The sequence below is a fragment of the Phyllobates terribilis genome, unplaced genomic scaffold, assembly GCF_046119375.1.
Source record: "Phyllobates terribilis strain yellow unplaced genomic scaffold, ASM4611937v1 Scaffold_3__8_contigs__length_932513732, whole genome shotgun sequence".
Taxonomy (NCBI): Eukaryota; Metazoa; Chordata; class Amphibia; order Anura; family Dendrobatidae; genus Phyllobates; species Phyllobates terribilis.
Window position 1 is genome coordinate 589,899,301 of NW_027362763.1, and position 72,089 is coordinate 589,971,389.

Here is a 72,089-nt window from a genome sequence, read left to right on the forward strand (position 1 = left end):
CAGAGAAGGGGAAATGTCAGTGAACGTGTCCGATTTCAGTTCCAGAGCGATTCGCCCGCTGAGTCCTTGATATTTAGACGTTTTCAGCCAATTTTCTGATTTTGAAAATTTCACTTTTGTGAAAATATCCACTAAATGAGGGAATAATATGTGTGAGGGTACCCCTGGAGAGTTCCAAATGTGTGGGTAGAATATATATCCCATGGGGGTAAAATTGAAAAAAAGTTGAAAAAAAAAAATTTTTGGACTTAGTCATTTTTCCTGTTTGTCAGATTTGCAGAGAATGGGAAATGTCAGTGAGCGTGTCCGATTTCAATTCCAGAGTGATTCGCCCGATGAGTCCTGGATAGTGTTGAGCGAGCACTAAAATGCTCGGGTGCTCGAAGCTCGGGCCGAGCTCGCCGTGATACTCAGGTGCTCGACCCGAGCATCAAGCCCAATGTTAGTCTATGGGAGACTCGAGCATTTTTACGGTGGCACCCCCGGCAGTCTTTTAAAAGCCTAACAAGTGCCCAAAACAATAGTGACAGTGCTCAAATGACATGGGGACAGCATGGGGATCGCCCCAGGAAGCATTTCTGACCCCCAGGTCACTGCTGTCAACAACGTGGTCAGAGGTATTAAGCCACTTTTACGGGCTCACAATAAAACGTTCAAAAACGAAAGTGAAACTTTTTTCCTGTGAAATATGTTAAGGAACATCCTTTCCAGGGAAAAGACTTGTGTATAAGTTAAAATAAATAACCAAAAACAAAAATACTCCTCCACACCTTCGGCTATTTTCACAAGTTGCATTTTTTATGCGTTTTTGCACTTTTGTATTGCTTTCAACTATGACAAATGCATTCACCGGGAAATGTCATTTTAACATTTTACAACCTTATCTGGCCATGTGCTGTGTGACACATGCATAAAGTGCTGAAAAGACATGGGAACAGCATGGGGAAGACCCCTGGAAGCATCTCTGACTCCCAGGTCACTGTCTAAAAGTGTGCCCATCAAAAGTGATCCTTGCTGCATCAGAAGATGCAGACTTGCAACTATCCCCATGCAAGTTCTAGTCCTAGGGCAGTGTTCAATTGTACCTCCCCCATTCCTTTCAATACAAGCGCAAGTATGCAGCCTGCCACCCACCCACCCCCAGGCTGCAATACCATACTGCTTGCTTGAACTTGAAATTGGGCCTTTTAGGCATGTGGAGGCCGAATCTGGCCACCACGTCATGGCTGTGTTGGCGGCCTGGAATTCATACTCAGTCCCTAGCCGCCCGGCGACCGGGTGTTTATACTTGTTCCCCAGCCGCCCCGTGGCCGGGTGTCCACACACGGTCCCCAGCCGCCTGGGGGCAGCCGGGTGTCCATAAACGGTCCCCAGCCGCCCCTATTTCTCCTTGGAACATCCCCCCACACACTTTTCTTAGCCCGGCCTGCTTTAGACAGCATTGGACGAGCCCACCAGAGAACCAGACTCCTCCGGTGGGCCCTGACTTCTCCATTGGTGGAGTTGAGAGTGCCCAGGTGAGGAGCATGATGATGATGACAGAAGTTAGCATCTGCTATGTTTTCTTTTAATGCAAGTGTAAGTTTGCAGCCTGCCACCCACCCACCCCCCAGACTGCAATTCTATGCTGCTAGCTTGCACTTGAAAGGGGGCCTTTTAGTTTGGAGGAGGCCAAAGCTGGCCACTACCTCATGGCTGCTTCGGCAGCGAGGTGTCCATACTCAGTCCCCAGCCGCCCCTATTTCTCCTGGTGTGCCTTATACATAAGATTAAGCGCGTATACCAAAACATTACCTGTGCCCTCCCCAGTGCATTTAGTGGGAAGGAGAGCCTATTCCGCTGTAGTGTGTGCATGCCAAACCCCTGTTCATGGTACATGCGAAGATGCTTCCCACCTTGCAATTGTCGTTGCAGACTTGCAACTATCCCCATTCAAGTCCTTGTCCCAGGGCAGTGTTCAATTGTACCTCTCCCATTCCTTGCAATGCAAGCGCAAGTATGCAGCCTGCCACCCACCCACCCCCGGGCTGCAATACCATACTGCTTGCTTGCACTTTAAATTGGGCCTTTTAGGCATGTGGAGGCGGAATCTGGCCACCTTGCCAAGGCTGTGTCGGCGGCCTGGTATCCATACTCAGTTCCCAGCCGCCTGGTGGCCGGGTGTCCCCGCTTGCTCCCCAGCCTCCAGGGGGTGGCCGGGTGTCCATACTCGGTCCCCAGCCGCCCCTATTTGTCCCGGTAACCTTTCCCACACTTTTCTTAGCCTGGCCTGCTTTAGGGCAGCATTGGCCGAGCCCACCGGACTATCAGACTCCTCCGGTGGGCCCTGGCTTCTCCATCAGGGGAGTTGAAAGTGCCAAGGTGAGGAGCATGATGAGGATGATAGAAGTTAGCATCTGCTTTGTTTTGTTGTAATGCAAGCACATGTATGTAGTAGCGGCTAGGCCTGAGGTGGTCAGCGTTTTGGCGCATATCCTACCTCCTCCGAGGATTGCTGGATGTTTTCCTGCTACTATCCAAGTTCTATGACTCTTGTTAAAACAAAGCTTCAGGTGATAAATGATTGATGAGGTAGTGGCAAAGGAGAAAGAGCAGGAGGAACAGGGACCATTCACATCAATATCAGGCCAGTCAACCAGATATGTCTTGTAGGATATGTTTCTGTAACAAAATGAGCGGTTCGGCTACACAGTTATAGGGCATACAGTGAGTGCAATGCCTACCAAAAATTTCGAGGCACTCCAATGCCCCTTGGAAATGACATGGAAATCAGAGGGAATTAACTAAACCTTTTTTTCCATTTATAGCAACTGGGTCTCCTGTGCACTGTTGGCCTAAGCAGTGAATGGAAGGCTTTCCAAAAATGATGAGGAACTGCAATGCCCCTTACAAGAGCCATGTGTGGCACCCCAGGGGTCTGGTCACCACAGTAATAGAGATATTAAGTCGGAGAGCAAGTGGGAGGTTTCCTGGTCAGGATCCCTTAAACATGCAACATCCTCCTGCCCCAGCACTGGGAGGGGAGAATTCTGCCATTATAAACTGGATCTGGGGCGGGGTTGAGTGAGTCAGAGAACAGAGAACAGTCAGAGTCAGAGTGAGAGCAAGGGAAAGTAACAGCAAGTAGCTCTGTAGGAGCTAGGAGCTAAAGACCAGGGGCTGGAAGCTGAGCAGAGCTCGCCCTGGCAGAAGACAATAGGAACCGGACACAGGAGTCCGAGGCTGTGAGGACTTATATATCCAGCAGCAGAAACCAGCCGGCAGGGGATTTCAGGTCCTCTGGCCATAGAAGCCCGGAGGCTCAGTCACAAGCAAGGGACCAGCACTGCAGTCATGGAGCGGAGGCTAACAGAAGGCCCCAAGTCACCAGCCATACGGGTGAGCACTACACGGTATACTCAGGGACGTGGGCTACTTCTACCCACTTACAGCAAGGTAGCCAGGAAGAGTGCAGACAGACGGGGAGGCCTACAACTCCACCTGGCCAGGGGAACTCCTGCTTGCTCACAGACTGACCAGGCCTCTTATGCTAGCCAGAACTCCCGGGAGGGTCTACCTTATAATCATCAGTAAAGACCCTGAACTGCACTGCAAAGACTCTGAGTCGTTCCTGCTGCGCTCGTGCACCATCACCCTTATCATCCACACTCACTGCCCTGAGGCTATGCTCCTCCCATGGGGAGTTATCCCATTCTCTGCTGCGCACACAACACCAGCCTCAGCTGTATGCCTCGCAGCGGTGGAACTCCCTGACCGCAATCCACGGGTGGCGCAGTCGGACAATTAACCTCAAAACCTAAGAAAGACTGCCACTGGTTTGACCAGCCTGAGCCACGGGACCGGGTCACCGCCACGGAGACTACAGACCCCAGAGACCCGGCACCGGGTATCCCACACACGTGTACACACCCCCCAGGGGGCGCGTCACATGCAGTACAGCATATTACAAACATAAGTCCCTTTATTTTGGAGTGGGTGTCCCATAGTATTTGCTTATGCCTTGCAAGCAAAAGCTGCCAAAAATTAGGACGGAGCAACTTGCAATGCCCCTTACAAGAGCCATGCAGTACAGCATATTACCAACATTAAGTCCCATTATGGGGAGTGGGTCTCCCATAGTATTTGCTTATGCCTTGCAAGCAAAAGCTGCCAAAAATTAGGACGGAGCAATTTTCAATGCCCCTTTCAAGAGCCATGCAGTACAGCATATTACAAACATAAGTCCCATTATTGGGGAGTGGGTCTCACATATTATTTGCTTATGCTTTGCAAGCAAAAGCTGCCAAAAATTAGGATGGAGCAACTTGCAATGCCCCTTACAAGAGCCATGCAGTACAGCATATTACAAACATAAGTCCCATTTTTGGGGAGTGGGTCTCCCATGGTATTTGCTTATGCCTTGCAAGCAAAAGCTGCCAAAAATTAGGATGGAGCAACTTGCAATGCCCCTTACAAGAGCCATGCAGTACAGCATATTACAAACATAAGTCCCATTATTGGGGAGCGGGTCTCCCATAGTATTTGCTTATGCCTTGCAAGCAAAAGCTGCCAAATATTAGGACGGAGCAACTAGCAATGCACCTTACAAGAGCCATGCAGTACAGCATATTACAAACATAAGTCCCATTATTGGGGAGTGGGTCTCCCATAGTATTTGCTTATGCCTTGCAAGCAAAAGTTGCCAAAAATTAGGACGGAGCAACTTGCAATGCCCCATACAAGAGCCATGCAGTACAGCATATTACAAACATAAGTCCCATTATTGGGGAGTGGGTCTCCCATAGTACTTGCTTATGCCTTGCAAGCAAAAGCTGCCAAAAATAAGGATGGAGGAACTTGCAGTGCTGGCACACTGGTGGTATAGTGGTGGTGGAGGCTGAGGATAAGGAGAAGAAGATAAAACAGCCGAAATGAGGAAGCGTATACCCATGTGTGGGTGTGAAGCGGTGCATGTGAATACACCTCCCGAAATAACACTGTGGATTTGACTTTATGTTACTCTGCTGTCATTTGGTGGTGATGAGAAGTCTGGCCCAATCCAGCCCTTGTTCATTTTGATAAGGGTCAGCTTGTCAGGATTGTCAGTTGACAGGCGAGTGCGCTTATCAGTTATAATTCCCCCAGCGGCACTAAAAACACGCTCCGATAACACGCTAGCGGCAGGGCAGGCCAGGACCTCCAAGGCGTACAGAGCGAGTTCATTCAGAGTGTCCAGCTTGGATACCCAATAATTAAAAGGCACAGAGGAATCACGGAGGACGCTGGTACGGTCGGCAAGGTACTCCCTCACCATCTTTTGAAACTTTCCACTCCTTGTGAGAGTACCCCACGCCTCAGGGCCTGTAAGCTGGGCGGGTGTCAGAAAACAGTCCCAGAACGTTGACAGTGTTCCCCTGCCTCTGCTGGATTGGAGTTGCATCTCTCTCGCCTGTACGCCTTGGTTGGGCAACGAACTGTGACCTCTGCCGCAGCGTGTTCAGATGGGAATTTTTTTAAGAGTTCTGCAGCAAGGGCCTTCTGGTACTGCCCCATTTTTGTAGACCTCTCCACCTCAGGAATAAGAGAGTGAAAGTTCTCCTTGTAGCGGGGTCTACAAGTGTCACCAACCAGTATTGACTGTCACCCAACATTTTGACAATGCGAGGATCACGGTTAAGGCAGCGTAACATAAAGTCAGCCATGCATGCCAGACTGGTAATGGACAAGATTTCCGTGTCCTCACCAAGAAGACAACTGAACATGCTCTCCTCCTCCTCCTCCTCCTCTTCCTCCCCCCCCCCTGTCCTCAGGCCACCCACGCTGAACCGACGGTATGACACTTGTACAGGTACTACCGTCTACAACGCATGATAGCAGCTCCTGTTCTTCCTCCTCCTCCTCCTCCTCCTCTCCCTCATTGTCCCCCAATGCATGTTGGGATGAGATGAGGCTGGGCTTTGTGTAATCGCCCGCTACGGCTTCTTGATCCATCTCATCATACTCTGGCTGCAATGCCTCCTCTTTAATTCTCTGCAGAGAGCGTTGCAAAACACAGACAAGTGGGATGCTGACACTAATGATGGCGTCATTGCCACTCACCATCTTGGTGGCCTCCTCAAAGTTTGTCAGGATGGTACATATGTCAGACTTCCAGGTCCACTCCTGAGGTCTTATGTGTGGAGTTTGACCTGAATATCGACGGCCTTGTTGCAGCTGGTACTCCACAACTGCTCTCTTCTGCTCACAAATCCTTTGCAACATGTGGAGGGTAGAGTTCCAACGTGTGGGGACATCACACACCAGTCAGTGTGCCGGAAGCTGCAAACGCAGCTGCAACACAGCAAGGGCGGCGGAAGCTGTAGCCAACTTGCGAAAATGAGCTGACAGGCGGCGTACTTTCACGAGCAGATCTGGCAACTCGGGGTACGATTTAAGAAACCGCTGAAACACGAGGTTAAGCACATGAGCCAGGCATGGTACATGTGTGATCTCACCTTGCCTCAGAGCCGCCACCAGGTTACGGCCATTGTCACACACGACCATGCCGGGATGTAGGCTCAGCAGTCTCAGCCACAGATCTGCCTGCTCATTCACAGCTGTCCACAACTTACAAGCAGTGTGAGGTTTATCACCTAAGCTTATGAGTTTCAGCACAGCCTGTTGCCGCTTGGCGGAGGCAGTACTGCAATGCTTCCAGCTTGTAACTGATGTGGTGATATCTGAGATGGAGGCTGAACATGAGGAGGAGGAGGAGGAGGCTGTACACTGTGGGGGCAACTCTGACTGACATAGGGCCCGCAATCCTCGGTGTTGGGAGGATGTGTTCCGTCCCAAGGTCGGACTGGGTCCCGGCTTCCACTATGTTTACCCAGTGTGCCGCCAGAGAGATGTGCCGTCCCTGGCCACAAGCACTTGTCCACGTGTCCGTTGTCAGGTGGACTCTCCCAGTAACTGCGTTGTTTAGGGCACGGCAGATGCTTTGGGACACGTGCTTGTGTAGTGCGGGGATGGCAGACCGGGCAAAATAGTGTCGGCTGGGGACCGAGTACCGAGGGGCGGCCACCGCCATAAGATTGCGGAAGAATTCCATCTCCACCAGTCTAAAAGGCAGCATTTCCAACGCAAGCAGTCGTGAAATGTGCGAATTTAGGACTGTGGCTTGTGGGGCGTTAGCTGCGAATTTCCGCTTTCGTTCAAAGGTCTGGGATATGGACAACTGAACGCTGCGGTGGGCGTGGACGTGGACGTTGATGCTGTTTCTTGAGAAACTGCCATAACAAGTGAAGACTGAGAGGAGGGGGCATCTTTACATGCAGTATCGACAGGGGATTGCCTTCCACACACAACAGGGGGTTCTATTGCATGCACAACAGTGGAAGAAGCAGTGGTGACACCCGCTGACACTGGTCGTGGACCCTGGGGTTCGCCCCACAAAGTCAGGTGCTTTGCTGCCATGTGCCTGATCATGCTGGTGGTGGTCAGGCTGGTAGTTTTGTCACCCCTGCTGATGCTGGCATGGCAGGTGGAACATATGGCCTTTTTGGGGTTATCAGCAGAGTCTTTAAAAAAATTCCAGACTCTGGAAGACCTACCGCTTGTACTGGCAATGTCCCTTGTGTTGGTGTTACGGGGAACGGTTGCCTGCCTTCTGTCTGCGGCCACCACACTGCTTCTTCCTGCCTGTTGGGGTACTCTGCCTCCCTCCCCCTGTGTGCTGCTGGCCTCACTCTGCATGTCCTCCTTCCACGTTGGGTCAGTTACTAGATCATCCACCACCTCCTCCTCTTCCACTTGCGCACCACGATCCTCCTCCTCACTTCCTGGCAATTGTGTTTCGTCATCGTCCACCTCTTGTGACAGATTGCCAACGTCGACTTCCTGTGGCTGTTCAAATATTTGGGCATCGCAACACGGGATCTCCTCTTCCACCACATCAAGCGTATCAGGCGAGGGGCCCAAATATGAAAATGGACCAGTGAACAGCTCTTCAGAGTGTCCAAGTGTGGGATCACTTGCTGTTTGATGACACTCGGCATGGTGGGAGGAAGGAGCATCAGGGTGAGGAGGAGTATGCGGTCGAGACTCACGGCTACTAAGAGTTGACCATGTTGAAGACAGACCGGAGGTGGTGGTGCCCTGGTAACTGGAAGTATTATCTGCTATCCAATTAATAACCAGTTCACACTGATCAGTTCTCAATACTGGTGTTGTTCTGTGTTTCCCTAGTAATTCGGACAAAAAGTGGGAGCGAGAAGATGTGGCTGTTGGTTGTGGCACATTTTCACCTTGGCCACGGCCCCATCCTCTGCACGAACCATCACCAGAATGTCCACTTCCACGTCCCTTGCCACGCGCCTTGCCCATTGTAAATGAAGTAAAATAGCTTACCCTTGAAATATCAATGGAAAAAGGGTAATAAAGAGTAGACTAGAAACGTGGAAGAGGAAAACCACAGTTATTGTTTACTGGGGTATACCACACTTTTTTAAATAGAGATATTTGCGGCTGAACAGTGAGCGACACACTCAAACTGCTTTTTTTTTTAGATACCAAAGGCCCAAAACTGGATGGTAAAGCGATTTGACCCGTGGAACTGCGAAACCACACTGGGATGTTGGGCCTACACAAGACTATTTTCAATAGATATATTTTTGTGTCACAACAGTCAGGAGACACTACTGTTTTTCTTTACGGAAAAAAATACCAAAAGCTGAATAATAGAGATTTCTTACAGCGGGATTGCAAAACCACAGTTATTGTTTACTGGTGTATACCACACTTTTTTAAATAGAGATATTTGCGGCTGAACAGTGAGCGACACACTCAAACTGCTCTTTTTTTAGATACCAAAGGCCCAAAACTGGATAGTACCGCAATTTGACCCGTGGAACTACGAAACCACACTAGGATGTCGGGCCTAAACAAGACTATTTTCAACAGATATGACCCGTGATTTGACCCGTGGAACTTGGAAACCACACAGGGATGTTGGGCCTACACAAGACTATTTTCAACAGATATATTTTTGTGTCACAACAGTCAGGAGACACTACTGTTTTTCTTTACGGAAAAAACTACCAAAAGCTGAATAATAGAGATTTTTTACCATGCGATGGCAAAACCACAGTTATTGTTTACTGGGGTATACCACACTTTTTTAAATAGAGATATTTGCGGCTGAACAGGGAGCGACACACTCAAACTGCTTTTTTTTAAGATACTAAAGGCCCAAAACTGGATAGTACAGCGATTTGACACGTGGAACTGCGAAACCACACTGGGATGTCGGGCCTACACAAGACTATTTTCAACAGATATATTTTTGTGTCACAACAGTCAGGAGACACTACTGTTTTTCTTTATGGAAAATATAACAAAACCTGAATAATAGAGATTTTTTACCGTGGGATGGCAAAAACCACAGTTATTGTTTATTGGGGTATACCACACTTTTTAAATAGATATATTTGCGGCTGAACAGTGAGCGACACACTCAAACTGCTTTTTTTTCAGATACCAAGGGCCGAAAACTGGATAGTACATCGATTTGAGACCCATGGAACTGCGAAACCACACTGGGATGTCGGGCCTACACAAGACTATTTTCAACAGATATATTTTTGTGTCACAACATTCAGGAGACACTTTTGTTTTTCTTTACGGAAAAAACTGCCAAAAGCTGAATAATAGAGATTTTTTCTGTGGGATGGCAAAACCACAGTTATTGTTTACTGGGGTATACCACACTTTTTTAAATAGAGATATTTGCGGCTGAACAGTGAGCGACACACTCAAACTGCTTTTTTTTAAGATACCAAAGTTCCAAAACTGGATCGTACAGCGATTTGACCCGTGGAACAGCGAAACCACACTGGGATGTCGGGCCTACACAAGACTATTTTCAACAGATATATTTTTGTGTCACAACTGTCAGGAGACACTACTGTTTTTCTTTATTGAAAAAACTACAAAAAGATGAATAATAGAGATTTTTACCGTGGGATGGCAAAACCACAGTTATTGTTTACTGGGGTATGCCACACTTTTTTAAATAGAGATATTTGCAGCTGAACAGTGAGCGACACACTCAAACTGCTTTTTTTTTAGATACCAAAGGCCCAAAACTGGATAGTACAGTGATTTGACCCGTGGAACTGCGAAACCACACTGGGATGTCGGGCCTACACAAGACTTTTTTCAACAGATATATTTTTGTGTCACAACAGTCAGGAGACACTACTGCTTTTCTTTACGGAAAAAGCTATCAAAACCTGAATAATAGAGATTTTTTACCCTGGGATGGCAAAACCACAGTTATTGTTTACTGGGGTATACCACACTTTTTTAAATAGAGATATTTGCGGCTGAACAGTGAGCGACACACTCAAACTGCTTTTTTTTTAGATACCAAAGGCCCAAAACTGGACAGTACAGCGATTTGACCCATGGAACTGCGAAAACACACTGGGATGTCGGGCCTTCACAAGACTATTTTCAACACATATATTTTTGTGTCACAACTGTCAGGAGACACTACTGTTTTTCTTTACGGAAAAAAATACCAAAAGCTGAATAATAGAGATTTCTTACAGTGGGATGGCAAAACCACAGTTATTGTTTACTGGTGTATACCACACTTTTTTAAATAGAGATATTTGCGGCTGAACAGTGAGCGACACACTCAAACTGCTTTTTTTTTAGATACCAACGGCCCAAAACTGGATAGTACAGCGATTTGACCCATGGAACTGCGAAAACACACTGGGATGTCGTGCCTACACAAGACTATTTTCAACAGATATATTTTTGTGTCACAACAGTCAGGAGACACTACTGTTTTTCTTTACGGAAAAAACTACCAAAAGCTGAATAATAGAGATTTTTTACCATGGGATGGCAAAACCACAGTTATTGTTTACTGGGGTATACCACACTTTTTTAAATAGAGATATTTGCGGCTGAACAGGGAGCGACACACTCAAACTGCTTTTTTTTAAGATACTAAAGGCCCAAAACTGGATAGTACAGCGATTTGACACGTGGAACTGCGAAACCACACTGGGATGTCGGGCCTACACAAGACTATTTTCAACAGATATATTTTTGTGTCACAACAGTCAGGAGACACTACTGTTTTTCTTTATGGAAAATATAACAAAACCTGAATAATAGAGATTTTTTACCGTGGGATGGCAAAAACCACAGTTATTGTTTATTGGGGTATACCACACTTTTTAAATAGATATATTTGCGGCTGAACAGTGAGCGACACACTCAAACTGCTTTTTTTTCAGATACCAAGGGCCGAAAACTGGATAGTACATCGATTTGAGACCCATGGAACTGCGAAACCACACTGGGATGTCGGGCCTACACAAGACTATTTTCAACAGATATATTTTTGTGTCACAACATTCAGGAGACACTTTTGTTTTTCTTTACGGAAAAAACTACCAAAAGCTGAATAATAGAGATTTTTTCTGTGGGATGGCAAAACCACAGTTATTGTTTACTGGGGTATACCACACTTTTTTAAATAGAGATATTTGCGGCTGAACAGTGAGCGACACACTCAAACTGCTTTTTTTTAAGATACCAAAGTTCCAAAACTGGATCGTACAGCGATTTGACCCGTGGAACAGCGAAACCACACTGGGATGTCGGGCCTACACAAGACTATTTTCAACAGATATATTTTTGTGTCACAACTGTCAGGAGACACTACTGTTTTTCTTTATTGAAAAAACTACAAAAAGATGAATAATAGAGATTTTTACCGTGGGATGGCAAAACCACAGTTATTGTTTACTGGGGTATGCCACACTTTTTTAAATAGAGATATTTGCAGCTGAACAGTGAGCGACACACTCAAACTGCTTTTTTTTTAGATACCAAAGGCCCAAAACTGGATAGTACAGTGATTTGACCCGTGGAACTGCGAAACCACACTGGGATGTCGGGCCTACACAAGACTTTTTTCAACAGATATATTTTTGTGTCACAACAGTCAGGAGACACTACTGTTTTTCTTTACGGAAAATATACCAAAACCTGAATAATAGAGATTTTTTACTGTGTGATGGCAAAACCACAGTTATTGTTTAGTGGGGTATACCACACTTTTTTAAATAGAGATATTTGCGGCTGAACAGTGAGCGACACACTCAAACTGCTTTTTTTTAGATACCAAATGCCCAAAACTGGACAGTACAGCGATTTGACCCGTGGAACTGCGAAACCATACTGGGATGTCGGGCCTACACAAGACTATTTTCAACAGATATATTTTTGTGTCACAACAGTCAGGAGACACTACTGTTTTTCTTTACGGAAAATATACCAAAACCTGAATAATAGAGATTTTTTACCGTGGGATGGCAAAACCACAGTTATTGTTTAGTGGGGTATACCACACTTTTTTAAATAGAGATATTTGCGGCTGAACAGTGAGCGACACACTCAAACTGCTTTTTTTTTAGATACCAAAGGCCCAAAACTGGACAGTACAGTGATTTGACCCGTGGAACTGCGAAACCACACTGGGATGTCGGGCCTACACAAGACTTTTTTCAACAGATATATTTTTGTGTCACAACAGTCAGGAGACACTACTGTTTTTCTTTACGGAAAATATACCAAAACCTGAATAATAGAGATTTTTTACCGTGGGATGGCAAAACCACAGTTATTGTTTAGTGGGGTATACCACACTTTTTTAAATAGAGATATTTGCGGCTGAACAGTGAGCGACACACTCAAACTGCTTTTTTTTAGATACCAAATGCCCAAAACTGGACAGTACAGCGATTTGACCCGTGGAACTGCGAAACCACACTGGGATGTCGGGCCTACACAAGATTATTTTCAACAGATATATTTTTGTGTCACAACAGTCAGGAAACACTACTGTTTTTCTTTACGGAAAATATACCAAAACCTGAATAATAGAGATTTTTTACCGTGGGATGGCAAAACCACAGTTATTGTTTACTGGGGTGTACCACACTTTTTTAAATAGAGATATTTGTGGCTGAATAGTGAGCGACACACTCAAACTGCTTTTTTTTTAGATACCAAAGGTCCAAAACTGGATAGTACAGCGATTTGACCCGTGGAACTGCGAAACCACACTGGGATGTCGGGCCTACACAAGACTATTTTCAACAGATATATTTTTGTGTCACAACAGTCAGGAGACACTACTGTTTTTCTTTACGGAAAAAACTACAAAAAGATGAATAATAGACATTTTTACCGTGGGATGGCAAAACCACAGTTATTGTTTACTGGGGTATACCATACTTTTTTAAATAGAGATATTACGGCTGAACAGTGAGCGACACACTCAAACTGCTTTTTTTTTAGATACCAAAGGTCCAAAACTGGATAGTACAGCGATTTGACCCGTGGAACTGCGAAACCACACTGGGATGTCGGGCCTACACAAGACTATTTTCAACAGATATATTTTTGTGTCACAACAGTCAGGAGACACTACTGTTTTTCTTTACGGAAAAAACTACAAAAAGATGAATAATAGACATTTTTACCGTGGGATGGCAAAACCACAGTTATTGTTTACTGGGGTATACCACACTTTTTTAAATAGAGATATTACGGCTGAACAGTGAGCGACACACTCAAACTGCTTTTTTTTTAGATACCAAAGGCCCAAAACGGGATAGTACAACGATTTGACCCGTGGAACTGCGAAACCACACCGGGATGTCGGGCCTACACAAGACTATTTTCAACAAATATATTTTTGTGTCACAACAGTCAGGAGACACTACTGTTTTTCTTTACGGAAAAATCTACCAAAACCTGAATAATAGAGATTTTTTACCATGGGATGCAAAACCACAGTTATTGTTTACTGGGGTATACCACACTTTTTTAAAAAGAGATATTTGCGGCTGAACAGTGAGCGACACACTCAAACTGCTTTTTTTTTAGATACCAAAGGCCCAAAACTGGACAGTACAGAGATTTGACCCATGGAACTGTGAAAACACACTGGGATGTCGGGCCTACACAAGACTATTTTCAACAGATATATTTTTGTGTCACAACTGTCAGGAGACACTACTGTTTTTCTTTACGGAAAAAAATACCAAAAGCTGAATAATAGAGATTTCTTACAGTGGGATGGCAAAACCACAGTTATTGTTTACTGGTGTATACCACGCTTTTTTAAATAGAGATATTTGCGGCTGAACAGTGAGCGACACACTCAAACTGCTTTTTTTTTAGATACCAAAGGCCCAAAACTGGATAGTACAGTGATTTGACCCATGGAACTGCAAAAACACGCTGGGATGTTGGGCCTACACAAGACTATTTTCAACAGATATATTTTTGTGTCAAAACAGTCAGGAGACACTACTGTTTTTCTTTACGGAAAAAAATACCAAAAGCTGAATAATAGAGATTTCTTACAGTGGGATGGCAAAACCACAGTTATTGTTTACTGGGGTATACCACACTTTTTTAAATAGAGATATTTGCAGCTGAACAGTGAGCGACACACTCAAACTGCTTTTTTTTTAGATACCAAAGGCCCAAAACTGGATAGTACAGCGATTTGATCCATGGAACTGCGAAACCACACTGGGATGTCGGGCCTACACAAGACTATTTTCAACAGATATATTTTTGTGTCACAACAGTCAGGAGACACTACTGTTTTTCTTTATGGAAAAAACTACAAAAAGATGAATAATAGACATTTTTACCGTGGGATGGCAAAACCACAGTTATTCTTTACTGGGGTATACCACACTTTTTTAAATAGAGATATTTGCGGCTGAACAGTGAGCGACACACTCAAACTGCTTTTTTTTTAGATACCAAAGGCCCAAAACTGGATAGTACAGCGATTTGACCCATGGAACTGCGAAACCACACTGGGATGTTGGGCCTACACAAGACTATTTTCATAAGATATATTTTTGTGTCACAACAGTCAGGAGACACTACTGTTTTTCTTTACGGAAAAAACTACCAAAAGCTGAATAATAGAGATTATTACCGTGGGATGGGAAAACCACAGTTATTGTTTACTGGGGTATACCAAACTTTTTTAAATAGAGATATTTGCGGCTGAACAGTGAGCGACACACTCAAATTGCTTTTTTTTAGATACCAAAGGCCCAAAACTGGATAGTACAGCGATTTGACCCATGGAACTGCGAAACCACACTGGGATGTTGGGCCTACGCAAGACTATTTTCAACAGATATATTTTTGTGTCACAACAGTCAGGAGACACTACTGTTTTTCTTTACGGAAAATATACCAAAAGTTGAATAATAGAGATTTTTTACAGTGGGATGGCAAAACCACAGTTATTGTTTACTGGGGTATACCACACTTTTTTAAATAGAAATATTTGCGGCAGAACAGTGAGCGACACACTCAAACTGCATTTTTTTTAGATACCAAAGGCCCAAAACTGGATAGTACAGCGATTTGACCCATTGAAATGCGAAACCACATTGGGATGTCGGGCCTACACAAGACTATTTTCAACAGATATATTTTTGTGTCACAACAGTCAGGAGACACTACTGTTTTTCTTTACGGAAAAAACTACCAATAGCTGAATAATAGAGATTTTTTACTATGGGATGGCAAAACCACAGTTATTGTTTACTGGGGTATACCACACTTTTTTAAATAGATATATTTGCGGCTGAACAGTGAGCGACACATTCAAACTGCTTTTTTTTAGATACCAAAGGCCCAAAACTGGATAGTACAGCGATTTGACCCATTGAACTGCGAAACCACACTGGGATGTCGGACCTACACAAGGCTATTTTCAACAGATATATTTTTGTGTCACAACAGTCAGGAGACACTACTGTTTTTCTTTACGGAAAAAACTACCAAAAGCTGAATAATAGTGATTTTTTACCGTGGGATGGCAAAACCACAGTTATTGTTTACTGGGGTATACCACACTTTTTTAAATAGAGATATTTGCGGCTAAACAGTGAGTGACACACTCAAACTGCTTTTTTTTTAGATACCAAAGGCCCAAAACTGGATAGTACAGCGATTTGACCCATGGAACTGTGAAACCACACTGGGATGTCGGGCCTACACAAGACTATTTTCAACAGATATATTTTTGTGTTACAACAGTCAGGAGACACTACTGTTTTTCTTTACGGAAAATATACCAAAACCTGAATAATAGAGATTTTTTACCGTGGGATGGCAAAAACACAGTTATTGTTTACTGGGGTATACCACACTTTTTTAAATAGATATATTTGCGGCTGAACAGTGAGCGACACACTCAAACTGCTTTTTTTTTAGATACCAAAGGCCCAAAACTGGATAGTACAGCGATTTGACCCATTGAACTGCGAAACCACACTGGGATGTCGGACCTACACAAGACTATTTTCAACAGATATATTTTTGTGTCACAACAGTCAGGAGACACTGCTGTTTTTCTTTACTGAAAAAACTACCAAAAGCTGAATAATAGAGATTTTTTACCGTGGGATGGCAAAACCACAGTTATTATTTACTGGGGTATACCACACTTTTTTAAATAGAGATATTTGCGGCTGAACAGTGAGCGACACACTCAAACTGCTTTTTTTTTAGATACCAAAGGCCCAAAACTGGATAGTACAGCGATTTGACCCGTGGAACTGTGAAACCACACTGGGATGTCGGGCCTACACAAGACTATTTTCAACAGATATATTTTTGTGTCACAACAGTCAGGAGACACTACTGTTTTTCTTTACGGAAAATATACCAAAACCTGAATAATAGAGATTTTTTACCGTGGGATGGCAAAACCACAGTTATTGTTTACTGGGGTATACCACACTTCTTTAAATAGAGATATTTGTGGCTGAACAGTGAGCGACACACTCAAACTGCTTTTTTTTTAGATACCAAAGGCCCAAAACTGGATAGTACAGTGATTTGACCCATTGAACTGCGAAACCACACTGGGATGTCGGACCTACACAAGACTATTTTCAACAGATATATTTTTGTGTCACAACAGTCAGGAGACACTACTGTTTTTCTTTACGGAAAATATACCAAAAGCTGAATAATAGAGATTTTTTACAGTGGGATGGCAAAACCACAGTTATTGTTTACTGGGGTGTACCACACTTTTTTAAATAGAAATATTTGTGGCAGAACAGTGAGCGACACACTCAAACTGCATTTTTTTTAGATACCAAAGGCCCAAAACTGGATAGTACAGCGATTTGACCCATTGAACTGCGAAACCACACTGGGATGTCGGGCCTACACAAGACTATTTTCAACAGATATATTTTTGTGTCACAACAGTCAGGAGACACTACTGTTTTTCTTTACGGAAAAAACTACCAATAGCTGAATAATAGAGATTTTTTACTATGGGATGGCAAAACCACAGTTATTGTTTACTGGGGTATACCACACTTTTTTAAATAGATATATTTGCGGCTGAACAGTGAGCGACACATTCAAACTGCTTTTTTTTTAGATACCAAAGGCCCAAAACTGGATAGTACAGCGATTTGACCCATTGAACTGCGAAACCACACTGGGATGTCGGACCTACACAAGACTATTTTCAACAGATATATTTTTGTGTCACAACAGTCAGGAGACACTACTGTTTTTCTTTACGGAAAAAACTACCAAAAGCTGAATAATAGAGATTTTTTACCGTGGGATGGCAAAACCACAGTTATTGTTTACTGGGGTATACCACACTTTTTTAAATAGAGATATTTGCGGCTAAACAGTGAGCGACACACTCAAACTGCTTTTTTTTTAGATACCAAAGGCCCAAAACTGGATAGTACAGCGATTTGACCCGTGGAACTGTGAAACCACACTGGGATGTCGGGCCTACACAAGACTATTTTCAACAGATATATTTTTGTGTCACAACAGTCAGGAGACACTACTGTTTTTCTTTACGGAAAATATACCAAAACCTGAATAATTGAGATTTTTTACCGTGGGATGGCAAAACCACAGTTATTGTTTACTGGGGTATACCACACTTTTTTAAATAGATATATTTGCGGCTGAACAGTGAGCGACACACTCAAACTGCTTTTTTTTTAGATACCAAAGGCCCAAAACTGGATAGTACAGTGATTTGACCCATTGAACTGCGAAACCACACTGGGATGTCGTACCTACACAAGACTATTTTCAACAGATATATTTTTGTATCACAACAGTCAGGAGACACTACTCTTTTTCTTTACGGAAAAAACTACCAAAAGCTGAATAATAGAGATTTTTTACCATGGGATGGCAAAACCACAGTTATTGTTTACTGGGGTATACCACACTATTTTAAATAGAGATATTTGCAGCTGAACAGTGAGCGACACACTCAAACTGCTTTTTTTTTAGATACTAAAGGCCCAAAACTAGATAGTACAGCGATTTGACACGTGGAACTGCGAAACCACACTGGGACGTCGGGCCTACACAAGACTATTTTCAACAGATATATTTTTGTGTCACAACAGTCAGGAGACACTGCTGTTTTTCTTTACTGAAAAAACTACCAAAAGCTGAATAATAGAGATTTTTTACCGTGGGATGGCAAAACCACAGTTATTGTTTACTGGGGTATACCACACTTTTTTAAATAGAGATATTTGCGGCTGAACAGTGAGCGACACACTCAAACTGCTTTTTTTTTAGATACCAAAGGCCCAAAACTGGATAGTACAGCGATTTGACCCGTGGAACTGTGAAACCACACTGGGATGTCGGGCCTACACAAGACTATTTTCAACAGATATATTTTTGTGTCACAACAGTCAGGAGACACTACTGTTTTTCTTTACGGAAAAAAATACCAAAAGCTGACTAATCGAGATTTCTTACAGTGGGATGGCAAAAACACAGTTATTGTTTACTGGTGCATACCACACTTTTTTAAATAGAGATTTTTGCGGCTGAACAGTGAGCGACACACTCAAACTGCTTTTTTTTTAGATACCAAAGGCCCAAAACTGGATAGTACAGCAATTTGACCCGTGGAACTGCGAAACCACAATAGGATGTCGGGCCTAAACAAGACTATTTTCAACAGTTATATTTTTGTGTCACAACAGTCAGGAGACACTACTGTTTTTCTTTACGGAAAAAACTACCAAAAGCTGAATAATAGAGATTTTTTACCGTGGGATGGCAAAACCACAGCTATTGTTTACTGGGGTATACCACACTTTTTTAAATAGAGATATTTGCGGCTGAACAGTGAGCGATACACTCAAACTGCTTTTTTTTAAGATACCAAAGGCCCAAAACTGGATAGTACAGCGATTTGACCCGTGGAACTGCGAAACCACACTGGGATGTCGGACCCACACAAGACTATTTTCAACAGATATATTTTTGTGTCACAACAGTCAGGAGACACTACTGTTTTTCTTTACGGAAAAAACTACAAAAAGATGAATAATATAGATTTTTACCGTGGGATGGCAAAACCACAGTTATTGTTTACTGGGGTATACCACACTTTTTTAAATAGAGATATTTGCGGCTGAACAGTGAGCGACACACTCAAACTGCTTTTTTTTTAGATACCAAAGGCCCAAAACTGGATAGTACAGCGATTTGACCCGTGGAACTGCGAAACCACACTGGGATGTCGGGCCTACACAAGACTATTTTCAACAGATATATTTTTGTGTCACAACAGTCAGGAGACACTACTGTTTTTCTTTACGGAAAATATACCAAAAGCTGAATAATAGAGATTTTTTACCGTGGGATGGCAAAACCACAGTTATTGTTTACTGGGGTATACCACACTTTTTTAAATAGAGATATTTGCGGCTGAACAGTGAGCGACACACTCAAACTGCTTTTTTTTTAGATACCAAAGGCCCAAAACTGGATAGTACAGCAATTTGACCCGTGGAACTGCGAAACCACAATAGGATGTCGGGCCTAAACAAGACTATTTTCAACAGATATATTTTTGTGTCACAACAGTCAGGAGACACTACTGTTTTTCTTTACGGAAAAAACTACCAAAACCTGAATAATAGAGATTTTTTACCGTGGGATGGCAAAACCACAGTTATTGTTTACTGGGGTATACCACACTTTTTTAAATAGAGATATTTGCGGCTGAACAGTGAGCGATACACTCAAACTGCTTTTTTTTAAGATACCAAAGGCCCAAAACTGGATAGTACAGCGATTTGACCCGTGGAACTGCGAAACCACACTGGGATGTCGGGCCTACACAAGACTATTTTCAACAGATATATTTTTGTGTCACAACAGTCAGGAGACACTACTGTTTTTCTTTACGGAAAAAACTACAAAAAGATGAATAATAGAGATTTTTACCGTGGGATGGCAAAACCACAGTTATTGTTTACTGGGGTATACCAAACTTTTTTAAATAGAGATATTTGCGGCTGAACAGTGAGCGACACACTCAAACTGCTTTTTTTTTAGATACCAAAGGCCCAAAACTGGATAGGACAGCGTTTTGACCCGTGGAACTGCGAAACCACACTGGGATGTCGGGCCTACACAAGACTATTTTCAACAGATATATTTTTGTGTCACAACAGTCAGGAGACACTACTGTTTTTCTTTACGGAAAATATACCAAAACCTGAATAATAGAGATTTTTTACCGTGGGATGGCAAAACCACAGTTATTGTTTACTGGGGTATACCACACGTTTTTATATAGAGATATTTGCGGCTGAACAGTGAGCGACACACTCAAACTGCTTTTTTTTCAGATACCAAAGGCCCAAAACTGGATAGTACAGCGATTTGACCCGTGGAACTGCGAAACCACACTGGGATGTCGGGCCTACACAAGACTATTTTCAACAGATATATTTTTGTGTCACAACAGTCAGGAGACACTTTTGTTTTTATATACGGAAAAAACTACCAAAAGCTGAATAATAGAGATTTTTTACCGTGGGATGGCAAAACCACAGTTCTTGTTTACTGGGGTATACCACACTTTTTTAAATAGAGATATTTGCGGCTGAACAGTGAGCGACACACTCAAACTGCATTTTTTTAAGATAACAAAGGCCCAAAACTGGATAGTACAGCGATTTGACCCGTGGAACTGCGAAACCACACTGGGATGTCGGGCCTACACAAGACTATTTTCAACAGATATATTTTTGTGTCACAACAGTCAGGAGACACTACTGTTTTTCTTTACGGAAAAAAATACCAAAAGCTGACTAATAGAGATTTCTTACAGTGGGATGGCAAAACCACAGTTATTGTTTACTGGTGTATACCACACTTTTTTGAATAGAGATATTTGCGTCTGAACAGTGAGCGACACACTCAAACTGCTTTTTTTTTAGATACCAAAGGCCCAAACTGGATAGTACAGCAATTTGACCCGTGGAACTGCGAAACCACAAAAGGATGTCGGGCCTAAACAATACTATTTTCAACAGATATATTTTTGTGTCACAACAGTCAGGAGACACTACTGTTTTTCTTTACGGAAAAAACTACAAAAAGATGAATAATAGAGATTTTTACCGTGGGATGGCAAAACCACAGTTATTGTTTACTGGGGTATACCACACTTTTTTAAATAGAGATATTTGCGGCTGACTAGTGAGCGACACACTCAAACTGCTTTTTTTTTTAGATACCAAAGGCCCAAAACTGGATAGTACAGCGATTTGACCCGTGGAACTGCAAAACCACACTGGGATGTCGGGCCTACACTAGACTATTTTCAACAGATATATTTTTGAGTCACAACAGTCAGGAGACACTACTGTTTTTCTTTATGGAAAAAACTACAAAAAGATGAATAATAGAGATTTTTACCGTGGGATGGCAAAACCACAGTTATTGTTTACTGGGGTATACCACACTTTTTTAAATAGAGATATTTGCGCCTGAACAGTGAGCGACACTCTCAAACTGCTTTTTTTTTAGATACCAAAGGCCCAAAACTGGATAGTACAGCGATTTGACCCGTGGAACTGCGAAACCACACTGGGATGTCGGGCCTACACAAGACTATTTTCAACAGATATATTTTTGTGTCACAACAGTCAGGAGACACTACTGTTTTTCTTTACGGAAAATATACCAAAACCTGAATAATAGAGATTTTTTACCGTGGGATGGCAAAACCACAGTTATTGTTTACTGGGGTATACCACACTTTTTTAAATAGAGATATTTGCGGCTGAACAGTGAGCGACACCCTCAAACTGCTTTTTTTTAGATACCAAAGGTCCAAAACTGGATAGTACAGCGATTTGACCCGTGGAACTGCGAAACCACACTGGGATGTCGGGCCTACACAAGACTATTTTCAACAGATATATTTTTGTGTCACAACAGTCAGTAGACACTACTGTTTTTCTTTACGGAAAAAACTACAAAAAGATGAATAATAGAGATTTTTTACCGTGGGATGGCAAAACCACAGTTATTTTTTACTGTGGTATACCACACTTCTTTAAATAGAGATATTTGCAACTGAACAGTGAGCGACACACTCAAACTGCTTTTTTTTAAGATAACAAAGGCCCAAAACTGGATAGTACAGCAATTTGACCCGTGGAACTGCGAAACCACAATAGGATGTCGGGCCTAAACAAGACTATTTTCAACAGATATATTTTTGTGTCACAACAGTCAGGAGACACTACTATTTTTCTTTCCGGAAAATATACCAAAACCTGAATAATAGAGATTTTTTACCGTGGGATGGCAAAACCACAGTTATTGTTTCCTGGGGTATACCACAATTTTTAAAATAGACATATTTGCGGCTGAACAGTGAGCGACACACTCAAACTGCTTTTTTTTTAGATACCAAAGACCCAAAACTGGATAGTACAGCGATTTGACGCATGGAACTGCAAAACCACACTGGGATGTCGGGCCTACACAAGACTATTTTCAACAGATATATTTTTGTGTCACAACAGTCAGTAGACACTACTGTTTTTCTTTCCGGAAAAAAATAATAAAAAGCTGAATAATAGAGATTTCTTACAGTGGGATGGCAAAACCACAGTTATTGTTTACTGGTGTATACCACACTTTTTTAAATAGAGATATTTGCGGCTGAACAGTGAGCGACACACTCAAACTGCTTTTTTTTTAGATACCAAAGGCCCAAAACTGGATAGTACAGCGATTTGACCAGTGGAACTGCGAAACCACACTAGGATGTTGGGCCTAAACAAGACTATTTTCAACAGATATATTTTTGTGTCACAACAGTCAGGAGACACTACTGTTTTTCTTTACAGAAAAAACTACCAAAACCTGAATAATAGAGATTTTTTACCGTGGGATGGCAAAACCACAGTTATTGTTTACTGGGGTTTACCACACTTTTTTAAATAGAGATATTTGCGGCTGAACAGTGAGCGACACACTCAAACTGCTTTTTTTTTAGATACCAAAGGCCCAAAACTGGATAGTACAGCGATTTGACCCGTGGAACTGCGAAACCACACTGGGATGTCGGGCCTACATAAGACTATTTTCAACAGATATATTTTTGTGTCACAACAGTCAGGAGACAATATTGTTTTTCTTTACGGAAAATATACCAAAACCTGAATAATAGAGATTTTTTACCGTGGGATGGCAAAACCACAGTTATTGTTTACTGGGGTATACCACACTTTTTTAAATAGAGATATTTGCGGCTGAACAGTGAGCGACACACTCAAACTGCTTTTTTTTTAGATACCAAAGGCCCAAAACTGGATAGTACAGCGATTTGACCCGTGGAACTGCGAAACCACACTGGGATGCCGGGCCTACACAAGACTATTTTCAATAGATATGTTTTTGTGTCACAACAGTCAGGAGACACTACTGTTTTTCTTTACGGAAAATATACCAAAACCTGAATAATAGAGATTTTTTACAGTGGGATGGCAAAACCACAGTTATTGTTTACTGGGGTATACCACACTTTTTAAAATAGAGATATTTGCGGCTGAACAGTGAGCGACACACTCAAACTGCTTTTTTTTTAGATACCAAAGGCCCAAAACTGGATAGTACAGCGATTTGACCCATGGAACTGCGAAACCACACTGGGATGTCGGGCCTACACAAGACTATTTTCAACAGATATATTTTTGTGTCACAACAGTCAGTAGACACTACTGTTTTTCTTTACGGAAAAAACTACCAATAGCTGAATAATAGAGATTTTTTACCGTGGGATGGCAAAACCACAGTTATTGTTTACTGGGGTATACCACACTTTTTTAAATAGAGATATTTGCGGCTGAACAGTGAGCGACACAATCAAACTGCTTTTTTTTTAGCTACCAAAGGCCCAAAACTGGATAGTACAGCGATTTGACCCATGGAACTGCGAAACCACACTGGGATGTCGGGCCTACACAAGACTATTTTCAACAGATATATTTTTGTGTCACAACAGTCAGGAGACACTACTGTTTTTCTTTGCGGAAAAAACTACCAAAAGCTGAATAATAGAGATTTTTTACAGTGGGATGGCAAAACCACAGTTATTCTTTACTGGGGTATACCACACTTTTTTAAATAGAGATATTTGTGGCTGAACAGTGAGCAACACACTCAAACTGCTTTTTTTTTAGATACCAAAGGCCCAAAACTGGATAGTACAGCGATTTGACCTGTGGAACTGCGAAACCACACTGGGATATCGGGCCTACACAAGACTATTTTCAACAGTTATATTTTTGTGTCACAACAGTCAGGAGACACTACTGTTTTTCTTTACGGAAAAAACTACCAAAACCTGAATAATAGAGATTTTTTACCGTGGGATGGCAAAACCACAGTTATTGTTTACTGGGGTATACCACACTTTTTTAAATAGAGATATTTGCGGCTGAACAGTGAGCGACACACTCAAACTGCTTTTTTTTTAGATACCAAAGGCCCAAAACTGGATAGTACAGCGATTTGACCCGTGGAACTGCGAAACCACACTGGGATGTCGGGCCTACACAAGACTATTTTCAACAGATATATTTTTGTGTCACAACAGTCAGGAGACACTACTGTTTTTCTTTACGGAAAATATACCAAAACCTGAATAATAGAGATTTTTTACCGTGGGATGGCAAAACCACAGTTATTGTTTACTGGGGTATACCACACTTTTTTAAATAGAGATATTTGCGGCTGAACAGTGAGCGACACCCTCAAACTGCTTTTTTTTAGATACCAAAGGTCCAAAACTGGATAGTACAGCGATTTGACCCGTGGAACTGCGAAACCACACTGGGATGTCGGGCCTACACAAGACTATTTTCAACAGATATATTTTTGTGTCACAACAGTCAGTAGACACTACTGTTTTTCTTTATGGAAAAGCTACAAAAAGATGAATAATAGAGATTTTTACCGTGGGATGGCAAAACCACAGTTATTTTTTACTGTGGTATACCACACTTCTTTAAATAGAGATATTTGCAACTGAACAGTGAGCGACACACTCAAACTGCTTTTTTTTTAGATACCAAAGGCCCAAAACTGGATAGTACAACGATTTGACCCGTGGAACTGCGAAACCACACTGGGATGTCGGGCCTACACAAGACTATTTTCAACAAATATATTTTTGTGTCACAACAGTCAGGAGACACTACTGCTTTTCTTTACGGAAAAAGCTACCAAAAGCTGAATAATAGAGATTTCTACCGTGGGATGGCAAAACCACAGTTATTGTTTACTGGGGTATACCACACTCTTTTATATAGAGATATTTGCGGCTGAACAGTGAGCGACACACTCAAACTGCTTTTTTTTAAGATAACAAAGGCCCAAAACTGGATAGTACAGCGATTTGACCCGTGGAACTGCGAAACCACACTGGGATGTCGGGCCTACACAAGACTATTTTCAACAGATATATTTTTGTGTCACAACAGTCAGGAGACACTACTGTTTTTCTTTACGGAAAAAAATACCAAAAGCTGACTAATAGAGATTTCTTACAGTGGGATGGCAAAACCACAGTTATTGTTTACTGGTGTATACCACACTTTTTTGAATAGAGATATTTGCAGCTGAACAGTGAGCGACACACTCAAACTTCTTTTTTTTTAGATACCAAAGGCCCAAAACTGGATAGTACAGCAATTTGACACGTGGAACTGCGAAACCACAATAGGATGTCGGGCCTAAACAAGACTATTTTCAACAGATATATTTTTGTGTCACAACAGTCAGGAGACATTACTATTTTTCTTTACGTAAAATATACCAAAACCTGAATAATAGAGATTTTTTACCGTGGGATGGCAAAAGCACAGTTATTGTTTACTGGGGTATACCACAATTTTTAAAATAGACATATTTGCGGCTGAACAGTGAGCGACACACTCAAACTGCTTTTTTTTTAGATACCAAAGACCCAAAACTGGATAGTACAGCGATTTGACGCATGGAACTGCAAAACCACACTGGGATGTCGGGCCTACACAAGACTATTTTCAACAGATATATTTTTGTGTCACAACAGTCAGGAGACACTACTGTTTTTCTTTCCGGAAAAAAATACCAAAAGCTGAATAATAGAGATTTCTTACAGTGGGATGGCAAAACCACAGTTATTGTTTACTGGTGTATACCACACTTTTTTAAATAGAGATATTTGCGGCTGAACAGTGAGCGACACACTCAAACTGCTTTTTTTTTAGATACCAAAGGCCCAAAACTGGATAGTACAGCGATTTGACCAGTGGAACTGCGAAACCACACTAGGATGTTGGGCCTAAACAAGACTATTTTCAACAGATATATTTTTGTGTCACAACAGTCAGGAGACACTACTGTTTTTCTTTACAGAAAAAACTACCAAAACCTGAATAATAGAGATTTTTTACCGTGGGATGGCAAAACCACAGTTATTGTTTACTGGGGTTTACCACACTTTTTTAAATAGAGATATTTGCGGCTGAACAGTGAGCGACACACTCAAACTGCTTTTTTTTTAGATACCAAAGGCCCAAAACTGGATAGTACAGCGATTTGACCCGTGGAACTGCGAAACCACACTGGGATGTCGGGCCTACATAAGACTATTTTCAACAGATATATTTTTGTGTCACAACAGTCAGGAGACAATATTGTTTTTCTTTACGGAAAATATACCAAAACCTGAATAATAGAGATTTTTTACCGTGGGATGGCAAAACCACAGTTATTGTTTACTGGGGTATACCACACTTTTTTAAATAGAGATATTTGCGGCTGAACAGTGAGCGACACACTCAAACTGCTTTTTTTTTAGATACCAAAGGCCCAAAACTGGATAGTACAGCGATTTGACCCGTGGAACTGCGAAACCACACTGGGATGCCGGGCCTACACAAGACTATTTTCAATAGATATGTTTTTGTGTCACAACAGTCAGGAGACACTACTGTTTTTCTTTACGGAAAATATACCAAAACCTGAATAATAGAGATTTTTTACAGTGGGATGGCAAAACCACAGTTATTGTTTACTGGGGTATACCACACTTTTTAAAATAGAGATATTTGCGGCTGAACAGTGAGCGACACACTCAAACTGCTTTTTTTTTAGATAACAAAGGCCCAAAACTGGATAGTACAGCGATTTGACCCATGGAACTGCGAAACCACACTGGGATGTCGGGCCTACACAAGACTATTTTCAACAGATATATTTTTGTGTCACAACAGTCAGTAGACACTACTGTTTTTCTTTACGGAAAAAACTACCAATAGCTGAATAATAGAGATTTTTTACCGTGGGATGGCAAAACCACAGTTATTGTTTACTGGGGTATACCACACTTTTTTAAATAGAGATATTTGCGGCTGAACAGTGAGCGACACAATCAAACTGCTTTTTTTTTAGCTACCAAAGGCCCAAAACTGGATAGTACAGCGATTTGACCCATGGAACTGCGAAACCACACTGGGATGTCGGGCCTACACAAGACTATTTTCAACAGATATATTTTTGTGTCACAACAGTCAGGAGACACTACTGTTTTTCTTTGCGGAAAAAACTACCAAAAGCTGAATAATAGAGATTTTTTACAGTGGGATGGCAAAACCACAGTTATTCTTTACTGGGGTATACCACACTTTTTTAAATAGAGATATTTGTGGCTGAACAGTGAGCAACACACTCAAACTGCTTTTTTTTTAGATACCAAAGGCCCAAAACTGGATAGTACAGCGATTTGACCTGTGGAACTGCGAAACCACACTGGGATATCGGGCCTACACAAGACTATTTTCAACAGTTATATTTTTGTGTCACAACAGTCAGGAGACACTACTGTTTTTCTTTACGGAAAAAACTACCAAAACCTGAATAATAGAGATTTTTTACCGTGGGATGGCAAAACCACAGTTATTGTTTACTGGGGTATACCACACTTTTTTAAATAGAGATATTTGCGGCTGAACAGTGAGCGACACACTCAAACTGCTTTTTTTTTAGATACCAAAGGCCCAAAACTGGATAGTACAGCGATTTGACCCGTGGAACTGCGAAACCACACTGGGATGTCGGGCCTACACAAGACTATTTTCAACAGATATATTTTTGTGTCACAACAGTCAGGAGACACTACTGTTTTTCTTTACGGAAAATATACCAAAACCTGAATAATAGAGATTTTTTACCGTGGGATGGCAAAACCACAGTTATTGTTTACTGGGGTATACCACACTTTTTTAAATAGAGATATTTGCGGCTGAACAGTGAGCGACACCCTCAAACTGCTTTTTTTTAGATACCAAAGGTCCAAAACTGGATAGTACAGCGATTTGACCCGTGGAACTGCGAAACCACACTGGGATGTCGGGCCTACACAAGACTATTTTCAACAGATATATTTTTGTGTCACAACAGTCAGTAGACACTACTGTTTTTCTTTATGGAAAAGCTACAAAAAGATGAATAATAGAGATTTTTACCGTGGGATGGCAAAACCACAGTTATTTTTTACTGTGGTATACCACACTTCTTTAAATAGAGATATTTGCAACTGAACAGTGAGCGACACACTCAAACTGCTTTTTTTTTAGATACCAAAGGCCCAAAACTGGATAGTACAACGATTTGACCCGTGGAACTGCGAAACCACACTGGGATGTCGGGCCTACACAAGACTATTTTCAACAAATATATTTTTGTGTCACAACAGTCAGGAGACACTACTGCTTTTCTTTACGGAAAAAGCTACCAAAAGCTGAATAATAGAGATTTCTACCGTGGGATGGCAAAACCACAGTTATTGTTTACTGGGGTATACCACACTCTTTTATATAGAGATATTTGCGGCTGAACAGTGAGCGACACACTCAAACTGCTTTTTTTTAAGATAACAAAGGCCCAAAACTGGATAGTACAGCGATTTGACCCGTGGAACTGCGAAACCACACTGGGATGTCGGGCCTACACAAGACTATTTTCAACAGATATATTTTTGTGTCACAACAGTCAGGAGACACTACTGTTTTTCTTTACGGAAAAAAATACCAAAAGCTGACTAATAGAGATTTCTTACAGTGGGATGGCAAAACCACAGTTATTGTTTACTGGTGTATACCACACTTTTTTGAATAGAGATATTTGCAGCTGAACAGTGAGCGACACACTCAAACTTCTTTTTTTTTAGATACCAAAGGCCCAAAACTGGATAGTACAGCAATTTGACACGTGGAACTGCGAAACCACAATAGGATGTCGGGCCTAAACAAGACTATTTTCAACAGATATATTTTTGTGTCACAACAGTCAGGAGACATTACTATTTTTCTTTACGTAAAATATACCAAAACCTGAATAATAGAGATTTTTTACCGTGGGATGGCAAAAGCACAGTTATTGTTTACTGGGGTATACCACAATTTTTAAAATAGACATATTTGCGGCTGAACAGTGAGCGACACACTCAAACTGCTTTTTTTTTAGATACCAAAGACCCAAAACTGGATAGTACAGCGATTTGACGCATGGAACTGCAAAACCACACTGGGATGTCGGGCCTACACAAGACTATTTTCAACAGATATATTTTTGTGTCACAACAGTCAGGAGACACTACTGTTTTTCTTTCCGGAAAAAAATACCAAAAGCTGAATAATAGAGATTTCTTACAGTGGGATGGCAAAACCACAGTTATTGTTTACTGGTGTATACCACACTTTTTTAAATAGAGATATTTGCGGCTGAACAGTGAGCGACACACTCAAACTGCTTTTTTTTTAGATACCAAAGGCCCAAAACTGGATAGTACAGCGATTTGACCCGTGGAACTGCGAAACCACACTAGGATGTTGGGCCTAAACAAGACTATTTTCAACAGATATATTTTTGTGTCACAACAGTCAGGAGACACTACTGTTTTTCTTTACAGAAAAAACTACCAAAACCTGAATAATAGAGATTTTTTACCGTGGGATGGCAAAACCACAGTTATTGTTTACTGGGGTATACCACACTTTTTTAAATAGAGATATTTGCGGCTGAACAGTGAGCGACACACTCAAACTGCTTTTTTTTTAGATACCAAAGGCCCAAAACTGGATAGTACAGCGATTTGACCCGTGGAACTGCGAAACCACACTGGGATGTCGGGCCTACACAAGACTATTTTCAACAGATATATTTTTGTGTCACAACAGTCAGGAGACAATACTGTTTTTCTTTACGGAAAATATACCAAAACCTGAATAATGGAGATTTTTTACCGTGGGATGGCAAAACCACAGTTATTGTTTACTGGGGTATACCACACTTTTTTAAATAGAGATATTTGCGGCTGAACAGTGAGCGACACACTCAAACTGCTTTTTTTTTAGATACCAAAGGCCCAAAACTGGATAGTACAGCGATTTGACCCGTGGAACTGCGAAACCACACTGGGATGTTGGGCCTACACAAGACTATTTTCAATAGATATATTTTTGTGTCACAACAGTCAGGAGACACTACTATTTTTCTTTCCGGAAAATATACCAAAACCTGAATAATAGAGATTTTTTACCGTGGGATGGCAAAACCACAGTTCTTGTTTACTGGGGTATACCACACTTTTTTAAATAGAGATATTTGCGGCTGAACAGTGAGCGACACACTCAAACTGCTTTTTTTTTAGATACCAAAGGCCCAAAACTGGATAGTACAGCGATTTGACCCGTGGAACTGCGAAACCACACTGGGATGCCGGGCCTACACAAGACTATTTTCAATAGATATGTTTTTGTGTCACAACAGTCAGGAGACACTACTGTTTTTCTTTACGGAAAATATACCAAAACCTGAAAAATAGAGATTTTTTACCGTGGGATGGCAAAACCACAGTTATTGTTTACTGGGGTATACCACACTTTTTTAAATAGAGATATTTGCGGCTGAACAGTGAGCGACACACTCAAACTGCTTTTTTTTTAGATACCAAAGGCCCAAAACTGGATAGTACAGCAATTTGACCCGTGGAACTGCGAAACCACAATAGGATGTCGGGCCTAAACAAGACTATTTTCAACAGTTATATTTTTGTGTCACAACAGTCAGGAGACACTACTGTTTTTCTTTACGGAAAAAACTACCAAAACCTGAATAATAGAGATTTTTTACCGTGGGATGGCAAAACCACAGTTATTGTTTACTGGGGTATACCACACTTTTTTAAATAGAGATATTTGCGGCTGAACAGTGAGCGATACACTCAAACTGCTTTTTTTTAAGATACCAAAGGCCCAAAACTGGATAGTACAGCGATTTGACCCGTGGAACTGCGAAACCACACTGGGATGTCGGGCCTACACAAGACTATTTTCAACAGATATATTTTTGTGTCACAACAGTCAGGAGACACTACTGTTTTTCTTTACGGAAAAAACTACAAAAAGATGAATAATAGAGATTTTTACCGTGGGATGGCAAAACCACAGTTATTGTTTACTGGGGTATACCACACTTTTTTAAATAGAGATATTTGCGGCTGAACAGTGAGCGACACACTCAAACTGCTTTTTTTTTAGATACCAAAGGCCCAAAACTGGATAGTACAACGATTTGACCCGTGGAACTGCGAAACCACACTGGGATGTCGGGCCTACACAAGACTATTTTCAACAGATATATTTTTGTGTCACAACAGTCAGGAGACACTACTGTTTTTCTTTACGGAAAATATACCAAAACCTGAATAATAGAGATTTTTTACCGTGGGATGGCAAAACCACAGTTATTGTTTACTGGGGTATACCACACTTTTTTAAATAGAGATATTTAAGGCTGAACAGTGAGCGACACCCTCAAACTGCTTTTTTTAGATACCAAAGGTCCAAAACTGGATAGTACAGCGATTTCACCCGTGGAACTGCGAAACCACACTGGGATGTCGGGCCTACACAAGACTATTTTCAACAGATATATTTTTGTGTCACAACAGTCAGTAGACACTACTGTTTTTCTTTACGGAAAAAACTACAAAAAGATGAATAATAGAGATTTTTACCGTGGGATGGCAAAACCACAGTTATTGTTTACTCGGGTATACCACACTTCTTTAAATAGAGATATTTGCAGCTGAACAGTGAGCGACACACTCAAACTGCTTTTTTTTTAGATACCAAAGGCCCAAAACTGGATAGTACAACGATTTGACCCGTGGAACTGCGAAACCACACTGGGATGTCGGGCCTACACAAGACTATTTTCAACAGATATATTTTTGTGTCACAACAGTCAGGAGACACTTTTGTTTTTCTGTACGGAAAAAACTACCAAAAGCTGAATAATAGAGATTTTTTACCGTGGGATGGTAAAACCACAGTTCTTGTTTACTGGGGTACACCACACTTTTTTAAATAGAGATATTTGCGGCTGAACAGTGAGCGACACACTCAAACTGCTTTTTTTTTAGATACCAAAGGCCCAAAACTGGATAGTACAGCGATTATACCCGTGGAACTGCGAAACCACACTGGGATGTCGGGCCTACACAAGACTATTTTCAACAGATATATTTTTGTGTCACAACAGTCAGGAGACACTACTGTTTTTCTTTACGGAAAATATACCAAAACCTGAATAATAGAGATTTTTTACCGTGGGATGGCAAAACCACAGTTATTGTTTACTGGGGTATACCACACTTTTTTAAATAGAGATATTTGCGGCTGAACAGTGAGCGACACCCTCACACTGCTTTTTTTTAGATACCAAAGGTCCAAAACTGGATAGTACAGCGATTTGACCCGTGGAACTGCGAAACCACACTGGGATGTCGGGCCTACACAAGACTATTTTCAACAGATATATTTTTGTGTCACAACAGTCAGTAGACACTACTGTTTTTCTTTATGGAAAAGCTACAAAAAGATGAATAATAGAGATTTTTACCGTGGGATGGCAAAACCACAGTTATTTTTTACTGTGGTATACCACACTTCTTTAAATAGAGATATTTGCAACTGAACAGTGAGCGACACACTCAAACTGCTTTTTTTTTAGATACCAAAGGCCCAAAACTGGATAGTACAACGATTTGACCCGTGGAACTGCGAAACCACACTGGGATGTCGGGCCTACACAAGACTATTTTCAACAAATATATTTTTGTGTCACAACAGTCAGGAGACACTACTGCTTTTCTTTACGGAAAAAGCTACCAAAAGCTGAATAATAGAGATTTCTACCGTGGGATGGCAAAACCACAGTTATTGTTTACTGGGGTATACCACACTCTTTTATATAGAGATATTTGCGGCTGAACAGTGAGCGACACACTCAAACTGCTTTTTTTTAAGATAACAAAGGCCCAAAACTGGATAGTACAGCGATTTGACCCGTGGAACTGCGAAACCACACCGGGATGTCGGGCCTACACAAGACTATTTTCAACAGATATATTTTTGTGTCACAACAGTCAGGAGACACTACTGTTTTTCTTTACGGAAAATATACCAAAACCTGAATAATAGAGATTTTTTACCGTGGGATGGCAAAACCACAGTTATTGTTTACTGGGGTATACCACACTTTTTTAAATAGAGATATTTAAGGCTGAACAGTGAGCGACACCCTCAAACTGCTTTTTTTAGATACCAAAGGTCCAAAACTGGATAGTACAGCGATTTCACCCGTGGAACTGCGAAACCACACTGGGATGTCGGGCCTACACAAGACTATTTTCAACAGATATATTTTTGTGTCACAACAGTCAGTAGACACTACTGTTTTTCTTTACGGAAAAAACTACAAAAAGATGAATAATAGAGATTTTTACCGTGGGATGGCAAAACCACAGTTATTGTTTACTCGGGTATACCACACTTCTTTAAATAGAGATATTTGCAGCTGAACAGTGAGCGACACACTCAAACTGCTTTTTTTTTAGATACCAAAGGCCCAAAACTGGATAGTACAACGATTTGACCCGTGGAACTGCGAAACCACACTGGGATGTCGGGCCTACACAAGACTATTTTCAACAGATATATTTTTGTGTCACAACAGTCAGGAGACACTTTTGTTTTTCTGTACGGAAAAAACTACCAAAAGCTGAATAATAGAGATTTTTTACCGTGGGATGGTAAAACCACAGTTCTTGTTTACTGGGGTACACCACACTTTTTTAAATAGAGATATTTGCGGCTGAACAGTGAGCGACACACTCAAACTGCTTTTTTTTTAGATACCAAAGGCCCAAAACTGGATAGTACAGCGATTATACCCGTGGAACTGCGAAACCACACTGGGATGTCGGGCCTACACAAGACTATTTTCAACAGATATATTTTTGTGTCACAACAGTCAGGAGACACTACTGTTTTTCTTTACGGAAAATATACCAAAACCTGAATAATAGAGATTTTTTACCGTGGGATGGCAAAACCACAGTTATTGTTTACTGGGGTATACCACACTTTTTTAAATAGAGATATTTGCGGCTGAACAGTGAGCGACACCCTCACACTGCTTTTTTTTAGATACCAAAGGTCCAAAACTGGATAGTACAGCGATTTGACCCGTGGAACTGCGAAACCACACTGGGATGTCGGGCCTACACAAGACTATTTTCAACAGATATATTTTTGTGTCACAACAGTCAGTAGACACTACTGTTTTTCTTTATGGAAAAGCTACAAAAAGATGAATAATAGAGATTTTTACCGTGGGATGGCAAAACCACAGTTATTTTTTACTGTGGTATACCACACTTCTTTAAATAGAGATATTTGCAACTGAACAGTGAGCGACACACTCAAACTGCTTTTTTTTAAGATAACAAAGGCCCAAAACTGGATAGTACAGCGATTTGACCCGTGGAACTGCGAAACCACACCGGGATGTCGGGCCTACACAAGACTATTTTCAACAGATATATTTTTGTGTCACAACAGTCAGGAGACACTACTATTTTTCTTTCCGGAAAATATACCAAAACCTGAATAATAGAGATTTTTTACCGTGGGATGGCAAAACCACAGTTATTGTTTACTGGGGTATACCACAATTTTTAAAATAGACATATTTGCGGCTGAACAGTGAGCGACACACTCAAACTGCTTTTTTTTTAGATACCAAAGACCCAAAACTGGATAGTACAGCGATTTGACGCATGGAACTGCAAAACCACACTGGGATGTCGGGCCTACACAAGACTATTTTCAACAGATATATTTTTGTGTCACAACAGTCAGGAGACACTACTGTTTTTCTTTCCGGAAAAAAATACCAAAAGCTGAATAATAGAGATTTCTTACAGTGGGATGGCAAAACCACAGTTATTGTTTACTGGTGTATATCACACTTTTTTAAATAGAGATATTTGCGGCTGAACAGTGAGCGACACACTCAAACTGCTTTTTTTTTAGATACCAAAGGCCCAAAACTGGATAGTACAGCGATTTGACCCGTGGAACTGCGAAACCACACTAGGATGTTGGGCCTAAACAAGACTATTTTCAACAGATATATTTTTGTGTCACAACAGTCAGGAGACACTACTGTTTTTCTTTACAGAAAAAACTACCAAAACCTGAATAATAGAGATTTTTTACCGTGGGATGGCAAAACCACAGTTATTGTTTACTGGGGTATACCACACTTTTTTAAATAGAGATATTTGCGGCTGAACAGTGAGCGACACACTCAAACTGCTTTTTTTTTAGATACCAAAGGCCCAAAACTGGATAGTACAGCGATTTGACCCGTGGAACTGCGAAACCACACTGGGATGTTGGGCCTACACAAGACTATTTTCAATAGATATATTTTTGTGTCACAACAGTCAGGAAACAATACTATTTTTCTTTCCGGAAAATATACCAAAACCTGAATAATAGAGATTTTTTACCGTGGGATGGCAAAACCACAGTTCTTGTTTACTGGGGTATACCACACTTTTTTAAATAGAGATATTTGCGGCTGAACAGTGAGCGACACACTCAAACTGCTTTTTTTTTAGATACCAAAGGCCCAAAACTGGATAGTACAGCGATTTGACCCGTGGAACTGCGAAACCACACTGGGATGCCGGGCCTACACAAGACTATTTTCAATAGATATGTTTTTGTGTCACAACAGTCAGGAGACACTACTGTTTTTCTTTACGGAAAATATACCAAAACCTGAATAATAGAGATTTTTTACAGTGGGATGGCAAAACCACAGTTATTGTTTACTGGGGTATACCACACTTTTTAAAATAGAGATATTTGCGGCTGAACAGTGAGCGACACACTCAAACTGCTTTTTTTTTAGATACCAAAGGCCCAAAACTGGATAGTACAACGATTTGACCCGTGGAACTGCGAAACCACACTGGGATGTCGGGCCTACACAAGACTATTTTCAACAGATATATTTTTGTGTCACAACAGTCAGGAGACACTTTTGTTTTTCTGTACGGAAAAAACTACCAAAAGCTGAATAATAGAGATTTTTTACCGTGGGATGGTAAAACCACAGTTCTTGTTTACTGGGGTACACCACACTTTTTTAAATAGAGATATTTGCGGCTGAACAGTGAGCGACACACTCAAACTGCTTTTTTTTTAGATACCAAAGGCCCAAAACTGGATAGTACAGCGATTTGACCCGTGGAACTGCGAAACCACACTGGGATGTCGGGCCTACACAAGACTATTTTCAACAGATATATTTTTGTGTCACAACAGTCAGGAGACACTACTGTTTTTCTTTACGGAAAATATACCAAAACCTGAATAATAGAGATTTTTTACCGTGGGATGGCAAAACCACAGTTATTGTTTACTGGGGTATACCACACTTTTTTAAATAGAGATATTTGCGGCTGAACAGTGAGCGACACCCTCACACTGCTTTTTTTTAGATACCAAAGGTCCAAAACTGGATAGTACAGCGATTTGACCCGTGGAACTGCGAAACCACACTGGGATGTCGGGCCTACACAAGACTATTTTCAACAGATATATTTTTGTGTCACAACAGTCAGTAGACACTACTGTTTTTCTTTATGGAAAAGCTACAAAAAGATGAATAATAGAGATTTTTACCGTGGGATGGCAAAACCACAGTTATTTTTTACTGTGGTATACCACACTTCTTTAAATAGAGATATTTGCAACTGAACAGTGAGCGACACACTCAAACTGCTTTTTTTTTAGATACCAAAGGCCCAAAACTGGATAGTACAACGATTTGACCCGTGGAACTGCGAAACCACACTGGGATGTCGGGCCTACACAAGACTATTTTCAACAAATATATTTTTGTGTCACAACAGTCAGGAGACACTACTGCTTTTCTTTACGGAAAAAGCTACCAAAAGCTGAATAATAGAGATTTCTACCGTGGGATGGCAAAACCACAGTTATTGTTTACTGGGGTATACCACACTCTTTTATATAGAGATATTTGCGGCTGAACAGTGAGCGACACACTCAAACTGCTTTTTTTTAAGATAACAAAGGCCCAAAACTGGATAGTACAGCGATTTGACCCGTGGAACTGCGAAACCACACCGGGATGTCGGGCCTACACAAGACTATTTTCAACAGATATATTTTTGTGTCACAACAGTCAGGAGACACTACTATTTTTCTTTCCGGAAAATATACCAAAACCTGAATAATAGAGATTTTTTACCGTGGGATGGCAAAACCACAGTTATTGTTTACTGGGGTATACCACAATTTTTAAAATAGACATATTTGCGGCTGAACAGTGAGCGACACACTCAAACTGCTTTTTTTTTAGATACCAAAGACCCAAAACTGGATAGTACAGCGATTTGACGCATGGAACTGCAAAACCACACTGGGATGTCGGGCCTACACAAGACTATTTTCAACAGATATATTTTTGTGTCACAACAGTCAGGAGACACTACTGTTTTTCTTTCCGGAAAAAAATACCAAAAGCTGAATAATAGAGATTTCTTACAGTGGGATGGCAAAACCACAGTTATTGTTTACTGGTGTATACCACACTTTTTTAAATAGAGATATTTGCGGCTGAACAGTGAGCGACACACTCAAACTGCTTTTTTTTTAGATACCAAAGGCCCAAAACTGGATAGTACAGCGATTTGACCCGTGGAACTGCGAAACCACACTAGGATGTTGGGCCTAAACAAGACTATTTTCAACAGATATATTTTTGTGTCACAACAGTCAGGAGACACTACTGTTTTTCTTTACAGAAAAAACTACCAAAACCTGAATAATAGAGATTTTTTACCGTGGGATGGCAAAACCACAGTTATTGTTTACTGGGGTATACCACACTTTTTTAAATAGAGATATTTGCGGCTGAACAGTGAGCGACACACTCAAACTGCTTTTTTTTTAGATACCAAAGGCCCAAAACTGGATAGTACAGCGATTTGACCCGTGGAACTGCGAAACCACACTGGGATGTTGGGCCTACACAAGACTATTTTCAATAGATATATTTTTGTGTCACAACAGTCAGGAAACAATACTATTTTTCTTTCCGGAAAATATACCAAAACCTGAATAATAGAGATTTTTTACCGTGGGATGGCAAAACCACAGTTCTTGTTTACTGGGGTATACCACACTTTTTTAAATAGAGATATTTGCGGCTGAACAGTGAGCGACACACTCAAACTGCTTTTTTTTTAGATACCAAAGGCCCAAAACTGGATAGTACAGCGATTTGACCCGTGGAACTGCGAAACCACACTGGGATGCCGGGCCTACACAAGACTATTTTCAATAGATATGTTTTTGTGTCACAACAGTCAGGAGACACTACTGTTTTTCTTTACGGAAAATATACCAAAACCTGAATAATAGAGATTTTTTACAGTGGGATGGCAAAACCACAGTTATTGTTTACTGGGGTATACCACACTTTTTAAAATAGAGATATTTGCGGCTGAACAGTGAGCGACACACTCAAACTGCTTTTTTTTTAGATACCAAAGGCCCAAAACTGGATAGTACAGCGATTTGACCCATGGAACTGCGAAACCACACTGGGATGTCGGGCCTACACAAGATTATTTTCAACAGATATATTTTTGTGTCACAACAGTCAGTAGACACTACTGTTTTTCTTTACGGAAAAAACTACCAATAGCTGAATAATAGATATTTTTTACCGTGGGATGGCAAAACCACAGTTATTGTTTACTGGGGTATACCACACTTTTTTAAATAGAGATATTTGCGGCTGAACAGTGAGCGACACAATCACACTGCTTTTTTTTTAGCTACCAAAGGCCCAAAACTGGATAGTACAGCGATTTGACCCACGGAACTGCAAAACCACACTGGGATGTCGGGCCTACACAAGACTATTTTCAACAGATATATTTTTGTGTCACAACAGTCAGGAGACACTACTGTTTTTCTTTACGGAAAAAACTACCAAAAGCTGAATAATAGAGATTTTTTACAGTGGGATGGCAAAACCACAGTTATTCTTTACTGGGATATACCACACTTTTTTAAATAGAGATATTTGTGGCTGAACAGTGAGCAACACGCTCAAACTGCTTTTTTTTTAGATACCAAAGGCCCAAAACTGGATAGTATAGCGATTTGACCTGTGGAACTGCGAAACCACACTGGGATGTCGGGCCTACACAAGACTATTTTCAACAGATATATTTTTGTGTCACAACAGTCAGGAGAAACTACTGTTTTTCTTTACGGAAAATATACCAAAAGCTGAATAATAGAGATTTTTTTACCGTGGGATGGCAAAACCACAGTTATTGTTTACTGGTGTATACCACACTCTTTAAAATAGAGATATCTGCGGCTGATCAGTGAGCGACACACTCAAACTGCTTTTTTTTTAGATACCAAAGGCCCAAAACTGGATAGTACAGCTATTTGATCCATGGAACTGCGAAACCACACTGGGATGTCGGGCCTACACAAGACTATTTTCAATAGATATATTTTTGTGTCACAACAGTCAGGAGACACTACTGTTTTTCTTGACGTAAAAAACTACCAAAAGCTGAATAATAGAGATTTTTTACCGTGGGATGGCAAAACCACAGTTATTGTTTACTGGGTATACCACACTTTTTTAAATAGAGAAATTTGCGGCTGAACAGTGAGCGACACAATCAAACTGCTTTTTTTTTAGCTACCAAAGGCCCAAAACTGGATAGTACAGCGATTTGACCCGTTGAACTGCGAAACCACACTGTGATGTTGGGCCTACACAAGACTATTTTCAACAGATATATTTTTGTGTCACAACAGTCAGGAGACACTACTGTTTTTCTTTACGGAAAATATACCAAAACCTGAATAATAGAGATTTTTTACCGTGGGATGGCAAAACCACACTTATTGTTTACTGGGGTATACCACACTTTTTTAAATAGAGATATTTGCGGCTGAACAGTGAGCGACACCCTCAAACTGCTTTTTTTAGATACCAAAGGTCCAAAACTGGATAGTACAGCGATTTGACCCGTGGAACTGCGAAACCACACATGGATGTCGGTCCTACACAAGACTATTTTCAACAGATATATTTTTGTGTCACAACAGTCAGGAGACACTACTGTTTTTCTTTACGGAAAAAACTACAAAAAGATGAATAATAGAGATTTTTACCGTGGGATGGCAAAACCACAGCTATTGTTTACTGGTGTATACCACACTTCTTTAAATAGAGATATTTGCAGCTGAACAGTGAGCGACACACTCAAACTGCTTTTTTTTTAGATACCAAAGGCCCAAAACTGGATAGTACAACGATTTGACCCGTGGAACTGCGAAACCACACTGGGATGTCGGGCCTACACAAGACTATTTTCAACAAATATATTTTTGTGTCACAACAGTCAGGAGACACTACTGCTTTTCTTTACGGAAAAAGCTACCAAAAGCTGAATAATAGAGATTTCTACCGTGGGATGGCAAAACCACAGTTATTGTTTACTGGGGTATACCACACGTTTTTATATAGAGATATTTGCGGCTGAACAGTGAGCGACACACTCAAACTGCTTTTTTTTCAGATACCAAAGGCCCAAAACTGGATAGTACAGCGATTTGACCCGTGGAACTGCGAAACCACACTGGGATGTCGGGCCTACACAAGACTATTTTCAACAGATATATTTTTGTGTCACAACAGTCAGGAGACACTACTGTTTTTCTTTACGGAAAAAACTACAAAAAGATGAATAATAGAGATTTTTACCGTGGGATGGCAAAACCACAGCTATTGTTTACTGGTGTATACCACACTTCTTTAAATAGAGATATTTGCAGCTGAACAGTGAGCGACACACTCAAACTGCTTTTTTTTTAGATACCAAAGGCCCAAAACTGGATAGTACAACGATTTGACCCGTGGAACTGCGAAACCACACTGGGATGTTGGGCCTACACAAGACTATTTTCAACAGATATATTTTTGTGTCACAACAGTCAGGAGACACTACTATTTTTCTTTCCGGAAAATATACCAAAACCTGAATAATAGAGATTTTTTACCGTGGGATGGCAAAACCACAGTTATTGTTTACTGGGGTATACCACACTTTTTTAAATAGAGAAAATTGCGGCTGAACAGTGAGCGAGACACTCAAACTGCTTTTTTTTTAGATACCAAAGGCCCAAAACTGGATAGTACAGCGATTTGACCCGTGGAACTGCGAAACCACACTGGGATGTTGGGCCTACACAAGACTATTTTCAACAGATATATTTTTGTGTCACAACAGTCAGGAGACACTACTGTTTTTCTTTACAGAAAAAACTACCAAAACCTGAATAATAGAGATTTTTTACCGTGGGATGGCAAAACCACAGTTATTGTTTACTGGGGTATACCACACTTTTTTAAATAGAGATATTTGCGGCTGAACAGTGAGCGATACACTCAAACTGTTTTTTTTTAAGATACCAAAGGCCCAAAACTGGATAGTACAGCGATTTGACCCGTGGAACTGCGAAACCACACTGGGATGTCGGGCCTACACAAGACTATTTTCAACAGATATATTTTTGTGTCACAACAGTCAGGAGACACTACTGCTTTTCTTTACGGAAAAAGCTACCAAAAGCTGAATAATAGAGATTTCTACCGTGGGATGGCAAAACCACAGTTATTGTTTACTGGGGTATACCACACGTTTTTATATAGAGATATTTGCGGCTGAACAGTGAGCGACACACTCAAACTGCTTTTTTTTCAGATACCAAAGGCCCAAAACTGGATAGTACAGCGATTTGACCCGTGGAACTGCGAAACCACACTGGGATGTCGGGCCTACACAAGACTATTTTCAACAGATATATTTTTGTGTCACAACAGTCAGGAGACACTTTTGTTTTTCTGTACGGAAAAAACTACCAAAAGCTGAATAATAGAGATTTTTTACCGTGGGATGGCAAAACCACAGTTCTTGTTTACTGGGGTATACCACACTTTTTTAAATAGAGATATTTGCGGCTGAATAGTGAGCGACACACTCAAACTGCTTTTTTTTAAGATAACAAAGGCCCAAAACTGGATAGTACAGCGATTTGACCCGTGGAACTGCGAAACCACACTGGGATGTCGGGCCTACACAAGACTATTTTCAACAGATATATTTTTGTGTCACAACAGTCAGGAGACACTACTGCTTTTCTTTACGGAAAAAGCTACCAAAAGCTGAATAATAGAGATTTCTACCGTGGGATGGCAAAACCACAGTTATTGTTTACTGGGGTATACCACACGTTTTTATATAGAGATATTTGCGGCTGAACAGTGAGCGACACACTCAAACTGCTTTTTTTTCAGATACCAAAGGCCCAAAACTGGATAGTACAGCGATTTGACCCGTGGAACTGCGAAACCACACTGGGATGTCGGGCCTACACAAGACTATTTTCAACAGATATATTTTTGTGTCACAACAGTCAGGAGACACTTTTGTTTTTCTGTACGGAAAAAACTACCAAAAGCTGAATAATAGAGATTTTTTACCGTGGGATGGCAAAACCACAGTTCTTGTTTACTGGGGTATACCACACTTTTTTAAATAGAGATATTTGCGGCTGAACAGTGAGCGACACACTCAAACTGCTTTTTTTTAAGATAATAAAGGCCCAAAACTGGATAGTACAGCGATTTGACCCGTGGAACTGCGAAACAACACTGGGATGTCGGGCCTACACAAGACTATTTTCAACAGATATATTTTTGTGTCACAACAGTCAGGAAACACTACTGTTTTTCTTTACGGAAAAAAATACCAAAAGCTGACTAATAGAGATTTCTTACAGTGGGATGGCAAAACCACAGTTATTGTTTACTGGTGTATACCACACTTTTTTGAATAGAGATATTTGCGTCTGAACAGTGAGCGACACACTCAAACTGGTTTTTTTTAGATACCAAAGGCCCAAAACTGGATAGTACAGCAATTTGACCCGTGGAACTGCGAAACCACAAAAGGATGTCGGGCCTAAACAATACTATTTTCAACAGATATATTTTTGTGTCACAACAGTCAGGAGACACTACTGTTTTTCTTTACGGAAAAAACTACAAAAAGATGAATAATAGAGATTTTTACCGTGGGATGGCAAAACCACAGTTATTGTTTACTGGGGTATACCACACTTTTTTAAATAGAGATATTTGCGGCTGACTAGTGAGCGACACACTCAAACTGCTTTTTTTTTAGATACCAAAGGCCCAAAACTGGATAGTACAGCGATTTGACCCGTGGAACTGCAAAACCACACTGGGATGTCGGGCCTACACAAGACTATTTTCAACAGATATATTTTTGTGTCACAACAGTCAGGAGACACTACTGTTTTTCTTTATGGAAAAAACTACAAAAAGATGAATAATAGAGATTTTTACCGTGGGATGGCAAAACCACAGTTATTGTTTACTGGGGTATACCACACTTTTTTAAATAGAGATATTTGCGGCTGAACAGTGAGCGACACCCTCAAACTGCTTTTTTTTAGATAACAAAGGTCCAAAACTGGATAGTACAGCGATTTGACCCGTGGAACTGCGAAACCACACTGGGATGTCGGGCCTACACAAGACTATTTTCAACAGATATATTTTTGTGTCACAACAGTCAGTAGACACTACTGTTTTTCTTTACGGAAAAAACTACAAAAAGATGAATAATAGAGATTTTTACCGTGGGATGGCAAAACCACAGTTATTTTTTACTGTGGTATACCACACTTCTTTAAATAGAGATATTTGCAACTGAACAGTGAGCGACACACTCAAACTGTTTTTTTTTAAGATAACAAAGGCCCAAAACTGGATAGTACAGCGATTTGACCCGTGGAACTGCGAAACCACACTGGGATGTCGGGCCTACACAAGACTATTTTCAACAGATAGATTTTTGTGTCACAACAGTCAGGAGACACTACTGTTTTTCTTTATGGAAAAAAATACCAAAAGCTGACTAATAGAGATTTCTTACAGTGGGATGGCAAAACCACAGTTATTGTTTACTGGTGTATACCACACTTTTTTGAATAGAGATATTTGCGGCTGAACAGTGAGCGACACACTCAAACTGCTTTTTTTTTAGATACCAAAGGCCCAAAACTGGATAGTACAGCAATTTGACCCGTGGAACTGCGAAACCACAATAGGATGTCGGGCCTACACAAGACTATTTTCAACAGATATATTTTTGTGTCACAACAGTCAGGAGACAATACTGTTTTTCTTTACGGAAAATATACCAAAACCTGAATAATAGAGATTTTTTACCGTGGGATGGCAAAACCACAGTTATTGTTTACTGGGGTATACCACACTTTTTTAAATAGAGATATTTGCGGCTGAACAGTGAGCGACACACTCAAACTGCTTTTTTTTTAGATACCAAAGGCCCAAAACTGGATAGTACAGCGATTTGACCCGTGGAACTGCGAAACCACACTGGGATGTTGGGCCTACACAAGACTATTTTCAACAGATATATTTTTGTGTCACAACAGTCAGGAGACACTACTATTTTTCTTTCCGGAAAATATACCAAAACCTGAATAATAGAGATTTTTTACCGTGGGATGGCAAAACCACAGTTATTGTTTACTGGGGTATACCACACTTTTTTAAATAGAGAAAATTGCGGCTGAACAGTGAGCGACACACTCAAACTGCTTTTTTTTTAGATACCAAAGGCCCAAAACTGGATAGTACAGCGATTTGACCCGTGGAACTGCGAAACCACACTGGGATGTTGGGCCTACACAAGACTATTTTCAACAGATATATTTTTGTGTCACAACAGTCAGGAGACACTACTGTTTTTCTTTACAGAAAAAACTACCAAAACCTGAATAATAGAGATTTTTTACCGTGGGATGGCAAAACCACAGTTATTGTTTACTGGGGTATACCACACTTTTTTAAATAGAGATATTTGCGGCTGAACAGTGAGCGATACACTCAAACTGCTTTTTTTTAAGATACCAAAGGCCCAAAACTGGATAGTACAGCGATTTGACCCGTGGAACTGCGAAACCACACTGGGATGTCGGGCCTACACAAGACTATTTTCAACAGATATATTTTTGTGTCACAACAGTCAGGAGACACTGCTGTTTTTCTTTACGGAAAAAACTACAAAAAGATGAATAATAGAGATTTTTACCGTGGGATGGCAAAACCACAGTTATTGTTTACTGGGGTATACCACACTTTTTTAAATAGAGATATTTGCGGCTGAACAGTGAGCGACCCACTCAAACTGCTTTTTTTTTAGATACCAAAGGCCCAAAACTGGATAGTACAGCGATTTGACCCGTGGAACTGCGAAACCACACTGGGATGTCGGGCCTACACAAGACTATTTTCAACAGATATATTTTTGTGTCACAACAGTCAGGAGACACTACTGTTTTTCTTTACGGAAAATATACCAAAACCTGAATAATAGAGATTTTTTACCGTGGGATGGCAAAACCACACTTATTGTTTACTGGGGTATACCACACTTTTTTAAATAGAGATATTTGCGGCTGAACAGTGAGCGAGTCCCTCAAACTGCTTTTTTTAGATACCAAAGGTCCAAAACTGGATAGTACAGCGATTTGACCCGTGGAACTGCGAAACCACACATGGATGTCGGTCCTACACAAGACTATTTTCAACAGATATATTTTTGTGTCACAACAGTCAGTAGACACTACTGTTTTTCTTTATGGAAAAAACTACAAAAAGATGAATAATAGAGATTTTTACCGTGGGATGGCAAAACCACAGTTATTGTTTACTGGGGTATACCACACTTCTTTAAATACAGATATTTGCAGCTGAACAGTGAGCGACACACTCAAACTGCTTTTTTTTTAGATACCAAAGGCCCAAAACTGGATAGTACAACGATTTTGTTAGAACCTTGCTGTTAGGTTTTTTTTCCTTTGCTGGTCACATGACCTTGTTGGCCTATTTAATCCTGCTCCGCCCTTCTGGCTTTGCTGGACTTCATTGTATATCTACTTTCTAGCTAGCCTGTGCTCTGTATCTACTCTGTTAGTTTGCTTGGTCTACGGACCTCTATGTTCTATCTATTTTGTTTGTTCTTCTGTCTGCTACTATTTCTGTTAGGAGGTGTCCCATATTCCTCCCAGTCCTTAGTACTTGTAGGGATTCCCTCCCCACATCTATAGGTCTTCGTACAGACTAGATTAGGACTTTAGCAGGTCTGATCGCAGGATCAGGTTCCCTGTTACATCGTAGGGATTCAGCTGAGTCCTATAGTAGGGACAGATCTCCTCTCTTTCCTTAGCTTTGGTAGCAGAACATAACAGTAAGTCCAGCCTGTAAATTCTCTAAGGAAAGATTTTTTTTTTTTGTTCCATCATGGTGTCGGTTCAGGATTTGGCTAAACACCTGCAGGGACTCTCTCTGGAAGTGGCCGAGCTCCGTCAGCACGTGAGTAACTGTCCTGGAGCATATTTCTTGGAGCCTAAGGTATGTTTGCCGGATTTATTTTTTGGTGAACATCGAGAATTTTTTTCATTTAAAAATGCTTGCTTATTGTATTTTCGTTTGAGACCCAAGTCCTCTGGGGATGAATCCCAGCGCGTAGGGTTCATAATGTCACTTTTGCGCAAAGAGCCTCAGGAGTGGGCCTTTTCTTTGCAACCTAGTGATTCATGCTTCAGATCAGTGGATAGTTTTTTTTCTGCTTTAGGACTATTATATGATGATCCTGACCGTGTGGCATCAGCTGAGACTGAGTTGAGACGTTTAAAACAAGGATCAGGTAATATGGAAAAATATTGTACACATTTTCGTCTTTGGTCCACTCAAACAGGGTGGAACGATTCTGCTCTGAAAAGTCTATTTCTTGCTGGGCTCAGTGAAAGGGTTAAAGACCTGCTAATTGCTTATCCTACACCTGAGGATTTGCAACAGGCTATGCAATTAGCTATACGGGTGGATAGAAGACTGCGTGCTAGGGTTAATGAGAGCAAATCCTCTGCTATGTCAGTTTCTGGTTATGATAATGTGTGTACTAACAGTGGTGAACCGATGGAGATTGGATCGGTGGCACCTCGCTCTCAAGAAAAACACCGTCGTTTTTCAGAAGGCTTGTGTTTCTATTGCGGGAAATCTGGTCATTTGATTAAAGGCTGTGAGCTTCGTATGAAGAAAGAAAAAAAAATGGTCAGTCACGCCCGTATTGCCTGTTTAAATTCCAAGGGTATATTTTTAGCTGCTTCCACGATTGCTCAGGAAAAATTAATGGAATTTCGGGTGTTTGTTGATTGCGGGTCTACACTGAATGTAATTGATGGGGGATTCGTGGAAAAACTCAATTTAAAACCTGAACCTTTATCATCCCCCATTGCTGTGGTTTCTGTGGATGGCTCCCCTTTGAAGAATATTACTCTCAAGGTCTGTGAATTTCCTCTCACTATTAATCATAGAATCATAGAATCATAGAATCATAGAATGGTAGAGTTGGAAGGGACCTCCTGGGTCATCTGGTCCAACCCCCTGCTCAAAGCAGGATTCACTAGATCATCTCAGACAGATGTCTGTCCAGCCTCTGTTTGAAGACGTCCATTGAAGGGGAACTCACCACCTCTCGTGGCAGCCTGTTCCACTCATTAATCACCCTAACTGTCAAAAAGTTTTTTCTAATATCTAATCTGTGTCTCCTCCCATTTAGTTTCATCCCATTGCTTCTAGTCTTTCCTTGTGCAAATGAGAATAAAGATGATCCTTCTACAATGTGACAGCCCTTGACATATTTGTAGACAGCTATTAAGTCTCCTCTCAGTCTTCTTTTTTGCAAGCTAAACATTCCCAAATCCTGCAACCGTTCCTCATAGGACATGGTTTGCAGACCAGTCACCATTCTGGTCGCTCTTCTCTGAACTTGCTCCAGTTTGTCTATGTCTTTTTTAAAATGTGGTGCCCAAAACTGTACACAGTATTCCAGATGAGGTCTGACCAAAGAGGAGTAAAGACCGATAATGACTTCACGTGATCTAGACTGTATGCTTCTGTTAATACATCCCAGAATTGTATTTGCCTTTTTTGCTGCTGCATCACACTGTTGACTCATGTTCAGTCTATGATCTATTAGTATACCTAAGTCTTTTTCACATGTACTGTTGCTTAGCTCTATTCCTCCCATTCTGTATATGCTTTTTTCATTTTTATTGCCCAGATGTAGTACTTTGCATTTTTCCCTGTTAAAAACCATTCTGTTGGTTGCTGCCCACTGCTCCAGTTTATTTAGGTCTTTTTGAATCCTCTCTCTCTCTTCTCTAGTATTAGCTATCCCTCCTAGCTTTGTGTCATCAGCAAATTTAATCAGTTTACCCTCAATTCCTTCATCTAAATCATTGATAAAGATGTTGAACAATACAGGTCCCAGGACGGAGCCCTGTGGTACCCCACTTGAGACATTCACCCAGCTGGATGTGAAGCCATTTACAACCACCCTTTGAGTCCGATCACTAAGCCAGTTATGAATCCACCTAACAGTTGCCTGGTCCATTGCATACTTGGTCATTTTTTCAATAAGGATGGTGTGAGATACTTTGTCAAATGCTTTGCTGAAGTCAAGATATACTATATCTACAGCATTTCCCTGATCCACCCAGTCAGTGATTCTGTCATAGAAGGAAATTAAGTTAGTCTGACATGACTTGTTAGTTACAAACCCATGCTGGCTCTGGTTAATCACTTCATTCTTATCCATGTACTTACATACATGTTGTTTAATAATTTGTTCAAAGATCTTTCCTGGTATAGAAGTCAGACTCACCGGCCTATAGTTCCCTGGGTCCACCTTCTTCCCCTTTTTGAAGATAGGAACAACATTTGCTCTTCTCCAGTCTTCTGGGACTTCTCCTGTTCTCCAAGAATTTTCAAAGATTATGGAGAGTGGTTCTAAAATTTCTTCTACGATCTCCTTCAGTACTCTGGGGTGTAATTCATCTGGACCTGGTGACTTGAACTCATTTATGTTAGCTAAATATTCCCTCACAATCTTTCTGTTTACAGATAACTTGGATTCCTCTATTCCTTTAAAAGGACAGTGAAGATCAGTTGATGTTACATTTTCTTTCTGAGAGAAAACAGATGCAAAATAGGAATTAAAAAGTTCGGCCTTCTCAACATCCTCTCTTACCATTTCTCCATTTTCATCCTGTAAAAATCCTATAGCATCTTTGACTTTTCTTTTACTTTTGACATACCCCCAAAATCCTTTTTTATTGCTTTTGACATCTCTTGCAAGCCTTAATTCATTGTCAGCTTTAGCTAACCTGATATGTGCCCTACAGGATCTGCAGACTGCATTATAATCTTCTTTAGATATGCCTCCCTCTTTCCATTTAATAAACATTTCTTTCTTTCTTTTTAGCATGTGTTTAAGTTCTGTGTTCATCCATCCTGGTTTCCTTAAATGCTTCCCATTCTTCCTACTTTTCGGGATTGTTAACGATTGTGCTTTGAGAATCTCATTTTTAAAAATTTCCCATCCTTCCTGGACATTTTTGTCCTTAAGGACATCCAGCCATTGGATCCCTCCTATTCTCTTTCTGAGTCTCTTAAAATCTGCCTTTCTAAAATCTAACCTTGAAGTTTGAGTCTTCACATGTCTTCCTCCTCTAGTTATCCAAAATTCTATAATAGCATGATCGCTGCCTCCTAGGGTCCCAGCCACCTTTACCTCCTCAACCATTTCCTCCCTGTTTATAAGGATTAGATCCAAAGTAGCAGATCCCCTTGTTTTCTCCCCTACCTTTTGGAAGATAAAGTTGTCAGCAAGAGAGGATAAGAATTTGCTTGACCTGTTAGTTTTACTTGAGAGAGATTCCCAACAAATGTCTGGATAGTTGAAATCTCCCATGACCACTACGTCATATTTTTTGGAGAACTTGGTCATTTGATACATAAAGAGTTCATCCATATCTTCAGCTTGCCCAGGTGGCCTGTAGTAAATGCCTACAATGGTGTCCTTTCCGTTGTTCTCTCCTTGTATTCTTACCCAAACAGTTTCCACAGAACTCCCAGTCTCTGAAGCTTCCATCTCTGTGCAGATATACGCTTTTCTAACATACAATGCAACACCTCCTCCTCGTTTATCAAGTCTGTTTCTTGCAAATAAGTTGTATCCTTTTAGCCTTTTATTCCAATCATGTGTATCGTCCCACCAAGTTTCAGTGATTCCAATGACATCATATTCCTTTTCCTGCATTAGTAGTTCCAATTCTCCTTGTTTGTTGCCCATGCTTTGTGCATTTGTATAAAAACATTTTAGTTTGTGATTGGTTTCTCTTCCTCCCATATTTTTATTATTTAAATTGTTTTGTCTTTGTTCTTCCTTTCCACTTCCAGTAGCAGAGATCTCAATAGTATTTGTCAGCTGTATGGCTTTTTCTGGCCTTTTGCTTCCCTTCCCACATTGTTCTAGTTTAAAGCTCTTCTGATGAGTGTAGCAAGGCGACTTCCAAATACATGTTTTCCAGTCTTCGTAAGGTGCACCCCATCTCTAGCAAGTAGTCCATCGTATAGGTAATTCATTCCGTGATCCAGAAATCCAAATCCTTGTTGACGGCACCATCGACGTAGCCAGTTGTTCACCTGTAGAATCTTATTCCACCTCATTGTTCCATGGCCATCCACTGGGAGGATGGATGAGAAGACCACCTGCGCTCCCAATTCTTTCACTTTCTTGCCTAAGTCTTCAAAGTCACTGCAGATGGTTTCCAGGTCCTTTCTTGCGGTGTCATTTGTCCCCACATGTATTAGCAGGAATGGGTAGTGATCTGTAGGTCTGAAGAGTCTTGATATCCTGTCAGACACATCTTTAATTTTTGCTCCTGGAAGACAGCACATTTCTCTTGAGGTTATGTCTGGTCTGCAGATAGCGGCCTCTGTTCCTCTTAACAGGGAATCCCCCATGACCACCACTCTCCGTTTTTTCTTCACAACATTCTTCTTTCTCCATCCAGGATGATTCTGAGGGCTTACAAGGTTATTCATTGCTGGCAAAGTCTTATCTTGCTGTATTTCATCATGGTGCTCCTGCGAGAGAGCCTGGTACTGGTTCCTGAGCAGTATGGGTGCTGACTGCCTCTCGATCCTCCTGCTTCGGTGGGTCACATGCTTCCATTCCTCTGTTTCGTCAGGTGCAGTTCGAATTTCTTCTCTTTCTGAATCATGAAGAGATAATTCTGCTCTGTCTAAGAACTCTTCACCTTCCTTAATGATTTTCAAGGTAGTTAACCTCTCTTCTAGATTTCGCAACTTTTCCTCCAACAGGGACACAAGCTTGCATTTCTGGCATGTGAAGTTTGGCTTTTCCACTGGCAAGTCTGTGAACATGTAGCAGGATATGCAGCTCACCAAATGGCTCCTGGACTCTTCCATGTTCTTATTGTTAATGTTCGGAAAACAGTGAAAAAAGCTTAAAAAAAAAGCTTCAAAATGCGTGCGCCGGTAGGCGGGCGGTTTACCGATGTCCAAATGCAAATTATCTCCTCAGGACTCCTCCCCTGGTTTCCCATGGTGTTCACCATGAGAAATTGGATTTGGTAGTGTTGAATAACTTGCCTTCTCCAGTAATATTGGGTTTGCCCTGGTTAAAATTTCACAATCCTGTACTGGATTGGTCTACCAGTGAAATTAAATCCTGGAGCCATAAATGTTATGACAAGTGTTGTAACGGGCGTATTGCAGCTTTGGATAGGGGAGAATTGCCTGTTCCTATTCAGGATTTTTGGAGAGTTTTTTCTGAGAAAGAATCGCAGGTTTTGCCTCCCCATAGAGACTATGATTGTTCTATTGAATTTGTCCCTGGAGCGACTCTTCCTAAGAGTCGTTTATTTAACCTTACTATTCCTGAGAGGAAGGCTTTGGAGGAATACATACAGACAAGTTTGGCCGCCGGTCACATTAGGCCCTCTAAGTCTCCTGTGGCGGTTGGATTTTTTTTTGTAAAAAAAAAGGACGGCGGTTTACGTCCTTGTCTGGATTTTCGTGAGATTAACAAAATTACGGTACGCAAACCTTACCCACTGCCATTGATTCCTGATCTGTTTAACCAGTTATTGGGGGCCAAGTGATTCTCTAAAATTGACCTTAAGGGGGCATACAATCTGTTGCGCATGAAGGAGGGTGATGAATGGAAGACTGCTTTTAACACTCCTGTGGGTCATTTTGAGAATCTGGTTATGCCTTTTGGTCTTACTAATGCTCCTGCATTTTTTCAGAATCTGATTAATGACATCCTTAGACCTTTGATCGGTAAAAATCTGGTTGTGTATTTGGATGACATTTTGATTTATTCGCCAGATCTGGAGTCTCATTGGCGGAGCGTGCGTGAGGTATTACAGTTATTAATGGACAATTCGCTTTTTGCTAAGCTGGAGAAATGTGAGTTCGCTGTACAGAGAATTAGTTTTTTGGGCTACATTATCTCCAGCAAAGGTTTTGAGATGGATCCGGTTAAGGTTCAGGCTGTGCAGGAATGGCCTAGGCCTATTGGTTTGAAATCGATACAGAGGTTTTTGGGTTTCGCCAATTACTATAGAAAATTCATAAAAAAATTTTCTAGTATTGTCAAACCTCTGACTGATCTCACCAGGAAAGGTGCTGATGCGGTTCAGTGGTCTTCTGAGGCCATTGAAGCTTTTGTGTATCTCAAGGAGAGGTTCACCTCTGCTCCCATCCTTATGCAGCCTGATGTTACTAGGCCGTTTTTGGTTGAGGTTGATGCTTCCTCTGTGGGGGTTGGCGCAGTATTGTCTCAGGATAACGGGGATGGATTACATCCCTGTGCCTTTTTTTCAAAAAAATTTTCGGAGACTGAATTGAATTACGATATTGGTAATCGGGAATTATTGGCTATTAAACTCGCATTTGAACACTGGCGCCACTTCTTGGAAGGTGCGGAATTTCCCGTTCAGGTTCTTACGGATCATAAAAATCTGATATATCTTGATGCTGCCAAGCGCCTGAATGCCCGTCAGGCTAGGTGGGCACTGTTTTTCTCACGGTTTAATTTCTCCGTTACTTACATCCCTGGTACTAAGAATGTTAAGGCGGATGCCTTGTCTCGCAGTTTTTCTCCCATAGTCGGTGCTGAGAAAGAGGAAAACATTTTACAAGAAGGTGTTGTGATAGCTGCTTTAGACTCCGTTTTGGAAGATGAGATTCTTAAAGCTCAGGAGAATGCCCCATCTAACACTCCTCATGGGAGGTTGTTTGTGCCTGGGACCTTTAGGAGAGATTTGTTTGTTGAGTGTCACGAATCTCGGTTGGCAGGTCATCCCGGAATCTCTGAGACCAAGAGACTGGTGGGTCGCAGTTTTTGGTGGCCTGGATGGCAGAAGGAAGTCATTAAGTGGGTGCGCCAATGTACTATATGTGCTAGATCTAAGTCCTCACATACTCCTGCTGTGGGGTTGCTTTGTCCTTTGGAGGTCCCCAGTGCTCCTTGGACACATTTGGCTATGGACTTTATAACTGACCTTCCCCCCTCTGAGGGTTTTACTGTCATCTGGGTGGTCGTGGACCGTTTTAGCAAGATGTGTCACTTGGTTCCCTTCGTCAAACTGCCCTGCGCTAAAACTCTCGCTAAGGCCTTTGTCAAGGAAATTGTCAGACTTCATGGCGTTCCGACTGACATTGTTTCTGATAGGGGTCCTCAGTTCGTGGCTCGTTTTTGGCGTGCCTTTTGTGACAGGTTGGGAATTCATTTGTCGTTTTCGTCCGGATATCATCCTGAATCTAATGGCCAGACAGAAAGGAAAAACCAGGATGTTGAGCAGTTCTTGCGTTGTTTTGTGGCAGACAATCAAGAGGGGTGGTCTGAGTTTCTGCCACTTGCCGAATTTGCTCTGAACAATCATACATCTTCTTCTGCTGGTTGTTCGCCTTTTTTTTGTTGTTCTGGGAGACATCCGTCGTTTGGGTCGTTCTCCAAGTTGGGATCTGCCGTGCCTGAGGAGGAGAATTTTTCCGGTGATTTGGAAAGAGTTTGGACGGATGTGCGTGGTAATCTTCAGGAGGCCAACAGAAAATCTAAAGACTACTTTGATAGGAAACGACAGGAGGTTTTGTTCGCTGTTGGTGACATGGTTTGGTTGTCCTCTAGGAATCTGCGGTTAAGGATTCCTTCTAAGAAATTGGGTCCCAAGTTTGTAGGGCCCTTTAAGGTGCTTCAGGTTGTCAACCAATCTGCTGTTAGGTTGGAGGTTCCTACCTCCTGGAGAATTAATCCGGTCTTTCATGTCTCTCTGTTAAAAAAAGCTGTTGTGTCGGATGGTGACGCCTCTGCCTCTGTTCCTCCGGTGGTGGAGGACGGGGAATATGAAATTTCTCGCATCCTTGACTCTAGACGGTATAGAGGTAGTTTGCAGTATCTTGTGGCCTGGAAAGGTTTCGGACCCGAGGATAACTCTTGGGTGAGGTCAGATGATGTTTCCGCGTCCAGACTTATCAGAGCGTTTCACAGGAGATTTCCTGATAAGCCTGGTCCTAGGGGATCCGGAGGATCCGCTTAGAAGGGGGGGTACTGTTAGAACCTTGCTGTTAGGTTTTTTTTCCTTTGCTGGTCACATGACCTTGTTGGCCTATTTAATCCTGCTCCGCCCTTCTGGCTTTGCTGGACTTCATTGTATATCTACTTTCTAGCCAGCCTGTGCTCTGTATCTACTCTGTTAGTTTGCTTGGTCTACGGACCTCTATGTTCTATCTATTTTGTTTGTTCTTCTGTCTGCTACTATTTCTGTTAGGAGGTGTCCCATATTCCTCCCAGTCCTTAGTACTTGTAGGGATTCCCTCCCCACATCTATAGGTCTTCGTACAGACTAGATTAGGACTTTAGCAGGTCTGATCGCAGGATCAGGTTCCCTGTTACATCGTAGGGATTCAGCTGAGTCCTATAGTAGGGACAGATCTCCTCTCTTTCCTTAGCTTTGGTAGCAGAACATAACAGATTTGACCCGTGGAACTGCGAAACCACACTGGGATGTCGGGCCTACACAAGACTATTTTCAACAAATATATTTTTGTGTCACAACAGTCAGGAGACACTACTGCTTTTCTTTACGGAAAAAGCTACCAAAAGCTGAATAATAGAGATTTCTACCGTGGGATGGCAAAACCACAGTTATTGTTTACTGGGGTATACCACACGTTTTTATATAGAGATATTTGCGGCTGAACAGTGAGCGACACACTCAAACTGCTTTTTTTTCAGATACCAAAGGCCCAAAACTGGATAGTACAGCGATTTGACCCATGGAACTGCGAAACCACACTGGGATGTCGGGCCTACACAAGACTATTTTCAACAGATATATTTTTGTGTCACAACAGTCAGGAGACACTTTTGTTTTTCTGTATGGAAAAAACTACCAAAAGCTGAATAATAGAGATTTTTTACCATGGGATGGCAAAACCACAGTTCTTGTTTACTGGGGTATACCACACTTTTTTAAATAGAGATATTTGCGGCTGAACAGTGAGCGACACACTCAAACTGCTTTTTTTTAAGATAACAAAGGCCCAAAACTGGATAGTACAGCGATTTGACCCGTGGAACTGCGAAACCACACTGGGATGTCGGGCCTACACAAGACTATTTTCAACAGATATATTTTTGTGTCACAACAGTCAGGAGACACTACTGTTTTTCTTTACGGAAAAAAATACCAAAAGCTGACTAATAGAGATTTCTTACAGTGGGATGGCAAAACCACAGTTATTGTTTACTGGTGTATACCACACTTATTTGAATAGAGATATTTGCGTCTGAACAGTGAGCGACACACTCAAACTGCTTTTTTTTTAGATACCAAGGCCCAAAACTGGATAGTACAGCAATTTGACCCGTCGAACTGCGAAACCACAAAAGGATGTCGGGCCTAAACAATACTATTTTCAACAGATATATTTTTGTGACACAACAGTCAGGAGACACTACTGTTTTTCTTTACGGAAAAAACTACAAAAAGATGAATAATAGAGATTTTTACCGTGGGATGGCAAAACCACAGTTATTGTTTACTGGGGTATACCACACTTTTTTAAATAGAGATTTTTGCGGCTGACTAGTGAGCGACACACTCAAACTGCTTTTTTTTTAGATACCAAAGGCCCAAAACTGGATAGTACAGCGATTTGACCCGTGGAACTGCAAAACCACACTGGGATGTCGGGCCTACACAAGACTATTTTCAACAGATATATTTTTGTGTCACAACAGTCAGGAGACACTACTGTTTTTCTTTATGGAAAAAACTACAAAAAGATGAATAATAGAGATTTTTACCGTGGGATGGCAAAACCACAGTTATTGTTTACTGGGGTATACCACATATTTTTAAATAGAGATATTTGCGGCTGAACAGTGAGCGACACACTCAAACTGCTTTTTTTTAGATAACAAAGGTCCAAAACTGGATAGTACAGCGATTTGACCCGTGGAACTGCGAAACCACACTGGGATGTCGGGCCTACACAAGACTATTTTCAACAGATATATTTTTGTGTCACAACAGTCAGTAGACACTACTGTTTTTCTTTACGGAAAAAACTACAAAAAGATGAATAATAGAGATTTTTACCGTGGGATGGCAAAACCACAGTTATTTTTTACTGTGGTATACCACACTTCTTTAAATAGAGATATTTGCAACTGAACAGTGAGCGACACACTCAAACTGCTTTTTTTTTAGATACCAAAGGCCCAAAACTGGATAGTACAACGATTTGACCCGTGGAACTGCGAAACCACACTGGGATGTCGGGCCTACACAAGACTATTTTCAACAAATACATTTTTGTGTCACAACAGTCAGGAGACACTACTGCTTTTCTTTACGGAAAAAGCTACCAAAAGCTGAATAATAGAGATTTCTACCGTGGGATGGCAAAACCACAGTTATTGTTTACTGGGGTATACCACACTCTTTTATATAGAGATATTTGCGGCTGAACAGTGAGCGACACACTCAAACTGCTTTTTTTTTAGATACCAAAGGCCCAAAACTGGATAGTACAGCGATTTGACCCGTGGAACTGCGAAACCACACTGGGATGTCGAGCCTACACAAGACTATTTTCAACAGATAGATTTTTGTGTCACAACAGTCAGGAGACACTACTGTTTTTCTTTATGGAAAAAAATACCAAAAGCTGACTAATAGAGATTTCTTACAGTGGGATGGCAAAACCACAGTTATTGTTTACTGGTGTATACCACACTTTTTTGAATAGAGATATTTGCGGCTGAACAGTGAGCGACACACTCAAACTGATTTTTTTTTAGATACCAAAGGCCCAAAACTGGATAGTACAGCAATTTGACCCGTGGAACTGCGAAACCACAATAGGATGTCGGGCCTACACAAGACTATTTTCAACAGATATATTTTTGTGTCACAACAGTCAGGAGACACTACTATTTTTCTTTCCGGAAAATATACCAAAACCTGAATAATAGAGATTTTTTACCGTGGGATGGCAAAACCACAGTTATTGTTTACTGGGGTATACCACACTTTTTTAAATAGAGATAATTGCGGCTGAACAGTGAGCGACACACTCAAACTGCTTTTTTTTTAGATACCAAAGGCCCAAAACTGGATAGTACAGCGATTTGACCCGTGGAACTGCGAAACCACACAAGGATGTTGGGCCTAAACAAGACTATTTTCAACAGATATATTTTTGTGTCACAACAGTCAGGAGACACTACTGTTTTTCTTTATAGAAAAAACTACCAAAACCTGAATAATAGAGATTTTTTACCGTGGGATGGCAAAACCACAGTTATTGTTTACTGGGGTATACCACACTTTTTTAAATAGAGATATTTGCGGCTGAACAGTGAGCGACACACTCAAACTGCTTTTTTTTTAGATACCAAAGGCCCAAAACTGGATAGTACAGCGATTTGACCCGTGGAACTGCGAAACCACACTGGGATGTCGGGCCTACACAAGACTATTTTCAACAGATATATTTTTGTGTCACAACAGTCAGGAGACAATACTGTTTTTCTTTACGGAAAATATACCAAAACCTGAATAATAGAGATTTTTTACCGTGGGATGGCAAAACCACAGTTATTGTTTACTGGGGTATACCACACTTTTTTAAATAGAGATATTTGCGGCTGAACAGTGAGCGACACACTCAAACTGCTTTTTTTTTAGATACCAAAGGCCCAAAACTGGATAGTACAGCGATTTGACCCGTGGAACTGAGAAACCACACTGGGATGTTGGGCCTACACAAGACTATTTTCAACAGATATGTTTTTGTGTCACAACAGTCAGGAGACACTACTATTTTTCTTTCCGGAAAATATACCAAAACCTGAATAATAGAGATTTTTTACCGTGGGATGGCAAAACCACAGTTATTGTTTACTGGGGTATACCACACTTTTTTAAATAGAGATATTTGCGGCTGAACAGTGAGCGACACACTCAAACTGCTTTTTTTTTAGATACCAAAGGCCCAAAACTGGATAGTACAGCGATTTGACCCGTGGAACTGCGAAACCACACTGGGATGCCGGGCCTACACAAGACTATTTTCAATAGATATGTTTTTGTGTCACAACAGTCAGGAGACACTACTGTTTTTCTTTACGGAAAATATACCAAAACCTGAATAATAGAGATTTTTTACAGTGGGATGGGAAAACCACAGTTATTGTTTACTGGGGTATACCACACTTTTTAAAATAGAGATATTTGCGGCTGAACAGTGAGCGACACACTCAAACTGCTTTTTTTTTAGATACCAAAGGCCCAAAACTGGATAGTACAGCGATTTGACCCATGGAACTGCGAAACCACACTGGGATGTCGGGCCTACACAAGACTATTTTCAACAGATATATTTTTGTGTCACAACAGTCAGTAGACACTACTGTTTTTCTTTACGGAAAAAACTACCAATAGCTGAATAATAGAGATTTTTTACCGTGGGATGGCAAAACCACAGTTATTGTTTACTGGGGTATACCACACTTTTTTAAATAGAGATATTTGCGGCTGAACAGTGAGCGACACAATCAAACTGCTTTTTTTTTAGCTACCAAAGGCCCAAAACTGGATAGTACAGCGATTTGACCCATGGAACTGCGAAACCACACTGGGATGTCGGGCCTACACAAGACTATTTTCAACAGATATATTTTTGTGTCACAACAGTCAGGAGACACTACTGTTTTTCTTTACGGAAAAAACTACCAAAAGCTGAATAATAGAGATTTTTTACAGTGGGAATGCAAAACCACAGTTATTCTTTACTGGGGTATACCACACTTTTTTAAATAGAGATATTTGCGGCTGAACAGTGAGCAACACACTCAAACTGCTTTTTTTTTAGATACCAAAGGCCCAAAACTGGATAGTACAGCGATTTGACCTGTGGAACTGCGAAACCACACTGGGATGTCGGGCCTACACAAGACTATTTTCAACAGATATATTTTTGTCTCACAACAGTCAGGAGACACTACTGTTTTTCTTTACGGAAAATATACCAAAAGCTGAATAATAGAGATTTTTTTACCGTGGGATGGCAAAACCACAGTTATTGTTTACTGGTGTATACCACACTCTTTAAAATAGAGATATCTGCGGCTGAACAGTGAGCGACACACTCAAACTGCTTTTTTTTTAGATACCAAAGGCCCAAAACTGGATAGTACAGCGATTTGATCCATGGAACTGCGAAACCACACTGGGATGTCGGGCCTACACAAGACTATTTTCAATAGATATATTTTTGTGTCACAACAGTCAGGAGACACTACTGTTTTTCTTTACGGAAAAAACTACCAAAAGCTGAATAATAGAGATTTTTTACCGTGGGATGGCAAAACCACAGTTATTGTTTACTGGGTATACCACACTTTTTTAAATAGAGAAATTTGCGGCTGAACAGTGAGCGACACAATCAAACTGCTTTTTTTTTAGCTACCAAAGGCCCAAAACTGGATAGTACAGCGATTTGACCCGTTGAACTGCGAAACCACACTGTGATGTTGGGCCTACACAAGACTATTTTCAACAGATATATTTTTGTGTCACAACAGTCAGGAGACACTACTGTTTTTCTTTACGGAAAATATATAAAAACCTGAATAATAGAGATTTTTTACCGTGGGATGGCAAAAGCACAGTTATTGTTTACTGGGGTATACCACACTTTTTTAAATAGAGATATTTGCGGCTGAACAGTGAGCGACACACTCAAACTGCTTTTTTTTAGATACCAAAGGCCCAAAACTGGATAGTACAGCGATTTGACCCATTGAACTGCGAAACCACACTGGGATGTCGGGCCTACACAAGACTATTTTCAACAGATATATTTTTGTGTCACAACAGTCAGGAGACACTACTGTTTTTCTTTACGGAAAAAACTACCAAAAGCTGAATAATAGAGATTTTTTACCGTGGGATGGCAAAACCACAGTTATTGTTTACTGGGGTATACCACACTTTTTAAAATAGAGATATTTGCGGCTGAACAGTGAGCGATACACTCAAACTGCTTTTTTTTTAGATACCAAAGGCCCAAAACTGGATAGTACAGCGATTTGACTCATGGAACTGCGAAACCACACTGGGATGTCGGGCCTACACAAGACTATTTTCAACAGATATATTTTTGTGTCACAACAGTCAGTAGACACTACTGTTTTTCTTTACGGAAAAAACTACCAATAGCTGAATAATAGAGATTTTTTACCGTGGGATGGCAAAACCACAGTTATTGTTTACTGGGGTATACCACACTTTTTTAAATAGAGAAATTTGCGGCTGAACAGTGAGCGACACAATCAAACTGCTTTTTTTTTAGCCACCAAAGGCCCAAAACTGGATAGTACAGCGATTTGACCCGTGGAACTGTAAAACCACACTGGGATGTTGGGCCTACACAAGACTATTTTCAACAGATATATTTTTGTGTCACAACAGTCATGAGACACTACTGTTTTTCTTTACGGAAAATACACCAAAACCTGAATAATAGAGATTTTTTACCGTGGGATGGCAAAACCACAGTTATTGTTTACTGGGGTATACCACACTTTTTTACATAGAGATATTTGCGGCTGAACAGTGAGCGACACACTCAAACTGCTTTTTTTTTTTAGATAATAAAGGCCCAAAACTGGATAGTACAGCGATTTGACCCATGGAACTGCGAAACCACACTGGGATGTCGGGCCTACACAAGACTATTTTCAACAGATATATTTTTGTGTCACAACAGTCAGTAGACACTACTGTTTTTCTTTACGGAAAAAACTACCAATAGCTGAATAATAGAGATTTTTTACCATGGGATGGCAAAACCACAGTTATTGTTTACTGGGGTATACCACACTTTTTTAAATAGAGATATTTGCGGCTGAACAGTGAGCGACACACTCAAACTGCTTTTTTTTTAGATACCAAAGGCCCAAAACTGGATAGTACAGCGATTTGACCCGTGAAACTGCGAAACCACACTGGGATGTTGGGCCTACACAAGACTATTTTCAACAGATATATTTTTGTGTCACAACAGTCAGGAGACACTACTATTTTTCTTTCCGGAAAATATACCAAAACCTGAATAATAGAGATTTTTAACCGTGGGATGGCAAAACCACAGTTATTGTTTACTGGGGTATACCACACTTTTTTAAATAGAGATATTTGCGGCTGAACAGTGAGCGACACACTCAAACTGCTTTTTTTTTAGATACCAAAGGCCCAAAACTGGATAGTACAGCGATTTGACCCGTGGAACTGCGAAACCACACTGGGATGCCGGGCCTACACAAGACTATTTTCAATAGATATGTTTTTGTGTCACAACAGTCAGGAGACACTACTGTTTTTCTTTACGGAAAATATACCAAAACCTGAATAATAGAGATTTTTAACAGTGGGATGGGAAAACCACAGTTATTGTTTACTGGGGTATACCACACTTTTTAAAATAGAGATATTTGCGGCTGAACAGTGAGCGACACACTCAAACTGCTTTTTTTTTAGATACCAAAGGCCCAAAACTGGATAGTACAGCGATTTGACCCATGGAACTGCGAAACCACACTGGGATGTCGGGCCTACACAAGACTATTTTCAACAGATATATTTTTGTGTCACAACAGTCAGGAGACACTACTGTTTTTCTTTACGGAAAAAACTACCAAAAGCTGAATAATAGAGATTTTTTACAGTGGGAATGCAAAACCACAGTTATTCTTTACTGGGGTATACCACACTTTTTTAAATAGAGATATTTGCGGCTGAACAGTGAGCAACACACTCAAACTGCTTTTTTTTTAGATACCAAAGGCCCAAAACTGGATAGTACAGCGATTTGACCTGTGGAACTGCGAAACCACACTGGGATGTCGGGCCTACACAAGACTATTTTCAACAGATATATTTTTGTGTCACAACAGTCAGGAGACACTACTGTTTTTCTTTACGGAAAATATACCAAAAGCTGAATAATAGAGATTTTTTTACCGTGGGATGGCAAAACCACAGTTATTGTTTACTGGTGTATACCACACTCTTTAAAATAGAGATATCTGCGGCTGAACAGTGAGCGACACACTCAAACTGCTTTTTTTTTAGATACCAAAGGCCCAAAACTGGATAGTACAGCGATTTCATCCATGGAACTGCGAAACCACACTGGGATGTCGGGCCTACACAAGACTATTTTCAATAGATATATTTTTGTGTCACAACAGTCAGGAGACACTACTGTTTTTCTTTACGGAAAAAACTACCAAAAGCTGAATAATAGAGATTTTTTACCGTGGGATGGCAAAACCACAGTTATTGTTTACTGGGTATACCACACTTTTTTAAATAGAGAAATTTGCGGCTGAACAGTGAGCGACACAATCAAACTGCTTTTTTTTTAGCTACCAAAGGCCCAAAACTGGATAGTACAGCGATTTGACCCGTTGAACTGCGAAACCACACTGTGATGTTGGGCCTACACAAGACTATTTTCAACAGATATATTTTTGTGTCACAACAGTCAGGAGACACTACTGTTTTTCTTTACGGAAAATATACCAAAACCTGAATAATAGAGATTTTTTACCGTGGGATGGCAAAAGCACAGTTATTGTTTACTGGGGTATACCACACTTTTTTAAATAGAGATATTTGCGGCTGAACAGTGAGCGACACACTCAAACTGCTTTTTTTTTAGATACCAAAGGCCCAAAACTGGATAGTACAGCGATTTGACCCATTGAACTGCGAAACCACACTGGGATGTCGGGCCTACACAAGACTATTTTCAACAGATATATTTTTGTGTCACAACAGTCAGGAGACACTACTGTTTTTCTTTACGGAAAAAACTACCAAAAGCTGAATAATAGAGATTTTTTACCGTGGGATGGCAAAACCACAGTTATTGTTTACTGGGGTATACCACACTTTTTAAAATGGAGATATTTGCGGCTGAACAGTGAGCGATACACTCAAACTGCTTTTTTTTTAGATACCAAAGGCCCAAAACTGGATAGTACAGCGATTTGACTCATGGAACTGCGAAACCACACTGGGATGTTGGGCCTACACAAGACTATTTTCAACAGATATATTTTTGTGTCACAACAGTCAGTAGACACTACTGTTTTTCTTTACGGAAAAAACTACCAATAGCTGAATAATAGAGATTTTTTACCGTGGGATGGCAAAACCACAGTTATTGTTTACTGGGGTATACCACACTTTTTTAAATAGAGAAATTTGCGGCTGAACAGTGAGCGACACAATCAAACTGTTTTTTTTTAGCCACCAAAGGCCCAAAACTGGATAGTACAGCGATTTGACCCGTGGAACTGCAAAACCACACTGGGATGTTGGGCCTACACAAGACTATTTTCAACAGATATATTTTTGTGTCACAACAGTCATGAGACACTACTGTTTTTCTTTACGGAAAATACACCAAAACCTGAATAATAGAGATTTTTTACCGTGGGATGGCAAAACCACAGTTATTGTTTACTGGGGTATACCACACTTTTTAAAATAGAGATATTTGCGGCTGAACAGTGAGCGACACACTCAAACTGCTTTTTTTTTAGATAATAAAGGCCCAAAACTGGATAGTACAGCGATTTGACCCATGGAACTGCGAAACCACACTGGGATGTCGGGCCTACACAAGACTATTTTCAACAGATATATTTTTGTGTCACAACAGTCAGTAGACACTACTGTTTTTCTTTACGGAAAAAACTACCAATAGCTGAATAATAGAGATTTTTTACCGTGGGATGGCAAAACCACAGTTATTGTTTACTGGGGTATACCACACTTTTTTAAATAGAGATATTTGCGGCTGAACAGTGAGCGACACACTCAAACTACTTTTTTTTTAGATACCAAAGGCCCAAAACTGGATAGTACAGCGATTTGACCCATTGAACTGCGAAACCACACTGGGATGTCGGGCCTACACAAGACTATTTTCAACAGATATATTTTTGTGTCACAACAGTCAGGAGACACTACTGTTTTTCTTTACGGAAAAAACTACCAAAAGCTGAATAATAGAGATTTTTTACCGTGGGATGGCAAAACCACAGTTATTGTTTACTGGGGTATACCACACTTTTTAAAATAGAGATATTTGCGGCTGAACAGTGAGCGATACACTCAAACTGCTTTTTTTTTAGATACCAAAGGCCCAAAACTGGATAGTACAGCGATTTGACTCATGGAACTGCGAAACCACACTGGGATGTCGGGCCTACACAAGACTATTTTCAACAGATATATTTTTGTGTCACAACAGTCAGTAGACACTACTGTTTTTCTTTACGGAAAAAACTACCAATAGCTGAATAATAGAGATTTTTTACCGTGGGATGGCAAAACCACAGTTATTGTTTACTGGGGTATACCACACTTTTTTAAATAGAGAAATTTGCGGCTGAACAGTGAGCGACACAATCAAACTGCTTTTTTTTTAGCCACCAAAGGCCCAAAACTGGATAGTACAGCGATTTGACCCGTGGAACTGCAAAACCACACTGGGATGTTGGGCCTACACAAGACTATTTTCAACAGATATATTTTTGTGTCACAACAGTCATGAGACACTACTGTTTTTCTTTACGGAAAATACACCAAAACCTGAATAATAGAGATTTTTTTACCGTGGGATGGCAAAACCACAGTTATTGTTTACTGGGGTATACCACACTTTTTTAAATAGAGATATTTGCGGCTGAACAGTGAGCGACACACTCAAACTGCTTTTTTTTTAGATACCAAAGGCCCAAAACTGGATAGTACAGCGATTTGACCCATTGAACTGCGAAACCACACTGGGATGTCGGGCCTACACAAGACTATTTTCAACAGATATATTTTTGTGTCACAACAGTCAGGAGACACTACTGTTTTTCTTTACGGAAAAACTACCAAAAGCTGAATAATAGAGATATTTTACCGTGGGATGGCAAAACCACAGTTATTGCTTACTGGGGTATACCACATTTTTTAAATAGAGATATTTGCGGCTGAACAGTGAGCGACACACTCAAACTGCTTTTTTTTTAGATACCAAAGGCCCAAAACTGGATAGTACAGCGATTTGAGAAGTTGAACTGCGAAACCACACTGTGATGTTGGGCCTACACAAGACTATTTTCAACAGATATATTTTTGTGTCACAACAGTCAGGAGACACTACTGTTTTTCTTTACGGAAAATATACCAAAACCTGAATAATAGAGATTTTTTTAACGTGGGATGGCAAAACCACAGTTATTGTTTACTGGGGTATACCACACTTTTTTAAATAGAGATATTTGCGGCTGAACAGTGAGCGACACACTCAAACTGCTTTTTTTTTAGATACCAAAGGCCCAAAACTGGATAGTACAGCGATTTGACCCATTGAACTGCGAAACCACACTGGGATGTCGGGCCTACACAAGACTATTTTCAACAGATATATTTCTGTGTCACAACAGTCAGGAGACACTACTGTTTTTCTTTACGGAAAAACTACCAAAAGCTGAATAATAGAGATATTTTACCGTGGGATGGCAAAACCACAGTTATTGCTTACTGGGGTATACCACACTTTTTTAAATAGAGATATTTGCGGCTGAACAGTGAGCGATACACTCAAACTGCTTTTTTTTTAGATACCAAAGGCCCAAAACTGGATAGTACAGCGATTTGACAAGTTGAACTGCGAAACCACACTGTGATGTTGGGCCTACACAAGACTATTTTCAACAGATATATTTTTGTGTCACAACAGTCAGGAGACACTACTGTTTTTCTTTATGGAAAATATACCAAAACCTGAATAATAGAGATTTTTTAACGTGGGATGGCAAAACCACAGTTATTGTTTACTGGGGTATACCACACTTTTTTAAATAGAGATATTTGCGGCTGAACAGTGAGCGACACACTCAAACTGCTTTTTTTTTAGATACCAAAGGCCCAAAACTGGATAGTACAGCGATTTGACCCATTGAACTGCGAAACCACACTGGGATGTCGGGCCTACACAAGACTATTTTCAACAGATATATTTCTGTGTCACAACAGTCAGGAGACACTACTGTTTTTCTTTACGGAAAAAACTACCAAAAGCTGAATAATAGAGATTTTTTACCGTGGGATGGCAAAACCACAGTTATTGTTTACTGGGGTATACCACACTTTTTAAAATAGAGATATTTGCGGCTGAACAGTCAGCGACACACTCAAACTGCTTTTTTTTTAGATACCAAAGGCCCAAAACTGGATAGTACAGCGATTTGACCCATGGAACTGCGAAACCACACTGGGATGTCGGGCCTACACAAGACTATTTTCAACAGATATATTTTTGTGTCACAACAGTCAGTAGACACTACTGTTTTTCTTTACGGAAAAAACTACCAATAGCTGAATAATAGAGATTTTTTACCGTGGGATGGCAAAACCACAGTTATTGTTTACTGGGTATACCACACTTTTTTAAATAGAGAAATTTGCGGCTGAACAGTGAGCGACACAATCAAACTGCTTTTTTTTTAGCTACCAAAGGCCCAAAACTGGATAGTACAGCGATTTGACCCATTGAACTGCGAAACCACACTGTGATGTTGGGCCTACACAAGACTATTTTCAACAGATATATTTTTGTGTCACAACAGTCAGGAGACACTACTGTTTTTCTTTACGGAAAATATACCAAAACCTGAATAATAGAGATTTTTTACCGTGGGATGGCAAAAGCACAGTTATTGTTTACTGGGGTATACCACACTTTTTTAAATAGAGAAATTTGCGGCTGAACAGTGAGCGACACAATCAAACTGCTTTTTTTTTAGCTACCAAAGGCCCAAAACTGGATAGTACAGCGATTTGACCCATTGAACTGCGAAACCACACTGGGATGTCGGGCCTACACAAGACTATTTTCAACAGATAAATTTTTGTGTCACAACAGTCAGGAGACACTACTGTTTTTCTTTACGGAAAAAACTACCAAAAGCTGAATAATAGAGATTTTTTACCGTGGGATGGCAAAACCACAGTTATTGTTTACTGGGGTATACCACACTTTTTAAAATAGAGATATTTGCGGCTGAACAGTGAGCGATACACTCAAACTGCTTTTTTTTTAGATACCAAAGGCCCAAAACTGGATAGTACAGCGATTTGACTCATGGAACTGCGAAACCACACTGGGATGTCGGGCCTACACAAGACTATTTTCAACAGATATATTTTTGTGTCACAACAGTCAGTAGACACTACTGTTTTTCTTTACGGAAAAAACTACCAATAGCTGAATAATAGAGATTTTTTACCGTGGGATGGCAAAACCACAGTTATTGTTTACTGGGGTATACCACACTTTTTTAAATAGAGAAATTTGCGGCTGAACAGTGAGTGACACAATCAAACTGCTTTTTTTTTAGCCACCAAAGGCCCAAAACTGGATAGTACAGCGATTTGACCCGTGGAACTGCAAAACCACACTGGGATGTTGGGCCTACACAAGACTATTTTCAACAGATATATTTTTGTGTCACAACAGTCATGAGACACTACTGTTTTTCTTTACGGAAAATACACCAAAATCTGAATAATAGAGATTTTTTACCGTGGGATGGCAAAACCACAGTTATTGTTTACTGGGGTATACCACACTTTTTAAATAGAGATATTTGCGGCTGAACAGTGAGCGACACACTCAAACTGCTTTTTTTTTAGATAATAAAGGCCCAAAACTGGATAGTACAGCGATTTGACCCATTGAACTGCGAAACCACACTGGGATGTCGGGCCTACACAAGACTATTTTCAACAGATATATTTTTGTGTCACAACAGTCAGGAGACACTACTGTTTTTCTTTACGGAAAAAACTACCAAAAGCTGAATAATAGAGATATTTTACCGTGGGATGGCAAAACCACAGTTATTGCTTACTGGGGTATACCACACTTTTTTAAATAGAGATATTTGCGGCTGAACAGTGAGCAACACACTCAAACTGCTTTTTTTTTAGATACCAAAGGCCCAAAACTGGATAGTACAGCGATTTGACCCATTGAACTGCGAAACCACACTGGGATGTCGGGCCTACACAAGACTATTTTCAACAGATATATTTTTGTGTCACAACAGTCAGGAGACACTACTGTTTTTCTTTACGGAAAAAACTACCAATAGCTGAATAATAGAGATTTTTTACCGTGGGATGGCAAAACCACAGTTATTGTTTACTGGGGTATACCACACTTTTTTAAATAGAGAAATTTGCGACTGAACAGTGAGCGACACAATCAAACTGCCTTTTTTTTAGCCACCAAAGGCCCAAAACTGGATAGTACAGCGATTTGACCCGTGGAACTGCAAAACCACACTGGGATGTTGGGCCTACACAAGACTGTTTTCAACAGATATATTTTTGTGTCACAACAGTCATGAGACACTACTGTTTTTCTTTACGGAAAATACACCAAAACCTGAATAATAGAGATTTTTTACCGTGGGATGGCAAAAGCACAGTTATTGTTTACTGGGGTATACCACACTTTTTTAAATAGAGATATTTGCGGCTGAACAGTGAGCGACACACTCAAACTGCTTTTTTTTTAGATACCAAAGGCCCAAAACTGGATAGTACAGCGATTTGACCCATTGAACTGCGAAACCACACTGGGATGTCGGGCCTACACAAGACTATTTTCAACAGATATATTTTTGTGTCACAACAGTCAGGAGACACTACTGTTTTTCTTTACGGAAAAAACTACCAAAAGCTGAATAATAGAGATTTTTTACCGTGGGATGGCAAAACCACAGTTATTGTTTACTGGGGTATACCACACTTTTTAAAATAGAGATATTTGCGGGTGAACAGTGAGCGATACACTCAAACTGCTTTTTTTTTAGATACCAAAGGCCCAAAACTGGATAGTACAGCGATTTGACTCATGGAACTGCGAAACCACACTGGGATGTCGGGCCTACACAAGACTATTTTCAACAGATATATTTTTGTGTCACAACAGTCAGTAGACACTACTGTTTTTCTTTACGGAAAAAACTACCAATAGCTGAATAATAGAGATTTTTTACCGTGGGATGGCAAAACCACAGTTATTGTTTACTGGGGTATACCACACTTTTTTAAATAGAGAAATTTGCGGCTGAACAGTGAGCGACACAATCAAACTGCTTTTTTTTTAGCCACCAAAGGCCCAAAACTGGATAGTACAGCGATTTGACCCGTGGAACTGCAAAACCACACTGGGATGTTGGGCCTACACAAGACTATTTTCAACAGATATATTTTTGTGTCACAACAGTCATGAGACACTACTGTTTTTCTTTACGGAAAATACACCAAAACCTGAATAATAGAGACTTTTTACCGTGGGATGGCAAAACCACAGTTATTGTTTACTGGGGTATACCACACTTTTTTAAATAGAGATATTTGCGGCTGAACAGTGAGCGACACACTCAAACTGCTTTTTTTTTAAATAATAAAGGCCCAAAACTGGATAGTACAGCGATTTGACCCATTGAACTGCGAAACCACACTGGGATGTCGGGCCTACACAAGACTATTTTCAACAGATATATTTTTGTGTCACAACAGTCAGGAGACACTACTGTTTTTCTTTACGGAAAAACTACCAAAAGCTGAATAATAGAGATATTTTACCGTGGGATGGCAAAACCACAGTTATTGCTTACTGGGGTATACCACACTTTTTTAAATAGAGATATTTGCGGCTGAACAGTGAGCGACACACTCAAACTGCTTTTTTTTTAGATACCAAAGGCCCAAAACTGGATAGTACAGCGATTTGACAAGTTGAACTGCGAAACCACACTGTGATGTTGGGCCTACACAAGACTATTTTCAACAGATACATTTTTGTGTCACAACAGTCAGGAGACACTACTGTTTTTCTTTACGGAAAATATACCAAAACCTGAATAATAGAGATTTTTTAACGTGGGATGGCAAAACCACAGTTATTGTTTACTGGGGTATACCACACTTTTTTAAATAGAGATATTTGCGGCTGAACAGTGAGCGACACACTCAAACTGCTTTTTTTTTAGATACCAAAGGCCCAAAACTGGATAGTACAGCGATTTGACCCATTGAACTGCGAAACCACACTGGGATGTCGGGCCTACACAAGACTATTTTCAACAGATATATTTCTGTGTCACAACAGTCAGGAGACACTACTGTTTTTCTTTACGGAAAAAACTACCAAAAGCTGAATAATAGAGATTTTTTACCGTGGGATGGCAAAACCACAGTTATTGTTTACTGGGGTATACCACACTTTTTAAAATAGAGATATTTGCGGCTGAACAGTCAGCGACACACTCAAACTGCTTTTTTTTTAGATACCAAAGGCTCAAAACTGGATAGTACAGCGATTTGACCCATGGAACTGCGAAACCACACTGGGATGTCGGGCCTACACAAGACTATTTTCAACAGATATATTTTTGTGTCACAACAGTCAGTAGACACTACTGTTTTTCTTTACGGAAAAAACTACCAATAGCTGAATAATAGAGATTT